The sequence below is a fragment of the Capricornis sumatraensis genome, chromosome 7 (assembly GCF_032405125.1).
Source record: "Capricornis sumatraensis isolate serow.1 chromosome 7, serow.2, whole genome shotgun sequence".
Taxonomy (NCBI): domain Eukaryota; kingdom Metazoa; phylum Chordata; class Mammalia; order Artiodactyla; family Bovidae; genus Capricornis; species Capricornis sumatraensis.
The window spans coordinates 56,872,971-56,945,059 of NC_091075.1; the positions used below are offsets into that span (position 1 = coordinate 56,872,971).

The 72,089-nt window shown below is 36.4% G+C and overlaps 1 pseudogene; it reads left to right on the forward strand.

The window, feature by feature from the left end:
- The first annotated feature begins 12,992 nt into the window (after window positions 1-12,992).
- On the forward strand, window positions 12,993-17,381 carry LOC138081801 (phytanoyl-CoA hydroxylase interacting protein-like pseudogene; annotated as a pseudogene).
- The last annotated feature ends 54,708 nt before the right edge of the window (window positions 17,382-72,089 follow it).

A 72,089-nucleotide genomic window follows, 5' to 3' on the forward strand; every position in this document is an offset into this window, starting at 1 on the left:
ATGGAAGAACTGGCTCATTAGAAAAGATCCTAATGCTGGGAAAGATTGAAGTCAGGAGGAGAAGGGGATAACAGAAGATGAGATGGTTTAATGGCATCACCAACTCGATGGACATGAGTTTGAGCAAGCTCCAGGAGTTGATGTTGGACAGGGAAGCCTGGCATGCTGCAGTCAATGGGATTGCAAAGAGTCAGACATGACTGAGCAACTTAACTGAATTAGACTTAAGTCTGAGTATTAGGGTACATAAAAGTAATGTTAAAATATCTTCAGAAAAAATAAGGAAATAACTTTGGAGATTTGATTGTTGCAATACAAGAGGTCTTCCCAGGTGATGCTAGTGGTAAAGAACCCACCTGCCAATGCAGGAGACATAAAGGCTATTGGTAAGATCCCTGGATTAGGAAGCCCCTGAAGGAGGGCATGGCAACCCACTTCAGTATTCTTGCCGGGAGAATCCCCATGGACAGAGGAGCATGGCAGGCTGCAGTCCACAGGGTTGCATAGAGTTGGACACAACTGAAACAGTTTGGCACAGAGAATCTAAAACAACATAAAGAAATTTCCTGAAATGTAGTAAACATAAATCATCTTGACATCTTAAAAGCAAGATTGATTTTGAAAAATGTTATTTAGATATAAATAATTGGTCAAATGACTAAATTATTTTTCCCTCCAGAAGCAAATGATAAACATGGGGAAGAAGATGTCAGACAAAACTGCTGAGGTGAAATTCAGAGGCTTAGTGAGGAACGTGAGAAACCATTCACCAGTAATGGGAAGGCTAAGAACATGACAAAGCTGAATGAGCAGATTGTCCTGATTCATTCCCTAAATGTTTCTTGGTGGTCGTGAGTTAATGGTTAAGTCCTGTCTGACTCTTGTAACCCTATAGACTAGTTAGCCAGTTTCCTCTGTCCATGGGATTTCCCAGGCAACCATACTGGAGTGGGTTACCATTTCCTTCTCCAAAACGTATCTTAACTTCTGTTTTTGACTTTCAAGAATTCATTTAATAAACCCTTCCCTCAGTATTACAACTACATCTGTGAAAAGTATATCCTTAATTTTTGTCTTCAATCTACCTTCAAACTAAATGTAAACTATATCTTCGTATCAGGCAATTCATTAGTATATCATATAACTTTAGTGTGTGTGTTGGCTTTTCATTTGGTGACTTAATGGTATGTGCACTAAGAACTGTTAAGTTACTGTAAGACTGAAGTCTAATGTGTGAAAACAAAATTGTCTTTAGAGTGAAGTGATAATATGTGGGTATTCAGTTTGTCATTTACAATTTTTTTTTAAATTTAAACCAAATATATTTTGGAGAAGGAAATGGCAACCCACTCCAGTGTTCTTACCTGGAGAATCCCAGGGACTGGGGAGACTGGCGGGTTGCCGTATGGGGTCGCACAGAGTCAGGCACGACTGAAGTGACTTAGCAGCAGTAGCAGCAAATATATTCTATGATAATAAGTTCATCTTTCACACAAGATTTTAAAACCCAGATGGATGATAAAAATTAATCAGTTACAGTTTGATGCAATACTATTCCAGAGTCTGTTTACATTAGTTTTCTCACTCAAATTTTATCATAATTTTATGTAACAAATGAAGGAAATGGAATTGCAAGGAGGTCATGTAACCAATAAAAATAACAGAAAAAAAGAAAACAGTATTTAACTCAAAGGTGGTTTGACCATATATTAGGTTCTTATCTATTAATGATAGATAATATGTTCATCATCACTAACCAAATTTTCCACTAACCCAGGAAATCATCAGAAAAATTTTATGGATAACAAAATTTTATCAAAGCAATGTTTAATTTATCCTTGGAGAAGGAAATGGCAACCCATTCCAGTGTCTTTGCCTAGGAAATCCCATAGAGAGAGGAGCCTGGTAGCTATAGTCCATGGGGGTCACAAAGAGTCGGACACAACTTAGTGACTATACAATGACTAAACACAGTACTTATCATTGCAACTTGTAAAACAGTAAATAATGACTTGAAAGAAATCTAGTCTTCTAAAATCTAATTTAATGTTATTACCACCACACTTATTTAAAATTGGATTTGCCTGAGGCATGACATGGCTTATCTGAATTTCTCTTAATGATTATTTTTCAAAATACCATTTTTTTTAATGTTCATAGTTTCCTGCTTCTTCAGAAAGTAGTCAATAAGTGGGAACACTGTTCTTAATTCATTCACTTAGCATATAATAATCAATTACTGTTTTGTGTAGAGTACTTCATATAACTTTTACCATGTAATCTTAACTATAAACCCATGAAGCAGGTAATATTCTATCCAGTCATATTGCTGAAAGCACTGAGGCTTATGGACATTGTACAAAATATCTGTTGCTGCTGCTGCTGCTGCTGCTGCTAAATCGCTGCAGTCATGCCCGACTTTGTGCAATCCCATAGACGGCAGCCCACCAGGCTCCACCGTCCCTGGGATTCCCCAGGCAAGAACACTGGAGTGGGTTGCCATTTCCTTCTCCAATGCATGAAAGTGAAAAGTGAAAGTGAAGTCGCTCGGTCGTGTCCGACTCTTCGAGACCTCATGGTATGTAGCCTATCAGGCTCCTCCATCCATGGGATTTTCCAGGCAAGAGTACTGGGGTGGGTTGCCATTTCCTTCTCTGAAATATCTGTTACCCACAGTTAAAGATATTGAGTAGATTTTTGAACCATTTCCTATGAGTGTTAAAGTAGAAACACTCATATCAGACTATGTTCCAGAAAAATTCCGGATAGGAAGAGGAAACAGGAGATTGTCAAGGTAGTGCAAGTTAAGAGGAGATGATATTCTAAAAGTAGAACATTTATCATAAGTAATGAAAGGACCAAATAATATTTAGGGTATAAAGGCACAAAATTTCTAAATAAATGTGAGGATATTAGAGACAAACAACAGTGAAAGTTTTTTCTTTCTTTCTTTCTTTCTTTTTGATAAGAAACTGAGTGGTTAATAGTGCCGGCAATATAGATTATGAAACAAAAACAAGTCTAAAGGGGAAAATTTGGATTTTCATAGTTTAAGCTTGGCATTCCAGACTTAGGGAGCTGCTTCCATAACCATGGAGGTGACCTAGGAGGAAAATATAAATTTGAGGGCTTCCCAGGTAGCTCAGCTAGTAAAGAATCTGCCTGCAATGTGGGAGACCTGGCTGGGTTCGATCCCTAGATTGCAAAGGTCCCCTGCAGAAGGGAATGGCTACCCACTCCAGTATTCTGGCCTGGAGAATTCTATGGACTGTATAGTCAATGGAGTCACAAAGAGTCCAACACAACTGAACAACTTTCGCTTTCAGGTGGTGTTAGTGGTAAAGAACTCACCTGCCAACACAAGAGACATAAGAGATGCCAGTTCGATCCCTAGGTTGGGAAGAATCCTGGAGGAGGGCATGGCAACACACTCCAGTATTCTTGCCTGAAGAAACCTATGGACAGAGAACGGGCTACGGTCCATACGGTCACACAAAGTTGAACACGACTGAGGCGACTTAGCACAGCACACACAAGCACATAGTTACTAAATTATGACACGGATTGGTTGAGATCAACTAGGGAAACGAGACGGTAGAATAAAAAGTTATTTGACTTTGGATGGCATTCTGTAAAACAAAAATATATTTCGTGGACCTAAATATAGTAGATGTAGCAAAGAAGGGTTATTAGAGAACATTTATCATGTGTTACTAGCAGGGAAGTAGAGAGTCTCAGAAAAGAGTGAGGAAAGGTGTCAAATGAAGCAGAAAATTAAGACCTAAAAATATCCTTGGTATTTGACATTCACTTCTTTGGTAAATAGCTCAGCTGGTAAGGAATCCACCTGGAATGTGGGAGACCTGGGTTTGATCCTTGGGTTGGGAAGATCCCCTGGAGAAGGGAATTGCTACCCACTCCAATATTCTTGCCTGGATAATTCCATGGACAGAGAAGCCTGGAGGGCTATAGTCCATGGGGTCGCAAGGATATGGCTGAGCGAGTTTCACTTTCACTTTCTTTGTAAATATACACTAAAGATCTACTGATAATTTGTGCTACTCCCTACCAACAAGGAGTTTAAAAAAAAAAAAAAAAGACACCTTCCTTTGCATCATGGAAATTACAGGCTAGTGGGGAAGAAAATCATAAAAGAAAAATCATTACTCTAAATCATGAGGAATCCTTATTAGAAAAAGAAGACTGGGAAGAGAATCAGGAGTTCCCTAATTTATATTTGAAAGTTAAGACAGGCTTTTCTGGGTAAGTGACATTTAAATTGAGATCTGAATGATGGCAGCTTAAACGTGACCCTAGGGTTTATATTTTCAAGGAGACCTTAGGATAAAATTCAAATTGCAGTGGTTTGAAAAATTAATGTTACATGAAGAATACAATTCAATTTAAAGAACTATGAAAATGGAAGAAAAGTAAAACTTGGTTAAAGTGATCTGGAATGTTAAGGATATTTGGAGGAAGAAACTTCTAGAAGGAGGGACTATTTTCAACTGAATTTCTGAAAGCATGTGTTGGAAGGGGACCATTGAGGTGAATGCAGCTAGATAGGGAGGAGGGAAGTAGAGCGATAAAGTCAAAGAGACTGAGTCAAGGAAAAGTGAGAAATAAGTCAGGTCTTTATAAGTCATTATAAGGTCCTTGGATTTTACTCTGAGGAAATGAGAAGTCTTTATAGGTTTTGATCAAAATGACAAACTCTGATTTATATTTAGGAAGAACATCTTGGCTACTATTTTGGTGGCAGGCTGTAGAGGGCAAGGGTAGTGGTAAGCAGACCTTTAAGGAACCTAGATAAAAGATGGTTATAATAGTACTAGAACAATAGTACAGGAGATGATGAAAAGCAATCAAATTTTTCATTCATTGTGAAGGCAAATTCAACAAAATTTTCTGATACAGGGGATTTGAGAAAGAGGAGAATTTAAAATAATTACAAGATTTTAGAACTGAGCTATTGGAAGAATGTTCATTAATTGCAAGTTCATTAATTGCAATTCTTTACCAGCTGAGCTACCAGGGAAGCCCAATGTCTAAATACTTTCTACTAAAATATGTGCTGACCCCTGGTATAAACTATTCTTTTCAGAAGATTACTTTCCTGTGGGAAAATGAATTTGATACTAAGTAGGGATGATACAGGCTTCCCTGGTGGCTCAGATGGTAAAGAATCCACCTACAATGCAGGAGACTTGAGTTCTATCCCTGGGTTGAAAATATCCTCTGGAGGAGGGCATGGCAACCCACTCCAGTATTCTTGCCTAGAGAATCCCCATGAACAGAGCATCCTGGTGGGCCTGTGGTCCATGGGGCCACAAAGAGTCAGACATGACTGAGTGACTAAGCACAGGACCAAAATGATACAAGGTGGTGGTTTACTTGCTAAATACTGCCCAACTCTTTTGTGAACCCATAGACTATAGCCCGCCAGGATCCTCTGTCCATGGGATATCCCAGGCAAGAATACTGGAGTGGATTCCCATTTCCTTCTTGAAGGGATCGTCCCCACCTAGGGATCGAACCTGAATCTCTCCTGCACTGCAGATGGATTCTTTACCACTGAGCCACCAGGGAAGCCCGATATAAGGACCAGGGATTAATTTTATCCTTTGGTTTAATGGTTTTTAAAGGACAAGGGATCAAGTTTATGGGATGAAAACAAGGAGGAAGTTAAATGAATAAATTTTAGCAATACAGAGACTTCATGGTGAAAAGAAAAGGAAAAAAAAAAAAAAAAAAAACTCTAGAGGAGTCCAAGAAACCAGGTTTTTAAAGGAGAAATATCAGCAGCAGATAGACTTTGTTAAAACAATAAAGAGAAAGAAACCCATGCATGCCTCAGTGAGGGTGTGTAGACTTTCCCTCATGTCTTATAAGGTCATTTCTTTTATGGATATCTAGCAGATTTTTCATTGAATATCTATTGTTTTAAAGCTGAATGTTTGTTAGTGTGGTTTATTAGGGTAAATATATATTATTTTACTTATTTGCATGCATATTTGAAATATTCCTCATATTGCAGCTTCATTTTTGAGGAAACTAGTTAAATACATCTATCAGCGTTGAGTAGGGGCTTCCCTGCTGGCTCAGATCATAAAGAATCTGCCTGCATTGCCAAAAACATGGGTTTGATCCCTGTGTTGGGAAGATCACCTAGCCAAGGGAATGGCTACCCACTACAGTATTCTTGCCTTGAGAATCCATGGGGAGAGGAGCCTGCTGGGCTACAGTGCACGGGGTCTCAAAGAGTCAGACAAACCTGAGCAACTTTCAATTTCAGAACTTTCTTCTTCCAGCCTCATTTTTTGAGGAAACTAGTTCAATACCTAATATCTACTAGCATTGAATTACTTCTTTATACATTCAAAATAGAATTGATTAAAAATTTAGATAGAAAAATGGCCCATTTGTTAAAAGAAAGTGTCCAGAGATCAAAGAAATGAACAAATCCCCACAAAGTATATTTATTTCCAAATAGAAAAACACAGAATTTATTTGATGCAGCCAGATTGAATGAAACCACTTCCCTCCTGAGAAGCAATACCTGTTCTTTCATCTCCAGTGGTACCTAGGACACTGGACCCCTCTTGCACCTCTGTCACCCTGCTGATAGATTTTTGACCCTTCAGCCACTCTAAACATCACCAGTTCTCTTGTTCATTGAGAACAGATATCTGGCTTCCCATCGTCTTGTGGCCTCTCCTTGGATCTGTTTTCTGTGCAGTGTCAGTGCTCTGACATTACTTTTCACACTGTAGAGTATATTGTTTCTTTTATCTTAGACCCTGACGGGCATGACCTTTGTATATATACTGGCAGATCACAAAGGTCAGAGCTTATCATCTATCAACTCAGAACATCTAATTTAAAATAATAATATCAATATTGTTGAAATATGTCAAGCAGAATGGAAAAATCTTGAACTGAGGGTGTGCTATTGTTACAGTAAGAAGAATTTGGAGTATTTAATAACATTACAATAACAAGTTGTGAGGAAGAAAGCAATTTGTATAAACAGAAGAAATTGTAGAATCTTATATGTCACCTTATTTTTCTTTTTATTGATCATTTTTTTATGTTAAGCTATCTCTTTTTAGCAAATCTTTTTGAGCTAGTCCGTGCTTCTCCACTCTCCAACTGTGTCATTGTGATGGTTCTTCTGGAATAAAAAACTCTTTATCTTGATGCACTCTCTCAGTCAAACACTATACTGAACTCCAACTAAGGTTTCTGAATTGTGCCAATTGGACTTTTCTTCACAAAAATCTGAAAGATGTACAAAATTCCTATGAATATGATATGGAAATTCTACTTTGTCTAAATTGTAGATTTTACATTCAGATTTGAACTTAGTCGCCAACCATCTCAGAAAAAGTTCACTGGCTGGCTAGTTATTTCATTAGCTTGATTAAGGTTGAAATTTACATTAATTTTGGTATAATAATATTGTTCATAGGTGCATTTTATTTGACTTAGAATGGATTTGGATTTCTGGTTCTTATTATGACTTCTTTTAATTATCGGTCTACTTTTTAATTAGTCTACTGCAAGTTAAATAGAGGTTTATGATTTATCTTGAAAATATGGCCAGTTGTTATCTTAGGGATCATAATCGTTTTCAGAAATAATAAAGTAAAGCAAGATGACTGCTCATTTTACGTTCTTGTGTCTACTGAGTTTCAGAAATGTGTATTTTTTATCCACTCACCCAAAAATTTCATTTATATTATCTCCATGGTCCCTAAAATGTCTTAACAAGCAGAACATCTTAAATGAAGAGCTCCTGGAATACAAGATGGTATATACATTTAATAACAACAACAAAATGTACATGGACATTTTGAACAATTAATAATACTGAAATAATCTATGTTTTAACTGGTCTGATGTAAACATATTAATTACATTCCACCTCAGAATATCAACATATTTTTCAGTATTCATTGTTGTGTTTATTGCAACATTAATAATTTAACAAATAAGTTTATTTTATATAAATAAAACCCACAAAAATCATACAATTTTCATTCCTTTTCAATTTTATTGCAATTTTACTACCTTCCTATGTGTATTTTTGTTATAAAAGATAAATACTTTGAAGTTTTCTGGGTTTTGAGATTAAAATTAAAAATGGTAGTAAAGTATATTGATTTTGATTTTTAAACTATTTACATAAAAATCAGTTATGTATGATCCTCATGAAACAGTACTGGTGGAATACATAAATCAAACCTTTACACTTTTTTTCAGTCCTTTGAATTTGAACTCACAAATATTGTATGAACAGATTCATGAAAATTTAGACTTGGAATAGATTTTTCAGTTTCTGAAATCTAACACTTTCTGTTTTTATATGAACACAAAATCAGAAAGACTAAGTATCTTGTCTAAAGTCACAGAGTTTAATCAACCAAATTTGCTGATTTCCAGTCCTATAAGTAACACTACTATTTATCTTTATAAATAAATGAATTAATATTTCTTTTTTTAGTTTTAAAATTGAAATATAGTTGATGCACAATATTGTGTTTCAGATGTACAACATAGTGATTCACAAATTATAAAGATTAAGCTTAATTTATAGCTATCATAAAATATAGGCTGTGTTCTCTGTATTGTACATTATAGTCTCATAAAACTTATTTATTTTACACACCATCCTTTGTAATTATTAATCTCCTACCTCTAATTTTCCCCTCTGCCTTTCTCTCTTTCCATTGGTAACCACTAGTTTGTTCTCTGTATTTGCGAGTCTATTTCTGTTTTGTTATGTTCACTAGTTTGTTATACTTTTTAGATTGCACATGTAGGTGATAATGTTCAGTATTTGTCTTTATATATCTGACTTATTTCACATTTATAATATTTTCCATGTGCAGCCATGTTATTAAAAAGTAAAAAATTTCATATTTCTTATAGGTGAGCAGTATGCCGCTATGTGTGTGTGTACCAAATTTTCTTTATCCACGTATTTGTGAGTGAACACTTAGGTGGCTTCATTATCTTGGCAATTGTAAATAATGCTGCTGTGAACTTTTGGGTGCATGCAGTTGTTCAAATTAGTGTTTTATTTTTTTCTGATACATATACAGGGGTGGAATTTCTGGGTCACATGGTGATGGTTCTTTTAGTTTCTTTGAAACTTCCATCCTGTTCTCCACAGTGGTTGTACCAACGTACATTCCCACCAATGTGTATGAGTTTATCAGTATAACAGTGTATGAGTGTATGAGGATTACCTTTTCTCCACATTCCTGACAAAATTTGTTATTTGTTTTCATATTGATGACAGTCATTCTTATAGGTGTGAAGTGATGTCTTATTGTGGTTTTAACTTACATTTCTGTGACAATTAATAATGTTGAGCATCTTTTCATGTGCTTTTTGGCAATCTGTAGTCTTCCTTATAAAAATCTCTCTTCAGGTCTTCTGTTTTTTAATCCAGTTGTGTGTGTGTGTGTGTGTGCATTGTGTGTGTGCATGTGTGTGCGTGCTTGTTTTGTTTCTTGCTCTTGAATTTGATGAGCTATTTATATATTTTTGATATTAGCCACTTATTGGTCATATTATTTGCAAATATCTTCTCCCATTCAGTAGGCTGTCCTTTTATTTTGTTAATAGTTTTCTTTGCTGTGTGAAGTATTTTAAATTTATTTAGACCTGATTTGTTTATTTTTGTTTTTCTTTCCCTTTGATTTTTAGATCAAAAACATACTATTATGATTTATGTCAAAGAATGTTCTGTCAACATTTTACTTTTAAAGTTTTATAGTATCCCATCTTACATTTAGGTCTTTAAACCATTTTAAGTTTATTTTTGTACATGGTGTTAGAAAATTTCTAATTTCATTCTTTTACATCTATATGTCCAATAAATGAATTAATATGTCTTAACTGATTTTGAATAAAGCAATCAATGCATACATAAACTAATAGCCTAAAGGCTTTTATTTATTTACAACTTGTGATCAGGTTTTATACTTTCAAAAATCTTAATAAATTAATTTGGAAAAGGATTCAAAATATCCTAATGTTGAGGATGACTTCACTTTTTATTAGATTCTCTATAATATATGCAACATTGACTATCAGTCAGCAGAGATATTTCTAATAGATCATTGTATAGCAAGAGCCACATGTTGCTCTGAAGCTTTGCTTTGTATAAATATCAGTGTTCCGATGATACATGAGAATTCTCAGGCTAGAGTGTGAAGAACACATCCATAATTGTATATGAGTATATTAGGCAAAGAGATAGAATTATTTATTTTATAAGTCTCATAATACAAACTATTAATTAATAATGACTGAAATCTCTTAAGTAAATGTAAATCACCTGTTAAGTAAATGTAAATCATAAAATTTTAATGTGCTTCTTGATTGTTATGTCTTCCTTTATTCTTTTTACTTGTAAGTATACCCTCACTTTCATTAGAGTTACAAATCTGTTTAAAATTAAGAAGGAAATTATTTACAAGCAACATATATGAAATAAGATTATTTATTATTTTTCCTTTAGTTTTCTGTACACTGCGTACGATTCCCTATGCCTTAGTATGCATATTTCCTGTGAAGATGAGAGATTGACTTGGATATGGTAAATACTCAATAAATATACAATAAATTGTGTAGACAGCCAGAGGAACATGAGTTGCATTTCAGAAACAAGTATTAGCTCCTTGTTGATAGTGTATGAGGTATGAATAAAGAATTTGTACTCCTTCATAGAGGCTATCATTTAATTCTGTCATTGAGGAGAGTTTATTTCTCAACCTTTTCATTGTTCTAAATTATGCTGAAGTAAATAGCCCAACTTCTTTGGCTTATCAAACCTTAACAGTACTCTAACTATTAAAGCTTATAAAAGAAAATGTTTTAGAATAACCCAATGCCTTATTCAGTTGTTAATGAGAATGATATCTGAAGACTTGTGGCAAATATTTTACCCATTAGAACATAGGTATATAAGAGTGAATAATTCAATACTGGCTTACTTTTCTTTCATAAACTTTTTGGAAGTAAAAATAAAAGACAGAAAATTTTACAATTACAAGTGTACACATTGGTGAATGACTACAAACTGAACACAACCATGAACCATTGCTTAGATCTGGAAATCAGACATTATCAATATCCTGTAAGCTGCTTTTTTGCCTCTTTCCCACCCACTACCTTCCTGTTTGCCTCTTTTTGGACTTTATATATATTAAATCTTGTGTGTCTGGTTGCCTTCTCTCAATATCATATTTGTGAGATTCATTGTGGCATTGTGTTGTAATTGTATTTCATTCATTTTCATGTTTAATACTATTCCATTGCATAGATATACCAGAAGCTATTGAATTATGCTGTTGTTGGATATTTGGATGTTTAGTGAGAGTTGGACCATAAAGAAGGCTGAGCATCGAAGAACTGATGCTTTCAAACTGTGGTGCTGGAGAAGACTCTTGAGAGTCCCTTGACAGCACAGAGATAAAATCAGTCAATCCTTAACGAATTCAACACTGATTATTCATTGGAAGGACTGATGCTGAAGCTGAAGCTTCAGAACTTTGGCCACCTAATGTGAAGAGCCAACTCATTGGAAAAGACCCTGATGCTGGGGAAGATTGAAGGCAGGAGGAAAAGGGAACAACAGAGGATGAAAGGTTGGATGGCATCACTGACTCAATGGACATGAATGTGAGCAAACACTTGGAGATGGTGGAGGATAGGGATGCCTGGCATACTACAGTCCAGGGGTCACAAAGAGTTGAGTATGACTGAGCGACTGAACAACAACCAATATACCTGCTAAGAGCATTCTTGAACATATATTGTGGTGAAAATACATGCACATACTTATAAAGTATATACCAGGAGTGGATTTTCTGGGATAAAATTATAGTATGCCTAGTGCCAACTTTACTATCCACTGTCCCCAAATTGTGCAAAGTGATATTGTAAACTAACTTTGTCAAAAGAATTGTATGAAAATTTTAATTGTTCCATGTCATCAGTAAAATGTGGTGTGATCAGTTGTTTAATCATGTTATCTTCTGTATGATGGTGGTAGTGGTGTAGTATCTAGTCATGTTCCAACTCTTGTGACCCCATGGACTGTAACTTGCCAGGCTCCTCTCTATGTTATATAAGCTGAATTCCTTGATGGCTTAGTGGGCAAAGAATCCACTTGCAGTGCAGGAGATGCCAGAGACTTGGGCTTGATCCCTGGATTGGGAAAATTCCCTGGAGAAGGGAATGGCAGTCTGCTCTAGCATTCTTGTCTGGGAAATCCCATGGACAGAGGAGCCTGGCAGGCTACAGTCCATGTGGTCGCAAAGAGTTGGACACTGAGCACACACAAGCATGTTATATAAGCAAAAGTCATTTTACTGGAATAATCTACAGATGTTGGCCTTTCCTCATGTTTCCTGACATGAATAATCAACTCATTAGAAAAGACCCACATTCTGGGAAATATTGAAGGCAAGAGGAGAAGGGGATGACAGAGGATGAGATGGTTGGATGGCATGACCGACTGGATGGACATGAGTTTGAGCAAGCTCTGGGAGTGGTGATGGACAGGGAAGCCTGGTGTGCTGCAGTCCATGGGGTTGCAAAGAGTTGAGAATGGCTGAGTGACTGAACAACAACAAAGGTTTAATAGAAGTTCTGATCAACTAGGTTAATACATTCATGTAGTTTATAGATTAGGTAACATTTCTGAGCTATTTTTAAGAATATGCTAAAACATTTTTAAGAAAATGTAGAGGCTATTAGAATTGGGGTTCAGAATTAATATTTCTAAAATATTTTTCCCTTAAAAAGAAAAATAAGAGGAATATCAAAAATATCCTTGTGTTCAATCTCAACACCAGAGTACTGGTTGTTGAGTCAGATAACATACTTGGAAAACACTTGGAAAAACACTGCTGTAGGCAGCATAACCAAAGAAGTTCTTAAGGAACAAATCACAAGACAGTGGCATAGCAGAGATGGAAGAACTTCCCGAACTACATAACATCAAAATAAGCAACGTTACCTGTGACTCATTCAAGATTTCATGGGAAATGGATTAAAAATCAAAGGACCACATTACACACTATTTCATTAACCATAATAGGAAAGAGAACAAGAACTCCAATTTATTTAAACGAAGAGTTCCAACAAAACTGGTGGCAAAATCTGTTCCTTTTACGATGACTGTCAGTGGACACTGGTTTTTGAGCCAAAAAAAAAAAAAAACAGAGTATACGATAGCAGTGCAATTCAGTCACTTAGTCATGTCAAACACTTTGTGACCCCATAGACAACAGCATGCCAGGCCTCACTGTCCATCACCAACTCCTAGAGTTACTCAAACTCATGTCCATTGAGTTAATGATGCCATCCAACCATCTCATCCTCTGTTGTCTCCTTCTCCTCTCACTTCAATCTTCCCCAGCATCCAGGTCTTTTCAAATGAATCAGCTCTTCACATTGAGTGGCCAGAGTTTTGGATTTCAGCTTCAACATCAGTCCTTCCAATGAACACCCAGGACTGATCTTCTTTAGGACAGACTAGTTGGAGCCCCTTGCAATCCAAGGGACTCCCAAAAGTCTTCTCCAACACCACAACTAAAAAATATCAATTCTTTGGTGCTCAACTTTCTTTATAGTCCAACCCTTGTATCCATACATGAGCACTGGAAAAACCATAGCTTTGACTAGATGGACCTTTGTTGGGAAAGTAATGAATCAGCTGTCCAAGTAGCTCATAACTTTACTTCCAAGGAGTAAGCATCTTTAATTTCATGGCTGCAGTCACTATCAACAGTGACTTTAGAGCTCCCAAAAGTAAAGTTAGCCACTGGTTCCCCATCTATTTGTCAAGAGGTGATGGGGCCAGGTGCCATGATCTTAGTTTTCTGAATGTTGAGCTTTAAGCCAACTTTTTCACTCTCCTCTTTCACTTTCATCAACAGGCTTTTTAGTTCTTCACTTTCTGCCATAAGGGTGGTGTCATCTGCATATCTGAGGTTATTGATATTTCCCCCATCAATCTTGATTCCAGCTTGTGCTTCATCCAGCCTAGCATTTCTCATGATGTACTCTGCAAAGAAGTTAAATAAGCAGGGTGATAATAAACAGCCTTGAGGTACTCCCTTTCCTATTTGGAACCATTCTGTCATTCCATGTCCATTCCTAACTGTTAGTTCCTGACATGCATACAGATTTCTCAAGAGGCGGGTCCGGTGCTTTAATAGTCCCATCTCTTTCAAAATTTTCGACAGTATATTGTGACCCACACAGTCAAAGTCTTTGGCATAGTCAGTAAAGCAGAAATATGTTTTTCTGGAATTGTCTTGCTATTTAGTTGGCAATCTCATCTCTGTTTCACTTACCTTTTATAAATCAGCTTAAACAACTGAAGTTCACAGTTCACATATTGGTGAAGCCTGGCTTGGAGAATGTTGAGCATCACTTTACTAGCGTGTGAGGTGAGTGCAATTTTGTGGTAGTTTGAGCATTCTTTGGCATTGCCTTTCTTTGGGATTGGAATGAAAACTGACCTTGCAGTCCTGTGGCCACTGCTGAGTTTTACAAATTTGCTGGCATAATGAATGCAGCACTTTCAAAGCATCATCTTTCAGGATTTGAAATAGCTCAACTGGAATTCCATCACCTCCACTAGCTTTGTTCGTAATGATGCTTTCTAAGGCCCACTTGACTTCACATTCCAGGATGTATTGCTTTAGGTGAGTGACCACACCATCATGGTTATCTGGGTCATGAAGATCTTTTTTGTACAGTTTTTCTGTGTATTCTTGCCACCTCTTCTTAATATCTTCTGGTTCTGTTAGGTCCATATCATTTCTGTCTTTACTGAACCCATCTTTGCATGAAATGTTCCCTTGGTATGTCTTTTCTTGAAGAGATCTCTAGTCTTTCCCATTCTTTTTTTTTTTTTTTCCCTATCTCTTTGCACTGATCACTGAGGAAGGCTTTCTTATCTCTCCTTGCTATTTTTTAGAACTCTGCATTCAAATGAGTATATTTTCCCTTTTCTCCTTTGCTTTTCACTTCTCTTCTTTTCACAGCTATTTGTAAGGCCTCCTCAGACATTCAGTTTGCTTTTTTGCATTTCCTTTCTATGGGCATGGTCTTCATCCCTGTCTCCTGTACAGTTTCAGGACCCCTAGTCCATAGTTCATCAGGTACTCTGTCTATCAAATCTAGTCCCTTAAATCTATTTGTCACTTCCACTGTATAAGTGTAAGGGATTCAATTTAGGTCATACTGAATTGTCTAGTGGTTCACCTTACTTTCTTCAATTTAAGTCTGAATCTGGCTGTAAGAAGTTCATGATCTGAGCGACAGTCAGTACCGAGTCTTGTTTTTGCTGACTGTATAGAGCTTCTCCATCTTTGGCTGCAAAGAATATAATCAATCTGATTTTGGTGTTGGCCAAGAGTCTTCTCTTGTGTTGTTCGAAGAGGGTGTTTGCTATGACCAGTGTGTTCTCTTGACAAAACTCTATTAGACTTTGCCCTGCTTCATTCTGTACTCCAAGGCCAAATTTTCCTGTTTCTCCAGGTGTTTGTAACTTCCTACTTTTGCATTCCAGTCCCTTATAATGAAAAGTACATCTTTTTTGGGTGTTAGTTCTCAAAGGTCTTGTAGGTCTTCATAGAATCATTCAATTTCAGCTTCTTCAGCATTACTGGTTGGGGCATAGACTTGGGTTACTGTGATATTGAATGTTTTTTCTTGGAAATGAACAGAGATCATTGTATCATTTTTGAGATTGCATCCAAGTACTGCATTTTGGACTCTTTTGTTTACCCTGATGGCTACTCTGTTTCTTCTAACTAATTCTTGCCCACAGTAGTAGATTAATGGTCATCTGAGTTATAGTCACCCATTCCAGTCCATTTTAGTTCACTGATTCCTAAAATGTCGACTTTCACTCTTGCCATCTTCTGTTTTACCACTTTCAATTTGCCTTGATTCATGGACTTAACATTCCAGGTTCCTATGCAACATTCCTCTTTACAGCATCGGACCTTGCTTTTATCACCAGTCACATCCCCAGCTGGGTGTTTTTTTTGCTTGGCTCTGTCTCTTCATTCTTTCTGGAATTATTTCTCCACTGATCTCCAGTAACATATTGGGCACCTACCGACCTGGGGAGTTCATCTTTCAGTGTCCTATCTTGTTGCCTTTTCATACTGTTCATGGGGTTCTCAAGGCAAGAATACTGAAGTGGTTTGCAATTCCCTTCTCCAATGGATCACATTTTGTCAGAACTCTCCAGCATGACCCGTCCATCTTGGGTGGCCCTACACAGCATTGCTTAGTTTCATTGAGTTAGACAAAAATATTGTCCATGTGGTTAGACTGGTTAATTTTCTGTGACTGTGGTTTCAGTCTGTCTGCCCTCTGATGCCCTCTCTCAGCACCTCAATAGCAGTGCAGACTGCCTCAAAACATGTTGGTGGTGATTATGCTGTGTCTGAATGGAGTGAAATAATAGAATTGTACACAGCAGACTATTCAAAAGTTGATCTAACACAACTGTTGGATAAGGCCAAAGTGATTGCAGGACAGATGTTCAAATTTTCTGTTTATCATAACCAGCACAAAGAATATTTTGAGTATATTCAAAAACATCGTAGGAATGCTGTGCAGCCCTCTGTCAAGTGTAACAGATGCAGCCATGGCTCTCCTATCAGTGGAAAATTAGAATGCATCTTCAGCTGGGCTTCCGTTGTGGCTCAGCTGGTAAAAAATCTACCTCCAATGCAGGAGACCTGGGTTCAATCCCTGGATTGGGACGATCTCTTGGAGAAGGGAAAGGCTACCCACTCCAGTATTCTGGTCTGGAGAATTCCATGGACTGTATAGTCCATGGGGTCGAAAAGAGTCAGATATGACTGAGGACTTTCACTTTCACTTCCTTCAGCTGCAGCACTGAATTCAATACTGGGAATCCACCCCAGGATTCACCTTATGGAAGATACAGGTTTGAGAATGCAGCAGAAACACTTTTTAACCCCAATACTAACTTATACCTTGGGGACTTCAACTGTATGTACACTGATTATCATTATGTGATTCTGTTTATTGCCCCTGTGGGATCTCTAGGAGACGAATTTTGTAAGCAGCGCCTTTCTCAACTAAACTCCCAAGATAATAAATTTCTGACCTGCAGAGAAAAAGATAAGATGCTGGTTTACCACCACGACCAGGATGTTATTTTAGAAGTCCTTTACACTGACCCTGTAGATCTTTCTCTAGGCACCATGACAGAAATTACTGGTCATCAGCTCATGAGTTTATCTACTGCAAATACAAAGAAAGATCCCAGATGCAAAACCTGTAACATTAGTGTTGGACATTAATATCCACTTTTCTTATTCTTAGTCCCCCTTTCCTCTGTTGTCCATTTTCATCACCAGATGTTTTCCACTGAAGCATGCACATACCACTCTCACCAAAAGTGAACTGCCACTTTTCAGATTTCCAAATTGTTGTAGGGTTTCCTATTTCCTATCCTTCCCAAAATTTTGAGATGAACTATCTTAAGTTGTTTCTGACACTCTATTGCCTAGATGCGGCAATGTTTTTATTTTTCCTTTATGCCAAACATAACAAAACTATTATATAAACTGCTTTAGTAAAATACAAAGTAATGGCATACAAATGGTTTTAAAATATGCTCTCATTTTACTCTACTGAGCAAATATTGGAATAACTCCAAACCACACAAAAAAGTGTAATTACAGCATGAGTTAAATCTTGAAGCTTAGAATTTTCAGCACTTCCAATTTGTTGTTTGACAGTGTTATTTATATTAGCTAACAGGAAACAGCTACTGTGCTTCAACATAATAAATATAATAGAGAAATATTTTATTTGTATTATTGTATAAAATATTAACAATTTTATAGAATATATAGAGTTACACCTTAATAGCAATTGTATACATGTCACAAAACCATTTCCCTTATCAAAGATGTAGTTTGTAAACTTCAAATAGTTGTGTATCTGTCCTGTTACAAGTACATAACTTTAATTAAATAAATTTGTGCAGGACATTATTCTGATTCATAAAGGTTATAAAATATCAGGTAAATAGAGAAATCAATAAGCCTCTGAAACCATCTGCTTCAGAAATAGTCAATATTAATCCCATCCAACCTATATGAAAATGTGAATTTGTTCACCATCATGCTTAAACATTATAGAAAAGAGAACTACAAACGTGCTGGTATGAAAGAGAAAATGTGGACCTTTTACTTATTTTTACAAAAGCAAAATAATAAACATGTGGTTTAATGCAAAATAGCAAAACAATATACACTGAAGTTAATGATGTAAATGAAATATTCTGTCTTCTCAAAAAACAAAACAAAACAGAGTACTAATTGCCCAATAAGGAAAAACCAAAACCAGGGAATAACTGTTAAGAACTGAGTCACAATAATTCAGGCAAATCAAGATGAAAGATCAGAGATTTCACCTAAAAAGGAAGAAGTGTCATGACAAAACACACTTAGGTAAGCATGGCTTTATTTGAGGAAACCAAGCAAAGATGAAAATGACAAAGTAAAGAATCCTAAGAAACTAAAGGCCTAAAGCTGAGTGAATTTTTGTATCCAGAGGTCAGATTAGTAATAAAATGACATTTAAAATTTTGACCCAGAAATGTCACTCAACCTGCTTAACATCTAAGAGTGAAGGTTCAATTTTTTTAATTTTTTTTAATTGAAGGATAATTGCTTTACCGAATTTTGCTGTTTTCTGTCAAACATCAACATGAATCAGCTATAGATGTACATATTGACAACTGCATTCATTTTATTTGACTGTGGTAGAGAAGGAGTCTGACAACAAATGTTCTCAGCTACTAATCAAAATACAAGCAAGAATAGCAATGTTGTAGATACACACTGCTGTAGAAATAAACAGTGACTCATTCATCAAGAATGGAACTCTATTTCTTTCGCAAATGTATAGAACCCTAATTTCCAGCAGGTTCATTATTGTTCTCCTTCAACTTAATGAGTCAATTAGAAGGTTTAACTTTGCAGAAAGCCAAAGCCTTAGCAAAGCTACATTTTAACTATTGAGTAGCCCTTGAAAGCTTTCTAGTAACATAGAAATTGAGTCTCATTCCTGGGAAATACAAATGCAAACTATTTTTAGCAGAAATGACAAAGTATACAGTGGTAGGTAGGGAAAAGGTTTATTCTACTTTCACTAACATGTCCACCAGGGTAAGTATGAAATTCTTTTATAGCAAGATTCCTGCTTCAGATAATAGGAAAAGAAGCTGAATGTTTATGTTTCAAATACTTCTACAGCATCTTCCAAGTCAGTCCTTAAAAGTGCCCTTCAAAAACTCAAGGAGAATTTTAAAGTTTAGAGGGTTTGAATCTCTCTCTCTCTCTCCATATATATATATATATGGAGAGGGCAATGGCACCCCACTCCAGTACTCTTGCCTGGAAAATCCCATGGACAGAGGAGCCTGGTAGGCTGCGGTCCATGGGGTCACGAAGGGTCGGACACGACTGAGCGACTTCACTTTCACTTTTCACTTTCATGCATTGGAGAAGGAAATGGCAACCCACTCCAGTGTTCTTGCCTGGAGAATCCCAGGGACGGGGGAGCCTGGTGGGCTGCCATCTATGGAGTCACACAGAGTCGGACATGACTGAAGTGACTTAACAGTAGCAGCATACATATATAGATATAGATATATTTTTAAAATCCTTTTAATATTGCCTCGACATAAAGAATATGATAATATCTGAGTACTTTCATTGTCTAAAAAGTAAAAAAAAAAGTTTTATACAGAAAATCATGCCATTGAGGGCACATAGTTACATTTATACACCAAATTGCAATAGTAAATGACAACTGTATATATTGAAAATATAACTTTTAAAAGTTACTTGGGAATTTTGCAGTTACTTAACCCTTTTTATTTCAAGTAATAAAAGCATATACATATATATGTATTTATATATACACATATAGTAAGTATATATATATATATATATCAGTAGATATATATGTATTTTACATATTTATTTTCAAAAAAGCATAAAAATCCTGGTTAATTTAGATATTAAAATGTAATGTTTTATGTTTCCCCTGTGTTTGGATAGGTTTAATTTAAGCTGTAAGTGACAGGACCCCAAGATAGATGTCTACTTCTCTCCAACATAAAATTCAGGTAAATAATCCAGAGCTGGCACTTGCTCTTACAGTGTCAGTGACTCACATTCTTTTGATGTCATATTACTTTGTGTGCAATCTTCATCCTTACGTGGTTCAAAATGGCTTTTCTACTTTCAATTACTAAAACTTCTATTGATGTTGACAAGAAGACAAAACAGAAAGAAGAAAGGCATATTCTTTGCTAAGACACTTCACAGAATTTGTACTGACTATTTCTACTGAAATTCTTCTTGTCATTATTTAAACTTATGATCGTGTCCTGAAAAAGAGGCTGAAAATACAGTCTTTATTCTGAGTAGCCACAGGTACAGGTAAATATGCTATTACTATGAAAGAGGCTCATTGAGGAATATTTTGCAGTCTGTGCTACAACCTGCTATCAACAGTGGTGATGTTGGCAAATGTATCTATATCTATACACATTTTAATATATTATACTAGAAGCATGTGAAAAAATATATTGTAATAATACATGATTTCATTGTTGAACTAGAGGACTGCATTTCAATTGATCATATTAGAAATGTATCTATATGTACATACTTGGGGCAAAGGTAACACTAAGAATTGTTTTTAAAGCACCATTAATTGTTTAAAGCTAACCTGGAAAGAGAAAATATAAAGACATTTAAATGATACTCTGGAATCTAACACTGTTTCAGTGTCACTTTCGATGTTGCCATTAGTTTCAGATGAAGACATAACTTTTAAGGGTCATTTGTGTATTATAATAAGAAAAAGATCATTAAGTAAGGCTCTATTAAATTCTCTAAACACTCAAGAATATAAGGAGAGAAGAGACTATTACTATCTTCTCAATAAAAATTGAAATTAAATCCAAATATATTTTTGCACAAAATTTGACTCAGAAGTTACACATTTATGAATGTAACCACAGAGACAGAGTCACCACAATACTCTGATATATCAAAACATCTACAGTAACTTAAATGATCAGTAACAGTCAACTGATTGAATAAATTATAGATAATCTAAAAATAGTGTATTAATCATAAAAATGAAGTTGTTAATGTACATCCACTGGCACAGAAATAAATTTAGGCTACAATAGTGTGTGATTGAAAAAAATACAAAATGTTACATGCAATGTGATCCAAATTTTGCAGTCCGAGAATGTAACATAATATGGATTCACACGCATATACATGTCTGGAAAAAATAAACCAAATGTTAACAAGCAGTTAGCTCTATGTAGTAGAATTTTGATAACCAAGATTTTTTTCAGATTATGAGACTGACACTGCTTGTAGTGCTAAAAAAGACACTTAGATTTTCTTTTCAACACATAGCATGTATTATCTGAAAATTATTTAAAAAGCACAAGATACAATAAATAGAATAATTTTAAAAAGTATAAAATAATTGAGATATATACATAGGTGAAAGGCAGATTGTACACCAGTATGTATGTGTGAATTCTCTTTAGTAAAAATAACATAAACTTCATTATGATAAATCTATAGTATGTACAGCAAGTACTCTTTGTGGTCAGCTTTGGAATTAAGACCCATAGATGATTTTTCTAATAAAATTAATGCTATGTGTTTTAAGAGGTAGCCATATCATTAATTATTATTTTATTATCATCACAACGTATGACTTCTACAGAGTTTTGGCTAGAATAAAAAAAATAGGTCTATTGTATGCTCCTTCTTGTTCTTATCATATGCTCCCTGCATGACTGTGAGAGCCTGAGAGAAGGCTACTTATGCCACAAAATTATCTATTGCTGACAGAAAGATGAAGGCATAACAACCCATTCCAGTACTCTTGCCTGGAAAATCCCATGGATTGGGGAGCCTGGTAGGCTGCAGTCCATGGGGTCGCTAAGAGTCGGATATGACTGAGCGACTTCACTTTCACTTTTCCCTTTCATGCACTGAAGAAGGAAATGGCAACCCACTCCATTGTTCTTGCCTGGAGAATCCCAGGGACAGGGGGGCCTGGTGGGCTGCCATCTATGGGGTCACACAGAGTTGGACACAACTGAAACTACTTAGCAAGCAGCAGCAGACAGAAAGATCCTAGAGAATTGACCTTCAGTAGTCTTAAAGGAGGTACTAATGGAGGTAACACCTAAAAATTCTTCAATTCAAAAAATTGTGATGGAATTACATCAAGTTATGAGTCAACTGAGCCTGAAAAACATATCAGGATCCAGCTTATTGCTGCTTTGGCACTTGAGGCCATGCGGACACATCAGCCCCTCCAGAGGCCCATCCCCACACATGTAATTGCTCAGATGGGTCAAAACCCTCCCTCTATAGTAGTACAGTTTAGCCCAGAGCCTAGGTACAATTTCTAGAAGCCACTAGAAGATGGCTTGACTTGTTAACTATAAAACCATTTACATTTGGACATTTTATCTTGAAGTGAATTGAAATAGTATTTGTCAAGAACCGGTTGTGGAACCATAACTAAAAAGTGAAAGGAAAATTTTGGTTCATCTGGTAAAAATATGGCAAGCGCCCAAATAGAACTTGTTTCAGAGACCTGTGATTTCAGGATCTAAAATCAGTCTTTCTCCATCAGTCTCTCTCTTTCTCCCATTTCCCCTCCCTACTTCCCCTTATTTCTGAGTGGTGCTATTTACTTCTCTCCAATTGCAATTAACAGTAAAATTTCACCACATTCATAGGATCCTTTCAAAACCTGTTTCAGTTTTGATGTGTCCCACATAAAATTACTGGGGAGAATGTACTGTGCACAACCATAGTCTCACACATCCCGCACATGAATTTCATCTTCCAAAAACTTCTTGAGCATGTCAACCTCTGTGCATTTTTAACATTTCCACTTAGGCCAACTGCTGTCATACCTTGTCTGATGATTTCTGCCCAGTTCAGTTCAGTTCAGTTCAGTTGCTCAGTTGCGCCCAAATCTTTGCAACCCCATAGACTGCAGAACGCCAGGCTTCCCTGTCAATTACCAACTCATGGAACTTGCTCAAACTCATGTCCATCAATTCAGTCATGCCATCCAACCATCTCATCCTCTACCATCCCCTTCTCCTCCTGCCTTCAATCTTTCCCAGCATCAGAGTCTTTTCCAATGGGTCACTTCTTTTCATCAGGTGGCCAAAGCATTGGAGCTTCAGCTTTAGCATCAGTCCTACATTGTTTCCAAATGTTTTCCTTCCCTCATACCCCTCCCTACCATAATTCACCACTAGATAATTTTCCAGACCTGAAGCAATACCCCCAGATTTGCCCCTGCACACATAACCATTCTCCACAGTGGAGTTATAGAAATATTTTCAAATTGAAAATCTAATCATATTCCATTCACATAGTCTCATTTTAAAATGCATACATGCCTCCCAGAATCCTGAACTTGACCTACACTGCTCTTTGGTCACCCCAATATCTTCTTTCAGAATACATCCATTATTTTCCCAGTAACTTTTCTTTTTCTATTATTCTTAACTGGAAAGACTCTTGCTAAAGGATATTCTTCCTCTGCATAGATTTTTCTCTATTATTTGACAAAAGTGAAAGTGAAAGTGAAGTTGCTCAGTCGTGCCCGACTCTTAGCCTACCAGGCTCCTCCATCCATGGGATTTTCCAGGCAAGAGTACTGGAGTGGGGTGCCATTGCCTTCTCCGATTATTTGACAAACTATTTCTAATTTTCTTAGATCTTAGATAAATGTATTAGTTTTGTGTTTCTACTTATAATCACAAACTTAGTGGCTTAAAACAACATAAATGTATGCTGTTTTAGGCAGAAGGCAGAAATGCATATCAGTCTAAGGGACTGATATCAAGATGTTCCTGCTAGTGGTTCAAGGAAGGATCCATTCTGTTGCTTTTTCTAGTTTCTAGACATAACCTGGCTTCCTGGGCTCATGGCTCCTTCTCCATCTCCAGAGCCTGCAGAGCGGCATCTTCAAACCTCTCTCTCTGTGACCCTCTGCTTCTGTCGTCACATTGTCTGCTATGAATTTGATTCTTCCTTCACTTTTTTTGATGACTCTTGCAGTTACATTGGGCATATGCAGATGATCCAGGAAAATCTCCCTTTCTCAAAACTTAATTTAATGACATTTGGAAAGTCCATTTTGCCATGTAAGATACCATATTGATAGCTGCTGGAGAGTAGGAAATGGCCATTTTGGGGGGAGTATTACTCTATTTCATTAACATCATTTCTTTCTATGGAAAGCATCTCAGAACTCATTTATTTGATGAAAACTCCCTAATAAGATATCAGTCTTTCATTTACTTGTATTCTTCATAAACCTAGACTCTTGGTGAACAAATGAATTTTTCCAGTTAATATTTCCTAATATTTGATCTTATCACCATATCCACTGATATGTAACACCACGATTGATGCATAAGTCACATGTCCACCTATGTAGTCAGGTACATTAAATCTGTTATCAAAAAAGGATGAGGAAGTGGTGGCATGCATTAACACAACTGTCTTAAACTCAAAAATAGTGCCAACAATACTGAAAAAGGAAAACTGAAAGTTGACATCAATAAATATGCGCTAGAAATTCCAGGTGTTATTCTAGCTTTAGAAAATAATTCTTAGAAGTTCTTCTGGGAAAATAATGCATATAGGAACACTAGTTGGTAGCTTTTAGATACAATTTGATCACAATTTTAGACACAATTCAAAACTATATTGTTTATGGGGACTGGACTTGGGAGTCTCACTGTTGAGTACAGTCAGGTAGAATGTGGAATTACAGGTAGAATGACAGAAATGTCCTAAATTCCTAGGATAGCAGGGTGCATTTTAAATCAGAGTTTTGGTGTCTTAGTGATTTTTGATAATGGCAATATCACACTTCTAAGAGAATATGGAAGAAATAGCTCATTTAATGAAATCCCTAATTAAAGGTTCTGACATTTTAGGAAGGCTATAATTTGGAAAGAAACACACACACACACACACACACACACTTTTTGTCAGTTTCTAAATAAAGTAGTTTAAAAAAATCTATTGAAAGTAAGGTTGAAAAAGACCCTGGTGGGTCTGTGTGCAAGGCAGAATTCTAGTGTGTGTGGGAAAAAACAACTAGCACTTAATGCATGTATTGTACTCAGAGCCAGAGGAAAATTCACCATGAAGCTAAATAGATGCATACCAATTACCTTCTAGGGACCCTCGCAATGGGCTCATATGGTCTGTGTAAAGTCAAGATTTGTGTGTGTGTGTGTAATGTAAGTAAAGTTAAGATTTTTTAAATTGTAATTGATTAAAACAATAGCCCAACTTCATTATTTTTTTTCCCTATTTACCCCTGTGCTAGACTTACTGAGGGCATTATAAGAAACAAGTAAATGGGAAGTTGAGTTGGGAGCTCAATCTTTTGTTTTTCCTAGATATGTTTATGTGGTTTACAGTTACCTATGTCAAAATTCACTTCACTATCAGATGCCTAATACAGGAATGACTTCCGGGAAAATTCCTGACCAATTTTACTGATACCCCCACATTATAGCATGAGGGTTCATGACTAGAAATTGTATCACACACACACAAAAATACCCTTGACAATCAACACTGGCAGTATGTAGGTAGAGCAATAGAAATAAGGTACATATAGTATAAAGTCAGAAACTACTCTTTCCATTTATTTTTGTGCAGTTGATTTGCAATAATGTGTTAGTTTCAAGTGTACAGTAGAGTAATTCAGTTATACATATTTTTTAGATTACTTTCCATTATGGATTATTTTAACATATTGAATACATTTCCATGTGCTATGTACAGGAAATCCATGTTGATTATCTATTTTATGTATAATACTGTGTATGTTAATCCCATAATCCTAATTCAACCTTCCCTCACTCATTTCCCCTTTACTATCCATAATTTTGTTTTCTATGTCTGTAAGTCTGTTTCTGTTTTGCATATAGGTTAATTTGTATTATTTTTTAGATTCCACATATGTGTTACCATATAATATGTCTTTCTCTGTCTGACTTGCTTTATTTAGGATGATAATCTCTAAATTCATCCACACTGCTTTAGAGGCAATATTTTCATTTTTTTTTATGACTGAGTAGTATTTCTGTGTGTGTGTGTGTGCACAAATGCCACATCTCTTGACAGGCACTTGGATTTTTTCCTTGTCTTCCCTAGTGTAAACAGTACTGCTCTGAATATCATAGAGCATGTATCTTTTTGAATTAGAGTTTTTATGTTCTCTGAATATATGCCCAAGAAAGGGATTGCTGGATCATATGGTAGCTATATTTTTAGTTTTTAGTTTTAAAGAAATCTTCGTAATGTTTTGTATGGTGGCTGCACCAATTTACAGTCCCACTAACATGTAGAAGGCTCCCTTTTCTCCACACCCTCTCAAGCATTTATTATTTGTAGACTTTTTGAATGTAGCCCTTCTGATGGGTGAGAGATGATGCCTCACTATAGTTTTGACTTGTGTTCTGGTAATAATTAATGATATTAGGCATCTTTTCATATGTCCGATAGCATTTTGTTTGTCTTTAAAGAAATTTCTATTTAGGTCTTATGTTTACTTTTTGACTGAATTTGTTGTTGTTGTTGTTGTTATTGAGTTGTATGAGCTATTTCTATATTTTGGATATTAACTCCTTGTCAGTCACATCATTTACAAATATTTTCTCCCATCCCGAAGGTTGTCATTTTGCTTTGTTAATTGTTTCCTTTTATGTGGAAAAGCCTTTGATAGGTCCAAATTTTGCTTTTCTTTCTTTTATATTGGGAGACTGATATAATAAAACATTACTACAATTTGTGTCTGAGAATGTTTTGTCTATGTTCTCTCTAGGAGTTTTAAAGCGTCATCTCCCATATGCAGTCATTTAAACAATTTTGAGTTTATTTTTGTACATGCTGTGAGAGAGTATTATAATTTTCTTGATTTGCAAGGAGCTATTCAGCTTGACCAACACCACTTGCTAAAAAGACTATCTTCTCCCTATTGTATATTCTTTGGTGTTTTAGATTAGTTGACTGTGGGTGTGTGTTTTTTTTTTCCTGGCCTCTCTATTCTGTTTTATTGATTTACATATCTGTTTTTGTGGTAATGCCATGCTGTTTTGATTATTGTAGTTTTATAGTATTATCTGAGGTCTGGAAGTGTTACGCCTCCAGGCTTTTTTTTTTTTTTTTTTTCTTCAGGATTGTTTTGCTTAATGTCTGCAAAAGTAATACTACCTTTTGCTATGTAGTTCTGGAGAAAACCCATTTCTCAAAATACTAATGGTTAACCTCATGACTCTGCCTAAAACTTATTTAATTTAGACCAAGAAAAAAATTTCAAGTGAAATTTAAGTAAAATCTGTGATACCTCAAACAAAAATGACTTATTTTTGAGAACAGGTATTAACCATTTTTATCTTTGGAAGAAATGTCCCACATAATATCTAAGTTGTAAAAATAAGCTCAAAATAGATTAAAGGTCTAAATGTAAGACAAGAAACTGTAACATTCTTAGAGGAAAATAGGCAAAACACTCTCTGACATAAATCACAGCAAGATCCTCTACAACCCACCTCCAAGAGTAATGGAAATAAAGATAAATAAATAAATAAACAAATGGGACCTAACTAAACTTATAAGCTTTTGCACAATGAAGGGAATCATAAGCAAGGTGAAAATGCAACCTTCAGAATAGGAGAAAATAATAGCAAACAAAAGAAGTGATAAAGAATTCATCTCCAAAGTATACAAGCAACTCATGCAGCTCAATATCAGAAAAATAAACAACCCAATCAAAAAGTGGGAAAAAGACCTAAACAGACATTTCTCCAAAGAAGACATATAGATGGCTAAGAAACACTTGAAAAGATGCTCAACATTACTTATTATCAGAGAAATGCAAATCAAAACCATAATATACCATCTAATGCCAGTCAGAATGGCTGCCATCAAAAAGTTTACAAACAATAAATGCTGGAGAGGGTGTGGAAAAAAGGGAACTCTCTTACACTGCTGGTGGGAATGCAAACTAGTACAGCCACTATAGAGAACAGTGTGGAGATTCCTTAAAAAACTGGAAATAGAACTGCCATATGACTCAGCAATCCCACTGCTGGGCATACACAACAAGGAATTCAGAATTGAAATAGACACATGTAAGCCAATGTTCATTGCAGCACTGTTTACAATAACTAGGACATGGAAGCAACCTAAATGTCCATCGGCAGATGAATAGATAAGGAAGTTACGGTACAATGGAATATTGCTCAGCTATAAAAAAAGAACATATTTGAGTCAGTCCTAATGAGGTGGATGAAGCTGGAGCCTTTTATATAGATTAAAGTAAGTCAAAAAGAGAAACACCAATATATCAGTGCATATATATGAAGTTTAGAAAGATAGTAATGATGAGCCTATATGTGAGACAGCAAAAGAGACACAGATGTAAAGAACAGACTTTTGGACTCTGTGGGAGAAGGCAACGGTGGGATGATTTGAGAGACTAGCATTGAAACATGTATATAACCATATGTAGAATAGATGACCAGTGCAAGTTAGATGCATGAAGCAGGACACTCAAACCGACTGCTCTGGGACAACCCAGAGGAATGGAGTGGGAGGGAGATTGGAGGGGGTTCAGGATGGTGGGACACATATACACCCATGGCTGATTCATGTTGATGTATGGAAAATACCACCACAATATTGTAAAGTAATTAGTCTCCAATTAAAATAAATTAATTAATTTAAAATTAAAATAAAAAGATGCAAGTTGTATCCTGAACATCAAAATGGTGTCACCCCTTATTATAGGGATTAGAGATGGACTACCACATTATTCAGTTCAGTTCAGTTGTAAGGTCGTGTCCGACTCCCTGCAACCCCATGAATCGCAGTACGCCAGGCCTCCCTGTCCATCACCACCTCCCGCAGTTCACTCAAACTCATGTTCATCGAGTCAGTGATGACATCCCATCATCTCATCCTCTGTCGTACACTTCTCCTCCTGCCCCCAATCCCTCCCAGCATCAGAGTCTTTTCCAATGAGTCAACTCTTTGCATGAGGTGGCCAAAGTACTGGAGTTTCAGCTTTAGCATCATTCCTTCCAAAGAACACCCAAGGCTGATCTCTTTTAGAATGGACTGGTTGGATCTCTTTGCAGTCCAAGGGACTCTCAAGAGTCTTCTCCAACACCACAGTTCAAAAGCATCAATTCTTTGGCACTCAGCTTTCTTCACAGTCCAAATCTCACATCCATACATGGCCACTGGAAAGACCATACCCTTGACTAGAAGGACCTTAGTTGGCAAAGTAATGTCTCTGCTTTTCAATATGCTATCTAGGTTGGTCATAACCCTCCTTCCAAGGAGTAAGCATCTTTTAATTTCATGACTGCAATCACCATCTGTCGTGATTTTGGAGCCTAAAAAAATAAATTCTGACAATGTTTCCACTGTTTTCCCATCTATTTGCCATGAAGTGATGCAACCAGATGCCATGACCTTAGTTTTCTGAATGCTGAGCTTTAAGCAAACTTTTTCATTCTCCACTTTCACTTTCATTAAGAGAATTTTTAGTTCCTCTTCAATTTCTGCCATAAAGGTGGTGTCATCTGCATATCTGAGGTTACTATTTCTTCCAGCAATCTTGATTCCAGCTTGTGCTTCTTCCAGTCCAGCATTTCTCATGATGTACTCTGCATATAAGTTAAATAAGCAGGGTGACAATATACAGCCTTGACATACACCTTTTCCTATTTGGAATCAGTTTGTTGTTCCATGTCCAGTTCTAACTATTGCTTCCTGACCTGCATATAGGTTTCTCAAATGGCAGGTCAGGTGGTCTGCTATTCCCATCTCTTTCAGAATTTTCCACAGTTTATTGTGATACGCACAGTCAAAGGCTTTGGCATAGTCAAGAAACCAGAAATAGATGTTTTTCTGGAACTCTCTTGCTTTTTCGATGATCCAGTGAATGTTGGAAATTTGATCTCTGGTTCCTCTGCCTTTTCTAAAACCAGCTTGAATATCTGAAAGTTCATGGTTCACATATTGCTGAAGTCTGGCTTGGAGAATTTTGAGTATTACTTTACTAGCATGTGAGCTGAGAGCCATTGTGGGGTAGTTTGAGCATTCTTTGGCATTGCCTTTATTTATTGGAATGAAAACTGACCTTTTCCAGTCCTGTGGCCACTGCTGAGTTTTTCAAATTTGTTGGCATATTGAGTGCAGCACTTTCACAGCATCATCTTTGAGGATTTGAAATAGCTCAACTGGAATTCCAACACCTCCACTATTAGTTAGTGTAATTCAGGGCCCATCAGAGCTTGGGACAAGTTGTTTCATTTGACCCATACTGCATATCCAATAAATGTCTCAAATTTAGACATCAAGTTATATATGAACAAATTTTATATATGCATTCACAGACTGTTGGATTTAAATAGGATGTTTCTCATACAACTTTAAATTTATGTGCCATTAATAGATTTACCACCTAGAGCCACCATGAATTAATTTTATTTAAAATTAAATTTAGTAATTATCTAAATAATTGAAAATTAGATAGCATTTTGTCTTATTTTGTAGCATTAAACATATTTCTAACTGCGTAATTCATAAAGACATTAGAGAAGCCCTGTTTAAGATAAATAATGATTATTTCTCAATAGCAAAGGACATTAGGGAAAACTAAAACAACCTCAAGCAGAACTAGCCCAGAAAAAAATGAGAAAGAAAGATTGAGAGAAAGGGAGCGAGATTGCCCTTCCACTTACAGTAACAGCAAGATTGCTTCTTATGAAAGTATAAATGTTGAAGGAAAAACAGCATAAACACAACACCTTAAGAATGTCCTAGACAAGGAAAGTTTGAGCTCAAACTCAGATTTATGTTGTAAAGATTAAGTGTGAAATCATAGACATATGGAAAGCCAGAAAGGTCAGAAATATTTTAAACTATAGTGATGTAATTAGTAATTAGTCTAATAATTAGACTACATTGATGAAATAGTAATTTTAGAGAATTTGTGAAATGGCAGGTGGAAGAAGTAAGTTCAGGTTTTAAAAGACATGCTAAGGGATTAACATATCTACTCTTAAAATTTTGAATTTAAATAATGGTCAGTTTCACCAAATCTTACATCTATACTTTATAAGTCCTGTTTAAATATGGAAGAAGCTGTTTTATAGTTATATTTTTAAAATATGATTTATAGGGCATGAGTTTTCTTCATTGTTTTCTCATCCTGTGTTTATTTGTGTAACAAGTGTTCTAAGCCACATGTCCTGTATCTGAAAGTGTTATTAGAATCTCCTTGTGTCTGGCTGCATAGCTGCCTATGAATTGGTAGGAAGGTCTTGACAGATAGCTTGACAGAAACTGCAAATGAGATACGTATTTAAGTAAGAGACCTTGTATTTTTCTTATCTGAAGCTAAAGGTGATTCATATTTTATGAAAATAATGTATTTTTACTGAATGTTTAATTTTATGCATACTATGTTCATAAATATGTCACCAGAAATTACAGTTTGTGGGTTCTTTTATACTTATATATGAAGAGATCAGACTTTCTGAAAATATGACATCAATTTTTTTTCATATTCAGATTACTCAGATCCACTTAAATAATATAGATTGAGACTTTCTGGGGTGGAACTCAGAAATCTACATTTTTCCCACAAAAGCTGCAGTCCATTAGAATGAGGTCTTAAAACTTGTCATAAATTGTCATTATCCAGCTGTGATTGAACTTATCAAAGTTGAACTATTATAATCTGATATAAAAGGTTAAAAATCAAAGTTCCAATTGAAATTCAGTTTCTATCCATGAGGACATCTTTTCCATAAAGCACTATTTTGAAAGACATTTTAGTAAAAAAAGAAAAAAAAAAGGCAAAACAAAACTGTGTTAAAAATGATAAGAAAACACAAAAATATCTAAAATTGGTATATGACCCAATCACATAATATAATTGCATTAGGTAAAATTTGGACAAATTTGTAAAAGTGATTTTTTGAACACAGCCATCTTTTCCAAATGAGAAACTGTTGGCTATATTATTTTATAAAGATGAAAAAAAAAAAATAGAAGTAATGTTACAAACCAAGAGAAAAAAATGGTGAAATTTATGGGGTAAAGAGAAACAGATACTAATAAGTTTGAAAATCTAAAAACAAGCAAACAAAAACAAAAAAAGGAAGTTTCAAAGTATGATAGTGAGAATTGACAATGGGTCCATTTTATAAGCAAACAGTACAGATTATGATTCCCAGACTTCTAAAATAATTTAGTAAAACTTTACTTTTTCCATGTTTATTTACTGTGTTAAAAATATCAAAATTTATCACCGTAACCATTTTTAACTGTGCAGTACTGTATTGTTAGTATTTGCCTTGTTGTGAAACCTCTCCAGAACTTTTTCATTATGCAGAACTGAAACTGAATCTGTTAAATAATTCCCTTTTCCCTCCCTAACCTCAGCTGCTGGAAACGATTGTTCACTCTCTGTGTTTGTGAACTTGACTACTTTAGTTCTTCATAAGTGAAATTATACAGTATTCGTCTTTTTATGTCTGGTATATTACACTTAGTGCAAAGTGTGATTTACACATAACAGTACAATATTGTTTGGCCTGAAAAGGAAGGAGATCCTGTCATATACTGTAATAGCAAGACTTTACTTTCTTTTTAAAACAGATTCTTGACTTCATTCTTGTGAATTTGATATTTTGTTCTGGCTACAGGGAGGCCTGGCGTGCTGCAATTCATGGGGTCGCGAAGAGTCGGACACAACTGAGCGACTGAACTGAACTGAACTAAATGCTCATCTCAGTAAATCTATTTTAAGAGTAAAACGTTGGAAACCTTGTCTGAAATTCAGTATTTCTAAATGGCTGGACGGCATCACCGACTCGATGGACATGAGTTTGAATGAACTCCGGGAGTTGGTGATGGACAAGGAGGCCTGGCGAGCTGCAATTCATGGGGTCACAAAGAGTTGGACATGACTGAGCTACTAAACTGAACTGAACTGAACTGAAAAACTTGTATCAATCACTCACGCAGTTTATCATGCACTGCCACATATAGAACAAAGCATAGATAGATAGGTAGGTAGATATTTAGGGAGGTAGATAGAAAGGTTGACCTTGCTGCATCACTGTTTGGACATTTTACAGTAAGTAAAAATAATAAAGCATTGCTTTTTCAGTCATCTTCAGGAATTAGTCTTGTTCCTGGGACATTATATACAAATGCAATGGATCAAATGTCATTCTAACACCCTAACTTTATTACATTTGCTTATATAAAACAGGAGAATATTGAATCTAGAAGTAAACAAAGCACCACCAATGATGATATATGTTTTAGTAGAAATGCATTTTATGTGATGGAGCACAACCCCACTTGATGAAAGTCATTTTTGAAAAACGATATGCTACTTCAAAACCAGTGTGTTTAGTTGATAGTCCATAAATTCTCTGTTGGAGATATTATGTATGGTCTACAGTGGATTCTACTTAATTGGCACATCTCAGTGGAAATTGAAATATGCCAATTAGACAAAGACTGTCTCATTTAACTACATAATTGCTCATATGAGCTATCAGTTACATTTGAAATTAAAAAAGATTTTTGAAATGCTAAACATTGACCAAATTGTATATGTACATAATTAAGACAAATTAGGAATGCAGATGTGGGACATGATAAAAAGCATTATCATGAAGGCATATTCCCATTTTTTGTTCAGCAGTTTAATGAGTATTATAATCCATCTGATCAACACAAATACAAAATATACCTAATAATCCCAATCAAAAATGGAATTTAAGTCTGTATTGATGCTCTATACTAATGTTATTTAAAAATCCACCAAACTCTTCAGAGTTTCTGCTTTTTAATTCTTAAATGTTCTTAATTAACGCATTGATTAAAAACAAATTAATTTTTTGTTCCAAGAAACAGTATATTTTAATTTCAAAATAATTTTTATATTTGGAATGTAAGTCAATGGGATGATCCTATCATGTGGAAATCTCTGTCCTAAGATGATTAATATGGGCAACTGTATTTCATGAAAAAAGTTTCTATTTGTTGAAATGATTCTTTACAATCTGGAGAACATCAGGAAATTCACAAATAATGACATATTGAGAATATTCCCTAATTGTTAAAGAGCGCTGATAATGATTTACTAAAAGTTTTCCCCTTAATTCACTAAACAGCTTAAATATTTTTGTAGGTATACATATATACACATGTATACTTATAGAGTACTTGTAGCATACTAGGTGAAAGGACAAAGTCTCATTTTTTTCTGTTGGTGTTAATCATATATTTACAATTTTGAAAACATTATTTTCATCACTGTGGAACCTAAAAATCTATATACTCAATCACATATCCTCCAAAAGTCTTATTTTTTAATCTTATTTTATGTTTTATGAAAGCACTTCAATGAGTTTCACAGTAGATTATTTCTTCAGAATAAATCTTAAATGTAAAAATATAAAATATATATACATATATATTTAATTTTACATTTAAGATTACATTTAAATATATATATATACATATATATTTCAGATGCTAAGTTGTATCTGACTCTTTTGTGACTCCATGGACTATAGCCTACCAGGCTTCTCTCTCCATGGGATTTCCTAGACAAGAATACTGGAGTGGGTTGCCATTTCCTTCTCTAGGGTATCTTCCCAACCCAGGGATTGAACCCATGCCTCCTGCATTGGCAAGTGGATTCACTACCACTGAGCTCTAAAAATGATATGAAAAATTAAGGAGTTTGGTAAAATTTACTTACAGACTTTTAATCAATTTATAATCCATAAAATATGAATAAATATTATTGTTTTCCTAATAACACAAGAATAAAACAATAAAACAAATGAAATTATCAATTCTTCCTTGATAATAGTTCTAGGCAAATTTCTAAAATGGCCAAGATTAATCCTGCCTCCTGGTGTTCAACTATTGTACAACCTGGAAACTCCAGTGCCCAGGGAACCTGGGAACAGAGGGTATGCTGGGATTGTTACTGGTTATGTTATAAGGCAGAGTCTTCCCACCTGACTCAGTGGGAAAAAATCTGTCTGCCAATGTGCAGGAGAAGCAGGAAACACTAGTTCAATCCCTGGGATGGGTCAAGAAGAACCCCTGGAGGAGGAAATGGCAACCCACTCCAGTATTCTTGCCTGGAAAATTCCAGGGACAGAGGAGACTGGTGAGCTACAGCCCATGGGGCTGCAAAGAGTTGAATACAACTGAGGAACTGAGTATTCATGGTATGATATAAGGCAAATGGTTGTGGCATAGTCACTCCTGTGGTCACATTCCATCAGATAAGACTCTGTTGTAGCTGACTGGAATTGAAGGAAAAGTCAGAGAGAAAGAGTCCTGCTGACACAGGGGAAAAAAAAGAAAGTCATTTTGTGAACTGCCAATGGGAGTGGGAGTCACATGGCAAGAACTGAGGGTAGCCTTGGAGGGACAAAAGTAACTCCCAACTGATACCTGGCACGAAAAAAGGACCTCAGTCCTGTACCTGCAGGCAACTGAACTCTGTCAAGAACCACGTGAACTTGAAACAGAACCTGCCCCAACACAACCCAAGGCTCCAGAAAAAAAAAAAAAAGAAGAAGAAGAAGAAGAAGAAGAAGAAGAAGAAAACAAAGGCCAAACAACTCCTTGATTTCAGCTTTACGTGAGTTCAAGGAGTACAGTTCAGTTCAGTCACTCAGTTGTGTTCAACTGTTTGCGACAACATGAACTGTGGCACGCCAGGCCTCCCTGTCCATCACCAACTCCCGGAGTCCACCCAAACGCATGTCCATTGAGTCGGTCATGCTATCCAGTCATCTCATCCTCTGTTGTCCCCTTCTCCTCCTGCTCTCAATCATTCCCTGCATCAGGGTCTTTTCAAATGAGTCAGCTCTTCCCATCAGGTGGCCAAAGTACTAGAGTTTCAGCTTCAACACTATCCTTCCAATGAACACTCAGGACTGATTTTTAGGATGGACTGGTTGGACCTACTTTCAGTCCAAGGGACTCTCAAGAGTATTCTCCAACACCACAGTCCAAAAGTATCAATTCTTCGGCACTCAGCTTTCTTTATAGCCCAATTCTCACATCCATACATGACCACTGGAAAAACCATAGCTTTGACAAGATGGACCTTTGTTGACAAAGCAATGTCTCTGCTTTTGAATATGCTGTCTAGGCTGGTCATAATTTTCCTTCCAAGGAGCAACCATCTTTTAATTTCATGGCTGCAATCACCGTCTGCAGTGATTTTGGAGCCCCCCAAAATAAAGTGAGCCACTGTTTTGACTGTTTCCCCATCTATTTGCCATGGAATGATGCAACCAGATGCCATGATAGTCGTTTTCTGAATGTTGAGCTTTAAGCCAACTTTTTCACTCTCCTCTTTGACTTTCATCAAGAGGCTTTTTAATTCTTCTTCACTTTCTGCCATAAGGGTGGCATCATCTGCATATCTTAGGTTATTGATATTTCTCCGGGCAATCTTGATTCCAGCTTGTGCTTCCTCCAGCCCAGTGTTTCTCATGATGTACTCTGCATATAAGTTAAATAAGCAGGGTGACAATATACAGCCTTGACATACACCCTTTCCTATTTGGAACCAGTCTGTTGTTCCATGTCCAGTTCTAACTGTTGCTTCCTGACCTGCATACAGGCTTCTCAAGAAGTGGGTCATAGTTTTTCCACAGTTTATTGTGATCCACACAGTCAAAGGCTTTGGCATAGTCAAGAAAGCAGAAATAGATGTTTTTCTGAAACTCTCTTGCTTTTTTGATGATCCAGAGGATTATATCAATTTGATCTCTGGTTCCTCTGCCTTTTCTAAAACCAGCTTGATGATCTGGAAGTTCACAGTTCATGTATTGGTGAAGCCTGGCTTGGAGAATTTTGAGCATTACTTTACTAGCATGTGAGATGAGTGCAATTCTGTGGTAATTTGAGCATTTTTTGGCATTGGCTTTCTTTGGGATTGGAATGAAAACTGACCTTTTCCAGTCCTGTGGCCACTGCTGAGTTTTACAAATTTGCTGGCATATTGAGTGCAACACTTTCACAGCATCATCTTTCAGGATTTGAAACAGCTCAACTGGAATTCCATCACCTCCACTAGCTTTATTCATAGTGATTCTTTCTAAGGCCTACTTGACTTCACATTCCAGGATGTCTGGCACTAGTTGAGTGTGAGTGATCACATCATCATGATTATCTTGGTTGTGAAGATCTTTTTTTGTGCAATTCTTCTGTGTATTCTTGCCACCTCTTTTTAATATCTTCTTCTTCTGCTAGGTCCATACCATTTCTGTCCTTTATTGAGCTTATCTTTGCAAGCAAAGAACCCAGCTAATCAGGGCCCAGAGTCTTTCTGTCCAGTCCAGTTGCTCATGCACATTCATTCAGGTCGCTATTAACTACAGAAATTCATTGTTTAAAATGTCACTGTTTTTTTTTTTTTTTTAATCACAATTGCCCTCAGTTTGTTTACTTAAATTACTATTCTTCAACCTCATCAGGACCAGAAGTACATTAAACCCTCCAGCTACATTTTGTCAGCCTGTTCCTGCCTTTATTTTTCTCCTTATTCAACTCAGACTCAAAAGTTTAATCATTTAGTAATACCTATAAAGGCTGTTTTCATTTTCCATTGCTGTATAATAAATTTCCATGATCTTAACAGTAAAGTGAAACACCTTTATTATTTCACCATGTCCAGGAGCCCAGGCACAGTTTATGTGGCTCCTCTGCTCAGGCTGTCATAAGGCTGCAATCAGTTCTGTGACCTCATATGAAGCCCAGGTCTTCTCCCCAGTTTATGAAATTATTGGCAGAATTCATTTTCTTACATCTATAGAATTTATGTCTTGCTTCTTCAAGGCCAACAGGAAAACATCTTTGAATTCAGGGAAGGCCTAAGACCTCTTTTATAGAGATAAACAGATTGAGCAAGTAGGACTTGCTTAAGTCCTGCCTAGGTTAATCTACCTTTAACTCAATATTAACCCAGTTAAGGCCTTAATTACATCTTCAGGAACCTTCAATCTTTGCCATGTCATACATCCTAATAACAGCTGCACCAGCAGTGGAAATCTTGGGCATCATCTTAGAATGTTATTTACTCCAAAATTGGTAGGCAATTATATACCTTCTGTCCTTTTCATTTTACCTCCCCAGCGAAAGAGCAATCCTGAGTGAATCCAAACATCTGCCTTCTTCACGTAAAAGTGCTATGCTGGGTCACATGAACTTGGCTACATGACATTACAAACCTTTAACCCAGAAATCTCTTTTGGATCCTTTATACAATTACCTTTTTATAGCTCATCCTAAACATTGTAGTGACACTTTATATTTAGCATGTATATAATTAATCCACGTCCAAACTCTTAACACCTGATCCAACTCTTTTCTTTCCTCACATGGTAAACAGTGCTGTAAAATACCCAGGTGCTCAAACTAGAAATCTCGTAGTCAGTCCCCAAATATCAGAGTCCCTCAGTCCATCTTCTCAGTCATCAAGATCTAACATCATCTCATTAGTGTATGTTAGGACCATCAATTCTGCTCAGAATCTGCTACTTTAGGCTGTTGTAAGACTAGGAGGTAAACTTTTGATGTGTGAATTGTAGAAATTTGAAACTGTTAATACACTAGTTAGTATACTATAAGCAATGCAGATATAGGTTCCTTAAGTAGGGTATTGCAATAATAAGAATAAATGACTGCATACAGCATTGGTTTAAAGAGTAAGTTGTAGGTGGACAAAGAAACTACTTGAATTTGGAGGAAATGTTATGCTATGGTAACCTTTATTAAAAATCAAAACACCCAAATAAACCAAATTGGCTGCTAAATGTTACTGCAAAAGAAGAGGCTTCAGATGATGTGTATGTTTGGTCATTCTGGCTATATTTCATAAAGTACTAAAAGAAACAGACAAGCTCTTGAAAGGACTAGATATTTTCAAAAGAGAAATGAAATAAAAGAGCAATAACATTTAAAGATGGAGGTTTGCATAGTTGGTAAAAGCTTCTGCTTCGAAATTCTGAATAATCTGAGTTAGGATTGAAAAACTTTTAAGTACAAAAGTACATTAAAATTTGTCTTGCTAGCAAAAATCAAATTAAGCTTTTAGTTTTTCCACCCAAGCAATGCTATTATTAATAAATAGTGTGTGGGGTGAGGGAGAGAGTTGTGGCTTGTAAAAAGTAAGTTAACCACTATTTAGGATATGTGTACAGAGAAGGCAATGGCACCCCACTCCAGTACTCTTGCCTGGATAATCCCATGGATGGAGGAGTCTGGAAGGCTATAGTCCATGGGGTCACTGAGGGTCGGACACAACTGAGTGACTTCACTTTTCACTTTCATGCATTGGAGAAGGAAATGGGAACCCACTCCAGTGTTCTTGCCTGGAGAATCCCAGGGATAGGGGAGCCCAGTGGGCTGCCATCTGTGGGGTTGCACAGAGTTGGACATGACTGAAGTGACTTAGCAGCAGCAGTATATGAGTTGTTGTTCAGTTGCTAAACCATGTGCAACCCTTTGAGATCCCATGAACTATGGCTCTCCAAACTTCCCTGTATTTCACTGTCTCCAGGAGTCTGCTCAGATTCATGTCAGTGATGTTATCTAACCATCCCTTCCTCTGTTGCCCTCTTCTTCTCCAGCCCTCAGTCTTCTCTAGCATCAGGGTTTTTCCAGTGAGTTGGCTCTTCTCATCAGATGGCCAAATTATTGGAACCTCAGCTTCTGCATTAGTCCTTCCAATGAATATTTAGGCTTGATTTCCTTTAGGATTGACTGGTTTGATCTCCTTGCTTTCCAAGGGACTCTCGAGAGTCTTCTCCAGTTCCACAACTCGAAAGCAATTCTTCAGTGCTCAGCCTTCTTTATGAGTGCACACATCCATTCATGACTACTGGAAAAAACATAGCTTTGACTATTCAGAACTTTGTCAGTAAAGTGATGTCTTTGCTATTTAATACACTATCTAGGTTTGTCATAGCTTTTCTTCCAAGGAGCAAGTATCTTTTAATTTCATGGCTGCAGTCACCATCTGCAGTGATTTTGGAGCCCAAGAAAATAAAATCTGCCCCTGCTTCCACTTTTTCCCCATTTATTTGCCATGACATGATGGGACTAGATGCCATGATCTTCATTTTTTGAATGTTAAATTTTAAACCAGCTTTTTCACTCTCTTTCACTTTCATCAAGAGGCTCTTTAATTCCTCTTCACTTTCTGCCATAAGAGTGGTGTCATCTGCATATCTGAGGTTATTGATATTTCTCCCTGAAATCTTGATTCCAGCTTGCGATTCATCCAGACCAGCATTTTTCATGATGTACTCTGCATATATGTTAAATAAAAAAATAGACAATATACAGCCTTGTCATACTCCTTTCCCAACTTTGAACTAGTAAGTTGTAATTGTAAGGAAGATTATAGGTAGCTAATTTGGAGTCATACTTTTTATTTTACTGACTGGAGGCCAATAAGTCAGAAACACTCACACCCTTGAGGAGGGGCGCATAACTTTCTACTCCTTAATTATGAGATGCCCATAGTCTCTCACTAGCGAAGAGTGTGAAGCAGAGGTAAGGGGATTGTAAACTGAAGGTGAAGAAACGTAACACTACTCCAGCCATGTTATTACAGTCAACAGCAGTGATTAGTCATGTTGATAGATTGTGATGAAAGTGGCATTTAGGCATCGTGATCTTTCTCCCCCAAACTTAAAACCACTGTTTAATCATGAGAAAAACATCAGCAAAATCCCTCTTATCAAATATAAAACAAAACGCCTAACTGCATGTTAAAAAATCAAGACCATTAAAAGCAAGTAAAGTCTGAGAAACTATCACAGCTTAGAGAAGATTTTACAGCTAAGAGAGATTACTTGTGCTCTTCCCTCCATCTATATGTAGATTTTTAAAATTCTGATTTATTGTATTTATTTATTTGTGTGCCCTTAATTTTGGGGAAAATAGTTCTCTTAAATAATGGGGTCTCTTAAAAACATAAACATGTTAAAATACTTTTTAAAAAATCCATGAATTTTCTTTAGAAATGAGATGGACAGAAGGACTCAAACTCCTGAGTTGACTAAATTATGTTGCTTAGAAAGTACACCTGATATATCTCTGAAATCCAGGGCTGTCACATTATATGAATGAGTCAATAATTTCCCATTAATGTATAGCCTAGAACACATTATGTTTCCAGTTATTTTCCACTGAAAGAGACCTAACTGATAGACTAATAACAAATACTGCACCTTTAATAACAGTTTTTTCTATGTGTTAAATAAATGTTTATTGAGGTGATTCAACATAATAGGTAGTTATAAAAGGCAGTATAGTTTACTGACATGTAAGTCCATAAGGTCATTTACAACCACAAAATATATTGTTATTTTTCACTGATAATACTGTATTAGAATACAGAGTCTAAAACAAGCTCTTTGGAATGAATGATAATTGTCAAAATGATGGCTTTCCCCATTAATCTAAGCTGCTGAATGTCAGGATCAAGCAAGAAGAAAAGGGCTACAGATTATAGATTTAAAGCTACATCATGTTAAGGTGTTTTCAGTTCAGTTCAGTTCAGTTCAGTTGCTCAGTCATGTCCAACTCTTTGCGACCCCATGAATCACAGCACGCCAGGCTTCCCTGTTCATCACCAACTCCCGGAGTTCACTCAGACTCACGTCCATCGAGTCCGTGATGCCATCTAGCCATCTCATCGTCGGTCGTCCCCTTCTCCTCCTGCCCCCAATCCCTCCCAGCATCAGAGTCTTTTCCAATGAGTCAACTCTTTGCATGAGGTGGCCAAAGTACAGGAGCTTCAGCTTTAGCATCATTCCTTCCAAAGAATTCCCAGGGTTGATCTCCTTCAGAATGGACTGGTTGGATCTCCTTGCAGTCCAAGGAACTCTCTAGAGTCTTCTCTAACACCACAGTTCAAAAGCATCAATTCTTCGGTGCTCAGCCTTCTTCACAGTCCAACCCTCACATCCATAAATGACCACTGGAAAAACCATAGCCTTGACTAGATGGACCTTAGTCAGCAAAGTAATGTCTCTGCTTTTGAATATGCTATCTAGGTTGGTCATAACTTTTCTTCCAAGGAGTAAGCGTCTTTTAACTTCATGGCTGCAATCACCATCTGCAGTGATTTTGGAGCCCCAAAAAATAAAGTCTGACACTGTTTCCACTGTTTCTCCATCTATTTCCCATGGAGTGATGGGACTGGAGTTTTAGAGCAATACAAATACCTGAAATTTCTCTGCATTTTTCACTTGGTAAATCATATAAGCATTTCAATTTTTTCAAAACCTTCATATCTCTGAGCTATTTTAAATTTAACAAAACTGTATAGAAATAATTTTGTCACATTTACAGAGGTAAGTATACTAAAATAGATGAGGCCTTGCTTAGTAATTCCTCCATGCCTTAAATTAGATTAAGTTCTCAAATGAAGAAGGTAGGTGGGAGGATTGGTGTCTCTCTTTTCGTTCTGGAAGTACAAGCTGATTTTCTGCATTTGAACTAAGTATGAAATAGAAGAGGAAAAAAAATGTTTAAAATAGGTTATGATGTCAAAATAGTCCAATAATGAGATAGATTTAAAGTTTACCATAATTACTATATCATGATTTTATTTAAGACATTAAGGAAATAATTTAGTAAGCACCCTATCTATTTGCCATGAAGTGATGGGCCCAGTGGAAACAGTGCCAGACTTTATTTTTTGAGAGTGGTTTTAGCGACCCCATGAATCGCAGCACGCCAGGACTCCCTGTCCATCACCAACTCCCGGAGTTCACTCAAACTCATGTCCATCAAGTCGGTGATGCCATCCAGGCATCTCATCTCCTTTTGTCCCCTTCTCCTCCTGCCCCCAATCCCTCCCAGCATCAGAGTCTTTTCCAGTGAATCAACTCTTTGAGTCAACTCCAAAATTACTGCAGATGGTGATTGCAGCCATGAAATTAAAAGAGGTTTACTCCTTGGAAGGAAAGTTATGACCAACCTAGACAGCATATTCAAAAGCAGAGGCATTACTTTGCCAACAAAGACCCTTATAATCAAGGCTATGGTTTTTCCAGTGGTCATGTATGGATGTGAGAGTTGGACTGTGAAGAAAGATGAGGGCCAAAGAATTGATACTTTTGAACTGTGGTGTTGGAGAAGACTCTCGAGAGTCCCTTGGACTGCAGGAAGATCCAACCAGTTCATTCTAAAGGAGATCAGCCCTGGGTGTTCTTTGGAAGGAATGATGCTAAAGCTGAAACTCTAGGTCACCTCATACGAAGAGTTGACTCATTAGAAAAGAATCTGATGCTGGGAGGGATTGGGGGCTGGAGGAGAAGGGGACGACAGAGGATGAGATGGCTGGATGGCATCACCGACTCAATGGAGTGAGTTTAAGTGAACTCCGAGAGTTGCTGATGGACAAGGAGGCCTGGCATGCTGCAATTCACGGGGTCACAAAGAGTCAGACACAACTGAGCGACTGAACTGAACTGAACTGAACTGAACTGATGAGACGAGATGCCATGATCTTAGTTTTCTTAATGTTGAGCTTTAAGCCAACTTTTTCACTCTCCTCTTTTTCTTTCATCAAGAGGTTCTTTAGTTCTTCTTCACTTTCTGCCATAAAGGTGATGTCATCTGCATATCTGAGTTTATTGGTATTTCTCCCGGCAATCTTAATTCTAGCTTGTGCTTCATCCAGCCCAGTGTTTCTCATGATGTTCTCTGCATATAAGTTAAATAAGCAGGGTGACAGCATGCAGCCTTGACACACTCCTTTTACTATTTGGAACCAGTCTGTTGTTCTGTGTCCAGTTCTAACTGTTGCTTCCTAACCTGCACATAGGTTTCTCAACAGACAGGTCAGATGGTCTGGTATGCCCATCTCTTTCAGAATTTTCCACAGTTTATTGTGATCCACACAGTCAAATGCTTTGGCATAGTCAATAAAACAGAATTAGATGCTTTTCTGGAACTCTCTTCCATTTTCAGTATTGGCAATTTGATCTCTGGTTCCTCTGCCTTTTCTAAAACCAGCTTGAACATCTGGAAGTTCACAGTTCACATATTGCTGAAGCCTGGCTTGGAGAATTTTAGCATTACTTTTCTAGCGTGTGAGATGAGTGCAGTTGTCAGTAGTTTGAGCATTCTTTGGCATTGTCTTTCTTTGAGATTGGAAGGAAAACTGACCTTTTCCAGTCCTGTGCCCACCACTGCATTTTCTAAATTTTTTTGTATATCGAGTGGAGCACTTTCACAGCATCATCTTTTAGGGTTGAAAATAGCTCAACTGGAATTCTATCACCTCTACTAGCTTTGTTCACAGTGATGCTTCCTAACGCCCACTTGATTTCACATTCCAGGATGTCTGGCTCTAGGTGAGTGATCATACCATCATTGATTATCTGACTCATGAAGATCTTTTTTGTATAGGTCTTCTGCGTATTCTTGCCATCTCTTCTTAATATCTTCTGCTTCTGTTAGGCCCATACCATTTCTGTCCTTTATCAAGCCCATCTTTGCATGAAATGTTCCCTCTTATCTCTAATTTTCTTGAAAAGATCTCTAGTCTTTCGCACTCTATTTTTTCCCCTCTATTTCTTTGCATTAATCATTGAAGAAGTCTTTCTTATCTCTCCTTGCTATTCTTTGGAACTCTGCATTCAAATGGATATATCTTTCCTTTTCTCCTTTGCTTTTGCTTCTCTTCTTTTCACAGCTCTTTGTAAGGCCTCCTCAACAGCCATTTTCCTTTTTTGCACTTCTTTTCCTTGGAGATGGTCTTGATCCCTGTCTCCTGTACAAAGGCATGAACCTCCTACCATAGATTATCAAGCACTCTATCACATATAGTCCCTTAAATCTATTTCTCATTTTCACTGTATAATCGTAAGGGATTTGATTTATGTCATACCTGAATGTTCTAGTGGTTTTCCCTACTTTCTTCAGTTTAAGTCTCAATTTGTCAATAAGGAGTTCATGATCTGAGCCACATTCAGCTCCCAGTCTTGTTTTTGCTGACTGTATAGAGCTTCTCCATCTTTGGCTGCAAAGAATATAATCAATCTGATTTCAGTGTTGACCATCTGGTCATGTCCAAGTGTAGAGTCTTCTCTTGTGCTGTTGGAAGATGGTGTTTGCTATGACCAGGGCGTTCTCTTGGTAAAACTCTATTAGGTTTACCATGCTTCATTTTGTACTCCAAGGCCCAATTTTCCTGTTTCTCCAGGTGTTTCTTGACTTCCTACTTTTGCATTACAGGCCCCTATACTGAAAAGGACATCTTTTTTTGGATGTTAGTTCTAAAATGTCTTGTAGGTCTTCATAGAATTGTTCAACTTTAGCTTCTTCAGTATTACTGGTCAGGGCATAGACTTGGATTACCGTGATATTGAATGGTTTGCCTTGGAAACGACCAGAGATCATTCTGTCATTTTTGAGACTGCATCCAAGTACTGCATTTCAGACTCTTTTGTTGACTATGATGGCTACTCCATTTCTTCTAATTGATTCTTGCCCACAGTAGTAGATAAATGGTCATCTGGGTTAAATTCACCAATTCCAGTCCATTTTATTTCACTGATTCCTAGAACGTCGACATACAATCTTGTTGTCTCCTGTTTGACAATTTCCCGTTTACTTTGATTCATGAACCTAATATTCAAGTTTCCTATGGAATATTGCTCTTTTTAGCATCAGACCTTGCTTCTGGCACCAGTCTCATCCACAGCTGGGTGTTGATTTTGCTTTGGCTCTGTCTTTTCCTTCTTTCTGAGATTATTTCTCCACTGATCTCCAGTAGCATATTGAGCACCTACTACCTGGGGAGTCCATATTTCAGTGTCCCTTATTTTTGTCTTTTCATACTGTTGAAGGGGTTCTCAAGGTAGGAATACTGAAGTGGTTTGCCATTCCTTTTTCCTGTGGACCACATTTTCTCAGAACTCTCCACCAAGACCCATCCATCTTGGGTGGCCAAACATGGCATGGCTTAGTTTCATTGAGTTAGACAAGGCTGTGGTCTATGTGATTAGATTAGTTAGTTTCTGTGCTTGTGTTTTCAGTCTGTCCACCCTTTGATGCCCTCTCTCAGGGCCTACCGTCTTACTAGGTTTTCCCTTACCTTGGATGTGGGATATCGTCTCACGGATGCCTCTACTAACCTTGGATTGTAGGGTATCTCCTCTTGGCTGCTCCAGTGCCAAGCTATATATTTTAGCAATTAAGATGCAGTATAAGTTAATTTCAATTTAACTTCTTATTTTGTTTTGGGGTATAGCCAATTGACAATGTTGAGATAGTTTCAGGTGAAAAGCAAAGGGACACAGCCATACATATACATATATATACATATATCCTTTCCCCCAAACTCACCTCCCAGCCATATTGCCACATAACATTCAGCAGAGTTCTATACAATACACAGTCAGTCCTTTTTGGTTATGCATTTTAAATACAGCAGTGTGTCCATGTCCATCTGAAACTCCCTAACTATCCCTCCCCCTCATCCTCCCACCCCTGAAAACTGTAAATTCATTCTCTTAGTCTTTGAGTCTCTTTCTGTTTTGTAAGCTCATTTGTATCATTTCTTTTTTAGATTCCACATATAGGGATGTCATATTTCTCCTCCTCTATCTGACTTACATCACTCAATATGACATTTACTAGGTTCATCTATGTTGCTGCAAATGGAATTATTTCATTATTTTTTACGGCTGAGTAATACTCCATGGTATGTATATATCACATGAATTTATCCATTCATCTATCAATGGACATTTAAGTTGTTTTCATGTCTTGGCTATTGTGCTATAATGAACTTTCAGGTGCATGTATCCTTTCAGATCAGGTTTTTCTCTGGATATATGCCCAGGAGTGGGATTGCAGGGTCATATGATAGCTCAATTTTAATTTTTTAGGAATGTCCATAATGTTCTTCACAGTGGTTTTACCAATTTACTTTCCCACAGTTTGGGGAGGTTCCCTATAAGTTAAATTTTATACCATATTTTAATAGTCAAGCCATCCGATTAATACATGTTTTCATTTCCTAACCTCATTGCTCAGGGTAGGAAATTTAATCCTTCTCTCCTTCTCAATCCCCATATTCAATCCTTAATTCTCATTGGTTCTAATTCAAGACTTATCCAGAATACACTTACTTAATATTCACAACTACCATCATAATCCTATCACTGTTTCACCATCATACAGACTCTATCATGGTATCCGTGCTTTCATTTTTCCCATCCCAAGACCATTTAAAAAGCCAAAGTAATACTTTTAACATATAAGCAAAGTCATATGGTTTTTCCATCCAACATCAATGACTTCTCATCTCACCACCAAAGTCAAATTCCTATAGTCCCATAAAATGTCCTGTATGATGACCTACACTCTTGTTATCTCTTGGCCTTCATCTTACCCTCTATCATTCCTTTTAAGCCTTGTTCAGTCTTGTAGCTGAAATATCCCAGGTAATTTCAAAACTCAGAAATTTTATATTTTCTGCTGACATATATACACACAGTTTACTCCTTGACCATATTCGAGTCATTGGGTTTATGTCATCTTATTCACAGATGAATGTTCTATTTGAAACATAACACTCCCTTGGTAGCATCCCATTCCTCTCTAACTTACTCATTCCCCATGGTAGTTACCATATAAAATACTACATTGTTTTGCTTATTAACTTTCTCTCCTGCTAGAACATTTTCTTCAAGATGACTGTATTTCTTGTGTGTTTTGTTTACTCTATCCCAACATGAGAACCCACCATGTAATATATATTTGATATCTTTGAACATGTTGATAAACATAAGCCTAACAAATGTAATAGTTTTTTAAACCATAAGGCTAAAACCAATGTAATATATAATAAATTGTCCTTGGGCTATACCTTTGATATATTGCCTATGATTTCTAATTAAACTCATATAAATAATGTAAACTAGAGTTCAGGGGATCTTATATTAATTGTGCCTTTAAAAACCATGTAAAATAAAAAAATAAACTTAAAAAAATTTAGGGCCATGTAATTATTCCAGTCAATTAATTGGTATATACCAAATGCATGAATTATCTGCTAATGAAATTCTCTTCATTATGCTCATCATTAGAATTTTCTTTAATCCTAAAGGGCACTAGCTGAATATCTTTTTCTCTCTACATTCTTTTACACAATCTTCCCATGTCATACCTAGAAGGTCACAAAGTTAATTGGCTGTTGAGTACTTAACGTAGTTAATTCCATCTTATAAGTTATCTGATTTTTAATTTTAAAGTTCTTTGGTCAAGGTTATAGGATTAGCATAACCTCAAATCAAGAACATGTTTCTATGCAGGGCAACACTTTCCTAGTCAGTAGCTCACTGAAACTATTGATTTTGATATAATTTCATGAAAATCCATCTGCCTTTACTCACATTGGAGAGTACAACATATGTTTTTCCTTATAATTTTTATGTTAGTCCTGTAATATTTTTGAAGGTGTGACTGGATAATGAGAATTCAAAGGGTAGTGAATAAGTAAATATATGTTTGAAGTATTTCAGTGCTGACTTTACATCAGTAAATAAGCATATATAGTTATTTTTGTCTTATTAAGTAATGATACTCTTTTTACTTCCTAATTACAGTTTATTCAGAATGTATTTGCTTGTTTAATTCTCACACAAATGTTTAAATGTAATTTGTTTAATCCTCATTGTACAAATTGAGACTACAAAATTCCAAGTATTATATGATTTTTGTTAGGGATAAGGAATCAAATAATTTTTACCCTGGAACCTGTAGTCATCCTTCTAGACAGTTTGCAAGCTCATACAGGTAACAGTGAATCAGTGACTTATAAAAAACATGTTAAAATAAGAAGATGAAGAAGTTGGCAATTCAAGAGTGCACGCTCTACCCATAAGGATGGCCAGTGCTTCAATTCAGTAAACTGTTGCTTTGCTGCATACTCAGCATTGCAGAATCTTCTTTTTTAAGCCAGATTGTAGTTAAAAAAAAAAATACACTTCATTCATTTTTAAATGTTGTAGCATATTTCTGACTAGGTGTAGTTTACGAACTGAAGGATTTAAAAGTACTATACCATATTTTCCCCACTCATTTAAATGAGTAGCAGACTATATGTTACTTAAAGCTGTTAGTTCCCAAAGGACCATTATCATCATAGCTCATTAAATTCTCTCCTCTTGAGATCCTCCAGATAAGTGACTTACAAACAGCTGTACTCAACTCTAGGTTCCACAAAAGGAGCAAAAGAATCACTGTAGACGATGAGAGAAATGATGAGCAGCCAAGGTTGGTGACTTCCAGATCTTTCTACAATGTAGCTTTTCATTTCTTTGTTTTGGAAAATAAATATTCTGCTGATAAAAATTTGCAAAGAATGTTCAAAGTTGTGAATATCAGAACTCTACCATTAAAAATTGTTAATTCAAACAAGTAAAAATTATGAGTGGCATTGGTGACTTTCTAAGTTAAAATTTGTCATGATGTGATTCCAATGAATTTAATGAGAATCCTGAAAGTAGGTTTATGCTCCTTTTCTCACAACAGCATCTAATGGAGTCAGGATGTCTGACATGGAGAGATTGCTTGATTCCATTTTATTCAGTGGATTTACCCTCTGTATGAAGAATAGGTGGAGTTTTCTCAAAAAGCACAACCAGTTCAGTAACTTTTAAGACCCACAACTGCTTTGTTTCGTATGTGATTAGGAAGTCCTCTTCCTTTTTCTACTTCTCCATGGCTGAAAAGTACATATATTTTCTAGTTAAACTCACAGTTTCTCATTTTATTTCATTTATACATCTAATAAAGTTGTCAATCACGCATTTTTAATTTTATATTTATCTAAGGAAATCAGTCATTGTATCAATATCTAGTAAATAGTAAAGAGTCATAATTCTGTAATAGCTGTTCTATAATTTGGGTGGATGACAGTTTAGCTAGATGTCACAGTAATGTATCAAAAATAATTAGGTTGGTCTATTCAATTTAAAAAGAAAAAGGAAAACTCAGTTGAATAATTTAGCCAGAAAATGATAAAATAAAAAGATTTAAATAGTGGCATCATAAAAAAGGACTAAGGAAGGTTTCCCAAAATGCAGAAAAAATTGGAAAATTCTTTCTTTCCTTTCCATTAAAAAATGGAAATTACCTAGTTTTGCCTACTTTATTCTTTAAGACAAATTGGTATGCCTTCATCATATCCCAATCGACCTCAAAGTGGATCTAACAGTAAATCCAGGAACTGCCTATCCTGCACATTCCTTATCTGTTCTATATTTAGCTCAATTGTCACTAACAATAAAATTTCCATTCTTTGCATTTTCTGATTTCATTCATCTTCTCAGTCATTAGATCTCACTTTCTCCTAAAAGATTAATCCTCTCCAATTATCTTTTAGTATAGTCTTACAAAAGTTGCACATCTGTACTGTACACCCTCCTTTATTAAAGAGGAAACTTCACCCTTATCTAAGTTTTATGAAACCTAAATTCTCACCCTTTATATTTAATCCACATCCTTTATCGGTTAGGTTCAGTTCTGCAGGGGAGAGACAGATTTAGATAATATGCTACAAATCCATTATTATGCCCTACCTGACAAAAAGAAAGTCAGAACAACTCTTATCAATTGGACTTGGAAATATAGTAAGCGAGATGAAAATTCAGCTTTCTGATGACTGGTGTCTACTTTTGGAAGCCAGTGATCAGAGTTGAGATTGAATTTGGACTTTCCTATTTTATTTCAGGAAGCAGTCCTTCTCTGTTGTATAGGAAAAAAAAAAAAAAAACTTTAAATATGTGGCCTTTCCCAGCTGATATAACCTATTTATGGACTGTGCTGGCTATTATTTTGTGGAGAAACCTAAAAAAACAATATTTCTAGAATTCTATTTGACTGGGCTGCCCACAAATTTTAAACTGCCAGTCAGAAAACAGCAGTCTTCTTCAGGGCCTATTGCATCAGATTATCTGACATACTTTCCTCCATTGCTTAATTTTTTCCCATAACATATTCAAACCTCTGATATTTTGTGTATATGCAGCTTCTTCTCTGAACACCATCACACTTGAAAAAAAAAATCCATGGGGGCAGGATCTTGTTGATTCTGTCCAGTGCAATCACCTCAGTACCTGGAACAGTTCTTGTTACAGAATAGGCACTGAGAAAATGTTTACAGAATGGATGAATGGATTTCTAGGATTTGTTCAGGTATGGTAAAAAGTTCTGGTTATATTGCTATAGTGAAGACTTACATTGAATTCAACCTGCAACATCAACTTTTCTGATGATCTACAGCTGGCTGGGCCACACTGTGGACTTTGGATTTAATGAGCCCACTTTCTCTGTCCTCCAGAAACACAAAACACAGACACACACACACACACACACACACACAAACACACACACACACACACTGCTACTACTGTTTCTGTTTTTGTGGAGACCCTGGCTGATACATCTTTGGATACTAAGAGATTCTATTTGTTGGTTTTATGTTTGTTAGTTTTCATTAACCTACAACACAGTGACTTATTGCTCCTGTTCCTTATGTTGCTGGACTACTGGAGATTCAATCTTAGGAATTCAATTTGAACATTATCAAAGCCATTATTGAGAACCCCAAGGTTTCCAGTAGCAAAGGAACTATTACGGTCCTATTATGAAACCAGCTTACCATTCCCAGAAAAATGAAAACAACAGCAAAACCAGCCACACTGGGGTAGACACTGGATCCTCATTGAGATTAAAGTAGGCAATGTATGTTTCAATGATTGTGTCATGAAAAATTTGTAAAAAAACAAACATTACCTCCATGTGTGAACTCAGTAAGAGGTGCTCACATTCCATTGATAAGACAACAAATATCAGTCGAGTCTTTATCCTTGTGAATCCATAAATCAAGAATGACTCTGGCTTTGTAGTAGAGCCTGAAGTCAGGCAAGTTGATTCCTCCAGTTCCATTCTTCTTTCTCAAGATTGCTTTGGCTATTCAAGGTTTTTTGTATTTCCATACAAATCTTGAAATTATTCTGGTTCTGTGAAAAATACCGCTGGTAGCTTGATAGGGATTGCATTGAATCTGTAGATTGCTTTGGGTAGTATACTCATTTGCACTATATTGATTCTTCTGATCCATGATCATGGTATATTTCTCCATCTATTAGTGTCCTCTTTGATTTCTTTCATCAATGTTTTATAGTTTTCTATTTATAGGTCTTTAGTTTCTTTAGGTAGATATATTCCTAAGTATTTTATTCTTTTCATTGCAATGGTGAATGGAATTGTTTCCTTAATTTCTTTTTCTACTTTCTCATTATTAGTGTATAGGAATGCAAGGGATTTCTGTGTGTTGATTTTATATCCTGCAATGTTACTATATTCATTGATTAGCTCTAGTAATTTTCTGGTGGAGTCTTTAGGGTTTTCTATGTAGAGGATCATGTCATCTGCAAACAGTGACAGTTTTACTTCTTCTTTTCCAATTTGGATTCCTTTTATTTCTTTTTCTGCTCTGATTGCTGTGGCCAAAACTTCCAGAACTATGTTGAATAGTAGTGATGAAACTGGGCACCCTTGTCTTGTTCCTGACTTTAGGGGAAATGCTTTCAGTTTTTCACCATTGAGGATAATGTTTGCTGTGGGATTGTCATATATAGCTTTTATTATGTTGAGGTATGTTCCTTCTATTCCTGCTTTCTGGAGAGTTTTTATCATAAATGGATGTTGAGTTTTGTCAAAGGCCTTCTCTGCATTTATTGAGATAATCATATGGCTTTTATTTTTCAATTTGTTAATGTGGTGAATTACATTGATTGATTTGTGGATACTGAAGAATCCTTGCATCCCTGGGATAAAGCCCACTTGGTCATGGTGTATGATTTTTTAATGTGTTGTTGGATTCTGGTGCTGGGAAAACTGGTCAACCACTTGTAAAAGAATGAAACTAGATCACTTTCTAACACCACACACAAAAATAAACTCAAAATGGATTAAAGATCTAAACGTAAGACCAGAAACTATAAAACTCCTAGAGGAAAACATAGGCAAAACACTCTCCGACATAAATCACAGCAGGATCCTCTATGATCTACATCACAGAATACTGGAAATAAAAGCAAAAATAAACAAATGGGATCTAATTAAAATTAAAAGCTTCGCCACAGCAAAGGAAACTATAAGCAAGGTGAAAAGACAGCCTTCTGAATGGGAGAAAATAATAGCAAATGAAAGAACTGACAAACAACTAATCTCAAAAGTATACCAGCAACTTATGCAGCTCAATTCCAGAAAAATAAATTACTCAATTGAAAAATGGGCCAAAGAACTAAATAGACATTTCTCCAAAGAAGACATAAGATGGCTAACAAACACATGAAAGATGTTCATAATCACTCATTATTAGAGAAATGGAAATCAAGACCACAACGAGGTACTACTTCACACGAGTCAGAATGGCTGTGATCCAAAAGTCTACAAGCAATAAATGCTGGAGAGGGTGTGGAGAAAAGGGAACCCTCTTATACTGTTGGTGGGAATGCAAACTAGTACAGCCACTATGGAGAACAGTGTGGAGATTCCTTAAAAAATTGCAAATAGAACTGCCATATGACCCAGCAATCCCACTGCTGGGCATACACGCTGAGGAAACCAGAATTGAAAGAGACACATGTACCCCAATGTTCATTGCAGCACTGTTTATAATAGCCAGGACATGGAAACAACGTAGATGCCCATCAGCAGATGAATGGATAAGAAAGCTGTGGTACATATACACAATGGAGTATCACTCAGCCATTATAAAGAATACATTTGAATCAGTTCTAATGAGATGGATGAAACTGGAGCCGATTATACAGAGTGAAGTAAGTCAGAAAGAAAAACACCAATACAGTATTCTAATGCATATATATGGAATTTAGAAAGATGGTAATGATGACCCAGTATGTGAGACAGCAAAAGAGACACAGATGTGTAGAGCGGACTTTTGGACTCTGAGGGAGAGGGAGAGGGTGGGATGATTTGGGAGAATGGCATTGAAACATGTATACTATCATGTAAGAAATGAATCGGTAGTCTATGTTTGATGCAGGATACAGGATGCTTGGGGCTGGTGCACAGGGATGATCCAGAGAGATGATATGGGGTGGAAGGTGGGAGGGGGGTTCATGTTTGGGAGCTCATGTACACCTGTGGCAGATTCATGTCAATGTATGGCAAAACCAATACAGTATTGTAAAGTAAAATAAAGTAAAAATTAAAATTAAAAAATAAAAATAAAAAAAAAAGAATAACTCAATCTCTCGTGCTTTTCATCAGCCTCAACCACAGCATTTCAGGAATTTATGATATGTTACAGCTTTAATTCTGCTTTGTTGTAATCTTACCACTAACACCCCTGATGCTTTCCCACATGGAATGACCAGCAAACTTTATAACTCGATTCTAGTAGATGTAAGAAACACTGAGCCACTGATTTAAGTATACTGTTCACAGCAGAAGTCAGTTATAAGGTGGGGCTAGAACCCATTCATGACTGATTTAGAACATGGTGATTTTACTTTATGAGAGTCTGTTACCTCATTTCTTTAACAGCTGGAACTTCAAACTGGAAACAACATAAGCAAAGGAGAAATCTCAGACTCATGAAGTGAACATTTCTGTGCATTTTGTACAAATCCTCTCTTCAGTAGAGATCTCAAAAGGAGGACACCTGAGCAGATGTCTTTCATTCAAGTAGAATTTCCATGAAAGAACATCAAGTGTTCTTCACTCTTGAAAATTTATAGTTTTTCAACCATAGCTGAAGATACATTGTATGGTATAGCCAAATTTAAAAAAAAAAAAAAATACACATGCAAGTTTCTGGATTAAGGTGCAGAATGGGCCTCTTCATGGCCCACCAATACATATTTGTCATGAATTTACTCATAAAAACTCTTTATCTTTTATAACCCCATCTCTGAATTCAAAATAGTTTATTATAAATGTTAAATGTATTTCACTAAGTTTTTGATAGTTCTGTCTATGGAATAGTATATCTACATCCTGCCTTAAGCATGTCCTAAGTATAGATAGCTTCAAAAATCACCATTCATTGACATACCATTTGTCCTATAACATCACAATCACATTTAAAATCAATATACTTCCACTCATAATGTTTATTAGAACAAGGTTTTTTTTAACAATATCACTGTCATTTCTGGCTTGCCTCAGCAAATTTCTTTCATTTTATCAAAGAAGTTTTCTGTATCCAGAAACTATTTTAACATCAGTAGTCATTGTAGATTTTATTATGATATTGAAAAATATTGTTCCAAACAACCCTTCTCTGTAGCTGCCTGTCCACTAGCCATTACTCATCATTCAGTTACAACATAGAAATTTCACGTGGACCTTCAGAAAATGTCTACACTATTACAATTCTATTAGAATGAAATTGAAAACTACCAGCCCCATATCTTTTCTGGCCATGACCATGTTTTCCCAGAGAAACTCACTGCATATACTTCTACTCTTAAAACACCACTCCATGATAAATATATCTTCTATCCTGACACTTTTCTGTAACAAGTTTGTAACAAAACATCAATATTCAGTCTGTACCCAGATGACACTGAGTGAGAGTGGGACACACAGAAAGAGCATCAGAACACAACACAATATGTCAAGAGAGTTACCTATTATATGCTGATAGAAATTGAATTCTCAGAGATAAACTGTGATTTCCAAATGCCACCTGGCCTTCCATCTGACACATTTGTACCACCTGCTTCTGATGGAAATTGAAAGATTGCTTGCTAGGGCTGGTCAAAAATTATCAACTCAATCAAATCCCCTGTCTCCTATCTTAAGTTGCCTTGAAAATAACAAATTCTTTATATCTTCCTTAATTCCATACTGCTTATAACTCTCCTAGACCCTGTGCTGCCTTCCATTTCCATATATATTTTTAAGATTTCTTTATTCCTATTTCTGGTTGCTCTGGACCTTCATTGCTAGTGTGGGCTTCCTCTAGTTGTGGCAAGTGGGGGCTACTCTTCATTGTGGGGCATGGGCTGCTCCTTGCAGTGGCTTCTCTTGTTGTGGAGCATGGGCTCTAGGCACATAGGCTTCAGTAGTTGCAGTGCTTGGGCTCAATAGTTGTGGTGCATGGGTTTAGTTGCTCCGCGGCATTTGGGATCTTCCTTGACCAGGAATTATACCCATGTCCCTTGAATTGGTGAGCAATTCTTAACCACTTGACCACCAAGGACCCCCATTTTCATCTGTTGAACTATCTAATATGGACATAGTAACTAATTCTAGAAGTTTGACAATGAAAACCTATTGAGGTTGAAGAATGAATTCAAGGATGCCCCACTTCTACCCTTGTTTCAACTTATTTGCCATTATCTACTTTTTTAAGCTAATTTTAAATTTAATGTAGTTGGTTCTATGACACTGATGTGAATCTTACCTTTAATGATTTGGAATTGTTTGCATTAGACTCAGTGGCATCAGAGCTCTAATTTGATCTAATTGATTCTGACTTTATTTCTGGATCTAAGTTTTAAAGAGTGGGATGAGTTCCTGTTTTTCTGGACCTTATCTGGAGAGACAAGAGATGCAATATCATAAATGACTGAACCATTCATGGGCTATCAGTTCAGTTCAGTTGCTCAGTCATGTCTGATTCTTTGTAATGCCATGGACATGCAGCATGCCAGACTTCCCTGTCCATCACCAACTCTCAGAGCCTACTCAAACTCATGTTCATCATGTTGGTGATGCCATCCAACCATCTCATCCTCTGTCATCCCTTTCTGCTCCCACCTTCAATCTTCCCCAGCATCAAGGTCTTTTCCAATGAGTTGGTTGCATCAGGTGGCCAAATTATTGGAGTTTCAGCTTCAGCATCAGTTCTTCCAATGAGTATTCAGGACTGATTTCCTTTAGGATTGACTGGTTTGATCTCCTTTCAGTCCAAAGGACTTTCAAGAGTCTTCTCCAACACCACAGTTCAAAAGCATCAATTCTTTAGCACTCAACAGTCTTTATAGTCCAACTCTCACACCCATACATGACTACTGAAAAGACCACAGCTATGACTAGACAGACCTTTGTCAGTAAAGTAATGTCACAAGAATAAATATGATTCTTACACTGAGTCTTTGGGAAGATCACCCTAGAAGTGGTACTGTTTCTTTAGCCATGTATGTGGGTTATAGACAAATAAAGGATTCTATTTGTGATGTCTCTAGGAATACAATATTTAATTTCCATATTCTGAATTGTTTTTATAGATTTTATAGCCTAAATTCATACTTGCCTTTTTTTTTTTTTTTTTATCAGCAATTTACAAGACTGCTTGAGGGGCAGTGAGAATTTGGGAAACATGCTATCATTAAAATTAATGATAATTTTTTGAGATTGTCCTGGAAGTCTTTAGAAGGCTTGATGAAGATTTTGATATTGAAAGTAATCTGGTAGTCTGCTAAGGCAGATGAAGGAAGGAGAACTATACTATATTCAGTCAACTAGTGCTTTCATCTGCATCAACTAGAGTTGATGTTGAAGAGATCAAATTAACTAGAATGTAATATCTATACATAACTTTATATGTTTTGCAGACAGAAACATATTTTTGCCTAACAAGCATTAGTGATAATTATAATCTCTATAGAGTAACTGATACAATCAAAATATAAGGGCATAATCAATCTTTATCTATTTCTTTCTATATATATTTTTCTGGGAATTCCTAAAACAGATGACCATGTATACAAATTTATAAAGATCATATGAAAACTAATTTGCTAATTACTTGTGCCTCTCTGAGTGTGAAAACAGCCTTATCTTTTTCTCCTAAATTGTAGAGCTGATTGAATTGAATAATTCCCCAAGAGTGGCTTTACCTAAATAATTAATGCAGTGATTTTTAAAGTATTTACCTCCAGGTTAACACCTGCCCTATAAGCTTTGGGATACCTGTGTCTTATTTTGTAGATAAATGTTTAGAGCAGAAATCCATTAAGACTAATCAAACCTGAGGCATTGTTGCAGGCCATTAATTTACCTGAACCTATTAATTCTTGTAATTTTCAAACAACATTTACTTAAACAGGGGTCTGGAAACTGAGATAAAACCTGTGCAAAATGCATATAAAAAGGAAAATATCCTATGGATGTGTGTATATATATAAGTATATGTGTGTACAAATATTTGTTAAGAATTCAAATAAAACATAATACAGATTTACCTGCAAATAAATGTTTTAAATATTTTGTAATGGTCTCATAAATTAAGAGTATTTTTTTTGTTATCTCTTAAAAATGTACACTGAGGATTTAACCAGTTTGTTCAGATAGTAACAATGTAGCAATATAAGTGCAACCTAAAAACAAAGTATTCTACATAAGATCTGGCAATTCTCTGCAGCATCTATTTACACAGTAACTATGAAATCTAAAAGCCTGCACTTCCCAGATACCTTAACAACAGGGATGGTCCTACAAATGATGTGTTTATTTTATTTAATTTCCAGTGCAGAAAATATTAACCATTGATATACAGTCAAGGTCAGTTGAATCCAATTTTAGTTCTTGATTTTTTTTTTTTCTGAGTACCTATAAGCATTAATATTTTAGCATCTTTTTTTTTTAATTCTTAGAGATTCTGAAGAAAAGAAAGAAAAGAATACATCTTTAAATAAAATGTAAAATGTAGTCTACATTACAATTGCCATTATTGAATGATTTTTTTAAATTAAGATACAGAATAACATTTTTATAATAGTATTTTCTGTGTATTAAAATGTTGATGTTTAATCATCATAGGAATTATTTTCTTACTCCTCAGCAATTATAACAACTATACTAAAAGGAAAACAGAATAAAAAAATGATAATTGCCTAGAATGTGATACAATGCTGAAATAAATGATCACTTTTTCATTATCTTTAGTTGTTTTTTTTTTTTTTCTGTATTGCCAAAAAAAATTTCATTAGCTTTCAAAAAAAGATATAAAAGAACTCTGGAGATATTATTTGTAGAATTTAATATTTTAGGCTTCAAATATTCATTTTCTTTCATAATAGCAAATAGTAGAAAATTGACAGAAGAAGATTTATCACAGTTATTAGACAAATTATAAAATGAATGCTAAATGACAGAGAGCTGCACACTAACCTCTAATGATGATGGTGAAATTTATCATATAAGCATAATCTCAGAGTATGACTCTTTCTGTAATATTAATTGATTTTTTTTTGTACTCAAGAATTAGTATTTATTTCATTTCTCCAAAGAAGACATACAAATGGCCAAAAAGTACATGAAAAGGTGGTCATCATTGCTGATTATTTGGTAAATGCAAATCATCATCAAAAAATCTGTAGACAATAAATGCTGGAGAGGGTATGGAGAAAATGGAATCCTAAATTGGTATAGCTACTGTGAAGAAAAGTATGGGGATCCCTTAAAAAACTAAAAATAGAGCTACCATACGAGCCAGCAATCTCATGCCTTGGGCATATATACAGAGTAAACTGTACTTCAATAACATACATGCACCCCAGTGATCACTGCAGACCTATTTACAATAGCTGAGACATGGAAGCAACCTAAATGTCCAACTACAGATGATAAAGCAGATGTGTAAAGTAACACAAAGAATTGTTACTTAGCCATAAAAAAGAGTGAAATAATGCAATTCTCAGCAACATGGATGGACCTAGAGATTGCCATACTGAATGAATTAAATCAGGTAGAGAAAACCAATATCATACGATGTCACTTATATGTGTAATCTTTGAAAAAAAAAAAAATGATACAAACAAACTTATTTACAAGACAGATTCCCAGACTTCAAAAAAGATATATGGTTACCAAAGGGGAAAGGTGTGATGGAGGGATAAATTAAAAATTTCAGATTAAAAAATACACACTACTATATATGAAATAGATAATCAACAAGGACCTACTATATAGCACAGAGAACTCTACTCAGTATTCTGTAATAATCTATATGGGAAAAGAATCTGAAAAAGAATGTATTTATGTGTATGTATAACTGAATCACTTCACTTTGCTGTGCACAGGAAACTAACCCAGCACTTTAAATCAACTGTACCTCAATATAAAATAAAAATCAAGTTATAAAATAGGAAATGGACAATGCACTTCTATGAAAAGAAAAAAAAAAACTTCATTCAGTAAGTTATGTAATAGGAAGACCTTCATAATATTTGCAAAATAATTCTCAATGGTTCTATCGTGCCAAAAACATACGTGGCAAAATTAACTTTTATGATAACAAAAATTTACTTGATACTGTTCATAAGAGGACAAATGTTGAAGGTAGGTATGTGCACAAAAGGCACTGCAAATAAATTCATGATTTAGAAGTGAAAAAAATAGTTGAGAGTTAAGCCTGGTTTTATAAATATGAAATAAATAAAATATGAAACATTTTTGCAGTTTTACAGCAAAGAGGCTGGCCATTCTCTTCTCTACAAAACTATTAGCCATTAAAATTTTATATTATATTATAGTATAGTTCCTTAACAATGTTGTGTTAATTTCAGGTATACAGCCGTGATTCAGTTATTGTATCTATTCTTTTTCAAGTTATTTTCACATTCAAATTATTAAAGAATATTGAGCAGAATTCCCTGTGCTGTACAGGGACTTACTTTATCTACTTTAAATATAACAGTGGGTACATGTTAATTCCAGACTCCCAGTCTATCCCTCCTGGTAACCGTAAGTTCTTTTTCCAAGTCTGTGAGTCTGTTTCTGTTTTGTAAATACATTTTATTCTGTAAGTGTAAAAGGAACCTAAATAAAGATAGTGAAGTCACTCAGTCGTGTCCAGCTTTTTGCAATCCTGTGGAATGTAGGCCACCCTAGATTTCCCAGGCAAGAATACTGAAGTGGGTTGCCATTTCCTTCTCCAGGGGATTTTCCCAACCCAGGGATCAAACCTGGGTCTCCCTCATTGCAGGCAGATGCTTTAACCTCTGAGCCACCAGGGAAACCCATAGTAAAGATAAGCTGAAGCATATTAGGGCTGTACTGGAAATATGAAATCAGTTTTAACAAGGTGGTTACATTGCATTGCAGGGTTACGGATGAGAGTTAATGATAAGTTAATTGCATTCAAAGGATGTTGCCCATTTCAGGTATTTATACTTTCAAACCCAAGAAATTAAGAATTGTAGTTTATGTTTAGTATATTTAAATTCTCATTGAAATTTCTAATACATTTGTCATTACCATTTTACTCTTGTAAATTAGTTATAAAATGACTTTTTAAAATCTAGTCTTCTAATGTGTATAATTAACTCTTCCATACAGGACCAAATAACTGCAAGTTTAAATAAATCTGCTATTTAGGGGAAAAAAAATCCAGTTTGGGAAAAAGGACCAAATAACAACAACAAAGTTAATATCTAGGATTTAATTTAAGTTATGTTCAATATTTGCTATCACCTTATGCTGCTTTAAACCTTCTCTGGCTTGTATGACTGCATTACTTTACAGTGATAAAAGTGGATTAAAATAGTAATTTGAACAATCATACAAGCCAGAGTAATTCAAATAAATCTATGTTAAATGTTGAAACTAAAATTTAGAGTACTTTAATGATTAATTCAGTTAACCAGAGTACCCAGCCATCTCTGTTTCATCCATTGTTTTTACTATTCTTCTCTTTTTATGTCATAATATAATTTTAAAATAATCTTAACATTAAAAAATAATTTCAGTAAAAGAAAAAATGCAGTTTCTTGGAGAAATAATATTTTAAGAAATTGTCTTTTCAATACTTACTGACTTCAACACCTAATCATTTCCCAAAGGCTCCTCCAAATACCATCACATAAGGGATTAGGTTTCAGCATATGAATTTGAGGGGCTATCCCTTACGCATGTGAAGTTAGAGCAAAAAGTGACCATGAATCAGGAAGTAGGCTCTCAGTAGATGCCTAATCTTCTGGCACCTTAATCTTAGACATTTCAGCCTCCAAAACTGTGAGAAACAATTTTCTGTCATTTGTAAGCTACCAAGTCTAGAGTATGCATGTGTGTGTGTGTGTGTGTGTGTATGTGTGTGTGTGTGTGTGTTAGTAGCTTAGTCATGTCTGACTCTTTGCAACCCTATGGATAGTAGTCTGCCATCCTCTGTCCATGGAGTTCTCTAGGCAAGAATACTGGAGTGGTTTGCCATTCCCTTCTCCAAGGGATCTTCCTGACCTAGGGATCAAACCTGGGTCTCCTGCATTGTAAGCATTCTTTACTGTCTAAGCCAGGGCAGAAAGACTAAAACAAAGTGAAATCCATTTTTCATATGGAAAAAAATGAGGTATGGGATAGGCAAAAGAGTGTCTCCCCAAACCTGTCCACTCTAGAACCTGTGATTATTTGACCTTATATGGTAAGAAGTACTTAGCATATATGGTGAAGATTATGGATATTGAGATAGGGACATTATCCAAGGTTACCTAGGTGGACACACTGTAATCACAATATTATGTTCAAAGGGAGTTGTGACTGCCAAAAAGAGATACTAAAAATACAGCATTGTTGACCTTGAAAATGGAGGGAAAGTGGCCATGAAGCTTAGAGACTCTTCAGTGGACTCTAGAAAATGGAAAACAAGGAAGTAGATTCTCCCCTGGAGCCACAAGAAATAAATGTAGGACCTTCAGCACATTGATTTTAACAAGTGAGTGAGTCGTTTTAAGCCATTGTGTCTGTGGTAATTTGTTATGCAATAATAGAACACTATTGCAATTAGTAAAGGTGATTTTCCAAAAACATATACCTCCATTTTCTGGAGTCTAGAAAAACTGAGACTTTATTAACGTGAGAAGAGAGGGTATACATCCAGGGTAAAAGAAATGAAAGACAATGATTAAGATAATATTCTTCTTTCTTAACATAATAATAGGCCGCAGCTCTAGGTCTGATTTAATGATCCCTTAAACAGTACTTAACTCAAAACTCTGTTACATATGGGCCATTAATTGTCTTACACAATTATGCATGTTTTTCAGATAGTTTCCCAAATCTATCTGTCCTCTTTTAAATCCCCCTAAAGGACAGTCTTTTCGTGAAGTCTTTGTGAATCACATCAGGAAATTGCATTTTATGTTTATGTCTATTTTTATAAATGTGCTTTGTTGGAATAATATGTTAATTAACCTTAGGGCATTAATTAATTTTAGAACATATTTGTTGTATTTATGCTAAAGCTGAAACTCCAGTACTTTGGCCACCTCGTGCGAAGAGTTGACTCATTGGAAAAGACTTTGATGCTGGGAGGGATTGGGGGCAGGAGAAGAAGGGGATGACCGAGGATGAGATGGCTGGATGGCATCACTGACTCGATGGACGTGAGTCTGAGTGAATTCCGGGAGATGGTGATGGACAGGGAGGCCTGGCATGCTGCGATTCATGGGGCCGCAAAGAGTCGGACACGACTGAGTGACTGAACTGAACTGAACTGATGTACATAAGTTATATTAGCAACTTACATTTGTAAATCACTAATTTCTTCAAATATTTTAAGCTTAGAAAACCAATGTTGAGTTTCTCTATGGAAAGGTATAGATAGTGAACCCTTCAATCAGAATCAGTAATCACTTGAAGATGAAAATCTGCACAAGTGTTTCCTTATTTCTCTATGTTAGAAAAACTTAAACTTGCTAATTAATATGCCAATTTCCTTTGAGTTATCATACATACCTTCTAAGCAATTCTCCATTTTTTAGAGATAGTAATGTGTTGTGGGGTCAATGCAGACTGAAGCTGTGACTGAACACAGTTAAGATTTTTGTATAAACTTTTAAGATTCTAGTGGGCAGGTGTTAAGATATACTCTTTTGGCCACAAAACCAGCCTGATATGTAAGTTCCCTTGCTTATTAACCCTGCTGATCTGCAGGGCTCTGTCTCTTTCTTTATTTTTTCCTTGTCCTTCCTGTGCTAATACAGCTTCCTGGGAATCTGGAAGCTCCCCAAGATAAAAACCAGCAAATGACAAGATCCCAGAAGATCTTGTGAAAGAGAAATTTGCAGGGGAAATCTCTAGTTAACCATCTATTTTTCAGTGGGTAGGCCCGGCCTGTAAGGTGCCAGTGGACCACTGTGTGATTACTGGAATGCCCATTAAGGGGATGCTCAGAAAAATCAGTTAGTCTACTGCTCTAGTTTGAGGAACTGTGCAGAGTCCACTGCAGCAAAGGAGGAAGATGAATAGCTGGGCAGTGGACTGGCCTCTATTTTGGAAAGATGCATGCTCTCCACCCATGCCCAACCAGAGGCTGAAGTTTAAGTTTGAAAGTTGTAAGAGGAGCTAAGATTACAAAAGAACATATGGATATCCACTGCTCTTCCAGCTTAAGACTTGCAGACATGGTTGGAGAGCAAGATAATGAATTGGAAGTCTTAGCATTTTCAGGAGAATTAGCGATACTAAGGGAACAGTTCATGCAAAGATGGGCACAATAAAGGACAGAAAGAGCAACAAAAGCAGAAGAGATAAAGAAGAGGTGGGAAGAATACACACAAAAACTTTACAAAAAATTCCTTAATGACCCAGATAACCACAATGGTGTGATTACTCATCCAGCCAGACATCCTGGAGTGTGAGATCAAATGGATCTTAGGAAGCATTACTATGAACAAAGCAGGTGGAGGTGATGGAATTCCAGTTGAGCTATTTCAAATCCTGAAAGCTGAGGCTGTTAAAAGTGCCGAACTCAATATGCCAGAAAATTTGGAAAGCTCAGCTGTGGTCAAAGGACTGGAAAAAGTCATGTTTCATTCCAATACATTCCATTGCCCAAAGAAAGGCAATGCCAAACAATGTTCAATGACACCTAATGGCAGAAAGTGAAGAGGAACTAAAGAGCCTCTTGATGAAGGTGAAATAAGAGAATGAGAAAGTTGGTTTAAAACTCAACATTCAAAAAGCAAAGATCATGGCATCTGGTCCCATCACTTCATGGCAAACAGATAAGGAAAAAATGGAAATAGAGATAGGCTTTATGTTCTTGAGCTCCAAAATCACTACAGACTGTTACTTCAGCCATGAAGTTAAAAGATTCTTGCTCCTTGGAAGAAAAACTATGGCAAACCTAGATAACATATTAAGAAGCAGAGACAACATTTTTCCAAAAAAGGTCTGATTAGTCAGAGCAATGGTTTTTCCAGTAGTCATGTACGGATGTGCGATTTGGACCATAAAGAAGGCTGAGCACCAAAGAATTGATGCTTTTTTTGAACTATGGTGCTGGAGAAGGCTCTTGAGAGTCCCTTGGACTTCAAAGAGATCAAACCTGTCCATTATAAAGGAAATCAACCCTGAATATTCACTGGTAGCTCAGCTGGTAAAGAATCTGCCTGCAATGCAGGATCTGCTGCTGCTAAGTCGCTTCAGTCATGTCTGACTCTGTGTGACCACATAGATGGCAGCCCACCAGGCCCTGCCATCCCTGGGATTCTCCAGGCAAGAACACTGGAGTGGGTTTCCATTTCTCCTCCAATGCATGAAAATGAAAAGTGAAAGTGAAGTCGCTCAGTTGTGTCCAACTCTTAGCAACCCAATGGACTGCAGCCAACCAGGCTCCTCTGTCCATGGGATTTTCCAGGCAAGAAACCTGGAGTGGGTTGCCATTGCCTTCTCCTGAAATGCAGGAGACCCTGGTTCAATTCCTGGGTCAGGAAGATCCCCTGGAGAAAGGATAGGCTACACATTCCAGTATTCTTGGACTTCCCTTGTGGCTCAATTGGTAAAGAATCTACCTGCAGTGTGGGAGACCTGGGTTTGATCCTTGCGTTGGGAAGATCCCCTGGAGAAGGGCATGGTGATTCACTCCAGGATTCTTGTCTGAAGTATCCCAATGGACAGAGGAACCTAATGGACTGCAGGCCATAGGTTTGCAGAGAGTTGGATATGACTGAACTACTAAGCACATTCATTGGAAAGACTGATGCTGAAGCTGAAGCTCCAATACTTTGGCTACCTGATGTGAAAACCTGACTCATTGGAAAGGACCCTGATGCTGGGAAATATTGAGAGCAGAAAGAGAAGTGGTGACAGGGAATGACATGGTTGGATGGCATCATCAAGTCAATGTACATGGGTTTGAGAAAACTCTAGGAAATAGTGAAGGACAGGGAAGCCTGGTGTCCTGCAGTCCATGGGGTCTCAAAGAGTCAGACACAGCTGAATGACTGAACAACAACAACAACAGCATGTTGTTTTGCAAAGTAAGGAATGTTACATGCCATCCTTAGTCCGTCCCCAACAGGAGTTCTTCTGCCAGTGTCATTCAGGCCAATAGAACAAGACTGACTTTAGTTCAGAAGCAAAGGAAAGTTTGATTTCTTGGTCAAGTCATGGATATGTAAGAGCTCCTTCTCTAGAGTCCATTAGCTCTCCAACAGCAGGCTGCTTTATAGGAATCCCTTCAGTGGGGAGGGGTGGGATTCTCCAGGGGTTGGCACAGCTGCACTGCTCAAGGCTCCAGATAGCAATATGAGGCACGTTTTCTCTGCACACAGCTTGTAGCCATCTTGGATCATGATGTCATGCACAATGCTTTTGCACACAGCCTGTTGAGCTTTGGCATCTGTGCAGCTGTTTAGCAGCAGGGACTCTGGTTTGAAGCACGGGGCTCAAGGCCTCTAAACACAGCCCCCTGTGAACAAGCAAAACTAGGCTAAGCACAAAGGAAAAGGAAAAAGAATGTTAGATTTAGTTTCATTACTCATGGATCCCTGCTCACTCACTCAGTCATGTCTGACTCTTTGCAACCCCATGTACACTAGCCCATCAGGCTCTTCTGTCTATGGGATTTTCCAGGCATGAGTACCAGAGTGGGCTGCCACTGTCTTCTCTGGGGATCTTCCCAACCCACGGATCAAATCCGCATCTCCCTCATTGTAGATGAATTCTTTACTGCTGAGCCATCAGTGAAGCCCTTGATTTTATATACAAGGCCTGGAAATACAAACCAACTACTTCACCTCAAGTCTAACGGAAGCCCTGGGATAGCCTCTGCTGCCTTGTACAAGTGTCAAGGGTTCAGCCATACTGGTGATATAGTAGGCAAGGCTGCTATGGCTTCTTCTTGTCCACAGGTCATCACTGTCTTCAGGTGCCTGCTACCACTGGAAAGCCAGCCATAGGCAGTGGGTAGGCACAGATTAACTTCAGTCTCCCTTTCCCAAAGATGCCACAGTTTGATCTCCTTAAGGGGGCACAGTCAGGATTGCTCCGGGGGTTACCCTGTGTGTGTACTACATCTGGATATTGGGTTTCTGGGCAGGGTTTCTCTAAATATGGCTGTCACTATTCTACCCCATCAGAGTAAACTCCAAGCCTAGAGACAATCATCTTCTTGCAAACATCCCAAAGCCTCCTCCTAACGTTGAGGTAAGCCCAGAGCCTAGTGGATAGGTGCAGGTGAAAAGGCCAAGATACATGCCATCTGGGTCACCAGAATTTTATTACTAACCCTTGTGAGTTGGTCTCAATCTTTGTTTCCTTCTGGCCAGTGTTGTTTGGGCCAGTAGAACCAGACTGAGTTTTATTCAGAAGCAAGGGAAAGCTTTATTCTTTGATCAATGAATGGAGAAGTTCAGGCTCCCACTCTAAAATACACACTCTCCCCAAAAGACCTTTGGAGAGGGTTCTTGTCAGAGAATGAAAGGTGTGGCGCTCCAGTGATACAGCGGTACCACTCACAGTGCTTCAGATCAAAATGCTGGGTGAAGCATCTTGGCACAGGGTGCACTGTTGGCTTCTTGAAGAGTTCTATGCAATGATTCTGCACAAGGCCTGCCAAGCTGAAGTATCAGGGGAAACCACTTCACTCTAGGGGCACTGGTCAGAAGTGCCAGGGGCAAGGCCCCTTCACAATGGACCCTATGAGCAAGTGAGACCAAGAATAAGCCCAAGGGAGGGAAATGAAAAATTAGACTGTATTTTACTATTTTATTTAATGTATCCTGGATTTTCTTCTCACCCAGTGCTAAGGCAAGCAAGATTTCATGCTCTCCACTAGCCAGATTCACCACAAAACAGTCCAGAACTTGAAGATCAAAGACAAAGAAAGCAGAGTATTCTCCCTTTTTACATAATTTGAGTTCATCATCTTCCTAAACATGTTTGTTTGCTTCAGTCTAAATATTTTCATTCTGATAAACAAGTGTTGATGTTATAACAGTTTTGAATCACTCTAAAATAAGGTATGCATACAAAGGAGATGTTTCTTTGTTATACAATATTTAAATTTCATTCACTGTTACTTCATTATTCTATATTTATATTAGTAAATAATTATTGTATTTATGTTTCTATTGAAAAAAACTCATTTATAAAGTGATATGGGAAATATGTAGACTCACTTTCTATGCAGTTTATTTTAAAGTCAAATATATAAACCAATCTATATGTATTAAAATTTGTAGAGGGTGGGATGATTTGGGAGAATGGCACTGAAACATGTATACTATCATGTAAGGAACGAATCGCCAGTCTATGTTCGATGCAGGATACAGGATGCTTGGGGCTGGTGCACCGGGATGATCCAGAAAGATGATATTGGGTGGGAGGTGGGAGGAGGGTTCAGGATTGGAAACTCATGTACACCCGTGGCAGATTCATGTCAATGTATGGCAAAACCAATATAGTATTGTAAAGTAAAATAAAGTAAAAATAAAAATAAAAAAAATTAATTAATTAATTTTTTTTAAAGTTGTAATAACTTTTTGCAAATGTCACATATCACCAGAAAACACTGTGAGTTTTATAATGTGGAATCAGAGTATGGTCCTTCCTTACTTACAAATCTTCACTGACACCTCTTGCTCATGTTGTGGCGCCAATATTTTATGTCAGTGTGTCAGAGAGGGAAGAAACCTCCCATCACTTCTCTTGTACCTGAATCTTCAAAATTATCATAAACAATTTCCAGTGCTTCCCACTGTGCCCCTGCCACAAATGAATTTAATTTTCAGAATATGCCATGATGCATTTATTCCATGTTTTTGTGTATACAAAACATACTTATCAAATGCTATTCCCCAGTTTTTGATTGGTGACTATATATGCAAATAGGAAGCCCTTACTAAGCATTTTTGTCCTGTAAATCTTTTGGTAATATTTTGTTAAAAAGTCAGTGTTTTTGTACCTTGATGTTTCATCTTTGTCTGCATCTCATGACTGATTCTTAAACAGCAGTTAGGACAATATTTCATTCACTTTTAAATGCCCAAGTCTTAACTCTGACAAAGACTTGGTGTCAGGTTAAAAAAAAGATTAATAACTGACTAAATAAGTAAACTGAGTAAACAATGTTGAACTTTTCTTTAGAAATACATCTTGTGCTGTGTCTCAGAGAAGTAGCCATATTTAATAAGTTAGTAAGAAAACTTAAATATAGAATAAAATTATTTTTGAAGAGATAATTTTACTTGATTGAATGTACTTTATCTTATCTTTGCTTTATTTCTTTTTATGTATGTATGCATATTATCCCCTTAGCAAATTCTTAAAAAATATAAAAATCAGACTTTATTTCACTCATATTTTTAATAGATTGATTACTTAAAAAAATTGTTTCTGAGGTGGAATTTTGTTTTATACATTAAAAGTGCAACATTTGCATTGCCTGACTGACCTCAAGCTAACAGTGAAAAAGAAGAAAAGATTTTACTTTTATTCCTTTGTCTTTGCCTTTCCTTTTACTTTGAGGTCAATTGTGCAGTAATTACTCATCTCAGCAAAACTTCTAACTGAAGTCAATTAGTAAATCAGCTGAGAAAGCAGTAACTTTATTAATTCTTAGTATTTAATCAGAGGAAAAATCTGCTTTAATTTTTTATTGGGGGTCAGAATCCAAACAAATACACCGATCTCTGGACACTTTCTGTATCAAGTAGCTAATTACATGAATTAATAAAATAATTAAGTCAGAGAAGATCATTAACTAGAAAAATGAATGATATTGCTTTAGTAATAGGTTTCACAATTGAGAGAAAGCATCCTTCCTGGAACTGGTTGAAGGAAGGAATTCTATAAGTGTCTATTATATACTAGTCTCTGAACCAGACACTATCATTTTTCACTTTACATTCCTTAACTCTTCCTTAAAGGGAAAACTAAGATTCCTGGTTAGAAGTTAAGAAGTTTAAATACAAACAGAAAAAACAAAGATGATATTATTATATGTGAAATGAGTTCATTTTAAAGGACTCTTACATAAGTTAAAACATAATAAATAGTTATGCTATATGATTATATGTCTTCAGAAATCACATTTCCAAATGTTATTAAATGATAAGTTCAAATACCACATCCTCTACTATCAAGTATCTAATGATGCAATAAATCATCCCAAAAGTTAGAATTGGTTAAAATATCAACCGTTAATTTACCTCACATGCAAATGTTTGACTGTTAGACTGGGTTCAGTCAATTGGCTTTGTGAGCCTGGATCTCACTTGGTGTTTGTTCACTTTGAGAACTAGACACAGTGATTCTAGGGTTGATATAAAATATTAGGAAAATGTCCCTGAAAATACTGAAAAATTGAATTATTAATTTTGGGGAGTGGTGCTCCAAAATCACTGCAGATGGTGATTGCAGCCATGAAATTAAAAGACGCTTACTCTTTGGAAGGAAAGTTATGCCCAACCTAGATAGTATATTCAAAACAGAGACTACTTTGCCAACAAAGGTCTATCTAGTCAAGGCTATGGTTTTTCCAGTGGTCATGAATGGATGTGAGAGTTGGACTGTGAAGAAAACTCAGCACCGAAGAATTGATGCTTTTGAACTGTGGTGTTGGAGAAGACTCTTAAGAGTCCCTTGGACTGCAAGGAGATAAAACCAGTTCATTCTAAAGGAGATCAGTCCTGGATGTTCTTAAGGAATGATGCTAAACCTGAAACTCCAATACTTTGGCCACCTCATGCGAAGAGTTGACTCATTGGAAAAGACTCTGATGTTGAGAGGGATTGGGGGCAGGAAGAGAAGGGGACGACAGAGGATAAGATGGCTGGATGGCATCACAGACTAGATGGACATGAGTTTGGGTAAACTCCAGGAGTTAATGATGGACAGGGAGGCCTGGCGTGCTGCAATTCATGGGGTTGCAAAGAGTTGGACATGACTGAGAGACTGAACTGAACTGATACCTAATCAATTGTGTGTTAAATCACTTCAGTCATGTCTGCAGTTAAATGGACATAACTCACAGGGCTCTTCTATACATGGTATTCTCCAGGCATGATACTTGAGTGGATTGCTATGGCCTCCTCCAGGGGATCTTCCCGACCCAGGGATCAAACCTGAGTCTCTCATATATCCTACATTGGCAAGCAGGTTCTTTATTATTATTTCCTTAGAAATTTATTAAATCCATGTGGAGGTGGGCCAAGAAGAGAGAAACCAATTAATGAAATAATGAAGACAATCTAATATATATGGTACTTAATATGTTACACTGTCTTGTATTTTATATTGTATTGTCATATCATTTTACATCAAAAGGAAATGATTCAGTTTAGCATTTGGAAAACCTAGATAATAGCATTTTCCCACTTGAGGGTAAAAAAAGGAAAGGTGATATCTACCTTACTTCTTACAGAAATAAATTCAGAAAGGATAAAAGTTTTGAAAGTTGAAAATAAAATCCCAAAATGATCAGTAAAAAATACATGAGGATGTTTACATACTCTACTAATGGAAATAATTTTCTGAGGACGTGTTTTATCTCACAAGCCAAAAAAGAAA